Source organism: Mustelus asterias, unplaced genomic scaffold (genome assembly GCF_964213995.1).
Source record: "Mustelus asterias unplaced genomic scaffold, sMusAst1.hap1.1 HAP1_SCAFFOLD_35, whole genome shotgun sequence".
NCBI lineage: Eukaryota > Metazoa > Chordata > Chondrichthyes > Carcharhiniformes > Triakidae > Mustelus > Mustelus asterias.
This window is the reverse complement of record NW_027590117.1, coordinates 3,513,851-3,585,939: the sequence shown is the minus strand read 5'-3', so window position 1 is coordinate 3,585,939 and position 72,089 is coordinate 3,513,851. Positions and strand designations below refer to the sequence as shown.

Genomic DNA, 72,089 nt, shown 5'->3' with positions numbered 1-72,089 from the left:
AGTATCTTGCTGGTTTGCTCGGCACCTTTTCTGTCTGTCATTGTGTGTGCGCCCTGATAGTCTCTTACTGCTTTTCTGTGTCTATTTATCTGTCTGTCACATTCGATGTAATGTTATGTGTTGTTCGCCAGCCAGGGTGAGCTTCCCAACACGGGTGTTCTTGATTTCAACCAAAGGTTGACTGGCTCCCGCGCAATAGTAATAGGCAGGAAGCCATCACCTTTCGGAGCAGAGTGACGCAGCGGAAGAGTGCTGTGTTAATAACTGAGAAGTGGCTGGATCGAAACCATCCTTTGCTATTGTGTTCTCATTCGTATCAAAAAGGCATAATCGGCTGCTGTCCAATTGCATATCTGGATTTTCTTGACAGCAAATTTGCTTCGTCATCTTGATTTGTATTACTGTGGGTGATACAGCGCATTTGTCCCAGGTTCAGCTCAGTTGGCTGGACAGCAGATTTAGCCAACGACTCGGGATCAATTCCCGTATCGGTTGAGATTATTGATAAAGTCCCCATCTTCTCAGCCTTGCTCCACGCCTGAGGTGTGAATCCTCTGGTTAAATCATCACCAGTCGGCTCTCCGCTTTGATGACACCGAGAATCATCTCGGACCGTGGATCTTGCTTTCAGTTTACAAACTGCAAAAATATGATCTGCGTGTGGAAATCGGAAGCATCCCTAAAATATCAATTCATCATAATTTGAAATCTAGAATTTCGGAAACATTTGCGAACAGTCAACTTTCCCAGAGGCATCTGCAGAAAAGCGCCGTGAGCTTGACATGATTTGAATACGCAACCTTCAGATTTGGAGTTCGACACGATACCGGCTCCAAGCTCACACTGCTAGCCGCTTTTTGCATCTGGTTTATTTTCTGCGACTTGAAAGTCAAACAGGGATCAGAGAGGAGAAATGTCTTCCTTTCTGTGGATTTGAATCGAATGGAAGAGGAACAGCGAACCGAGATTAACAAGAGAGCAGAAGCACAACATTATTCTGCGGGAGAAATACATCCTTTGTTACGGCTGTTAAGAACACAAGAGCTGATTTGGGACATAGTTATCGCATGGCGAGGTGGACGAGCAGTTAAGGGGATGAGCTGCTGCTCCATTGTGCTATGCACGCGTGGGTTTGAATCCGATCCTGGTCGAGGATCCATTTCCTCTGTCTCCATGTTGACCCACTTATTGAGGGTGAACTGATGACTTATTTTGAGGTTCACGAACCAAGGTGTAGTTTCGGCTCCGAGTTCCACAGGTTTGAGGGTGAATAGTCCAGCACCATTTCATATACGTCATCCAAATGAGAAACTCGAGCTGGCAATCAATTCCAATCAGGACACCAGCTTTGGGCAGAGTTTCCAGCATGAGAACATGTGGTTTCAGAAGCTCCAAAGCAGACGCCGCTTCAGTTGCGGCCCTCGTGGCAGATTTTGTCTTTCCAGAGTCGGCAGTTCCGCCATGACAACGAGTGCCGGGTTAGGTGCAATGGTCATGTAAAATTGCCCCTTCGTGGCAGGAGCTTTAGCATGTTTAATACGTTGGTTACGGGGATAGGGCCTGCATGGGATTGTTGTTTGCACAGGCTCGATGGGCCGAATGGCCTTCTTCAGTACTGTCGGGATTCAATGCAGTTTGGGCGGCTGTTTCACTTCTCTGAGAATATTGATAACTGTTCTCTGATAACATTACAACTTCTAACCAATCAATGCCTGTTTGTGAACTGGCCATGAATAGGGCTGAAAATCGAAACGGTTCATATTGAATTCGTTACAGCAAGTTGATTCTTCAAGAGGTGTGAATATAATGCTTTCAGAGACCGTCATAGTTTCTTAAAAGATCAGTTACGCTTGTTTTTCGTTTGTTCATTAATTATTTGGAGAGGGTGCAGTTGGTCAGTATCTGTGCCTCCTGCTTGGCCAGCTCCGCGGGCAGCGGCAGCTCCATTCCTGTCCAGATGTCTTGACACAAACAGCAAATCCAAATTATTGTTCACTTCTGCCATCTCCTGGCTGAACGCGTGTTGTGCAGCAAGGTCGCCATTCATTCAGAACCTTTTTGGATTGGAGTGAAATAACATCAACAAGATTCTTACCAATTAAAATGATCGCAAAAAATGATATTAACCAAATTCCGTGTTCCAGAGATATGCTTTCCGATTGGGCGATCCTGCTTACCCCGATCTACGGAAAATGTAAATCTCCCAGAAATGCAATGTCGTTTATAGGATTCTCTAATCTCTGATTTCGATGCCACTTCGTTGCTTGTGTAGACGTTCCGTAAATACAGAGGGAGTGGCAGAGTTTGGTGAGCGATGGTGGTGTCGTGGTGACTGTGCGAGCATTTGACCAAGGCCCAGTTCCTGACCATCACAGTGGTGACTTATTTAATTAGCTCTTGCAGGTCAGAACAGGAGAGGGTCACTCCTAAAATGAAACTCACTGAATATTCTTATTATCAATGAGGCGGGTAACTATAGGCCGGTCAGCTTAACGTCTGTAGTAGGGAAAATGCTGGAATCCATTATTAAAGAGGAGATAGCAGGGCATCTGGATAGAAATGGTTCGATCAATCAGACGCAGCATGGATTCATGAGGGGAAAGTCGTGCTTGACGAACATGTTGGATTTTTATGAAGATGTGACTCGGGCGGTTGATGGAGGAGAACCGGTGGATGCGGTGTTTTTGGATTTCCAAAAGGCGTTTGATAAGGTGCCCCATAAAAGGCTGCTGAAGAAGATTAGGGCACACGGGTAGTGTGTTAAAGTGGATTGGGGACTGGCTATCCGACAGGAAGCAAAGAGTCGGAATAAATGGGTGTTTTTCCGGTTGGAGGAAGGTAACTAGTGGCGTGCCGCAGGGATCGGTACTCGGGCCGCAACTGTTTACCATTTATATAGATGATCTGGAGGAGGGGACGGAGTGTAGGGTAACGAAGTTTGCAGACGACACAAAGATAAGTGGAAAAGTGAATCGTGAGGAGGACGGAGAGGATCTGCAGAGAGATTTGGACAGGCTGAGTGAGTGGGCGAGGATATGGCAAATGGAGTATAACGTTGAGAAATGCGAGGTTATAAACTCTGGAGGAAATAATAACAAATGGGATTATTATCTCAATGGAAACAAATTAAAACATGCTACCGTGCAAAGGGACCTGGGGGTCCTTGTGCATGAGACGCAAAAGCCCAGTCTGCAGGTACAACAGGTGATCAAGAAGGCAAATGGGATGTTGGCCTATATTGCGAAGGGCATAGAATATAAAAGCAGGGATGTCTTGATGCACCTGTACAGGGCATTGGTGAGGCCGCAGCTGGAATACTGTGTGCAGTATTGGTCCCCTTATATGAGGAAGGATATATTGGCATTGGAGGGAGTGCAGAGAAGGTTCACCAGGTTGATACCGGAGATGAGGGGTTTGGATTATGAGGAGAGGCTGAGGAGATTGGGTTTGTACTCGTTGGAGTTTAGAAGGATGAGGGGGGATCTTATGGAGACTTATAAGATAATGCGGGGGCTGGATAGGGTGGAGGCGGAGAGATTCTTTCCACTTAGTAAGGAAGATAAAACTAGAGGACACAGCCTCAAAATAAAGGGGGGTCGGTTTAAGACAGAGTTGAGGAGGAACTTCTTCTCCCAGACGGTGGTGAATCTCTGGAATTCTCTGCCCACTGAGGTGGTGGAGGCTACCTCGCTGAATATGTTTAAAGCGCGGATGGATGGATTCCTGATCGGTAAGGGAATTAAGGGTTATGGGGATCAGGCGGGTAAGTGGTACTGATCCACGTCAGATCAGCCATGATCTTATTGAATGGCGGGGCAGGCTCGAGGGGCTAGATGGCCTACTCCTGCTCCTATTTCTTACGTTCTTATGTTCTTATGAGTTACGAACGGAAAATCCAGCTTCAATTTGCTTTCAGTGTAAACTTTGTATCAATGGAAGAACAGGCGTCAAAACTAATCAATGAGTTCTCAGTCAGGAACAACAGTAAAAAAGGGAAATTAAACTGTCCAGAAGAACGAGACAAGCCAAGTTGAGTTGATGAACTGTGCGATGGACACACATGGTGTGTGATGAAATCAGCAACTGAGGAAGTTGTGTAATTATATCTAACGAAAATAAGGGGCAGTTCAACTGAGCAAGCGATGGTGGTATAGTGGTGAGCATAGCTCACTATATATCCAAGCAGTTGACCTTGGTTCGATTCCCCGCCATCGCATTTATTTTGAATCTTTTCCACGGGCTCTCGTGTTTCAAAACATGTGGACAAAAACAGCAGGACACGCAGCATTTGCCGGTCATGTCTTAAAATGGACTTCACGTTTGCATTTCATTTTTCAGGATGGAAAATTCGGCTTCAATTTCTTTAAAAACAAATACTCAAATAGAGTGGAGCTCGGTCACCAGTGGGTTGCCCCAGGGATCTGTTCTGGGACCCTGGCTCTTTGTGATTTTTATAAATGACCTGGATGAGGAAGGGGAAGGATGGGTTGGCAAGTTTGCTGATGACAGAAACGTTGGAGGTGTTGTGGATAGTGTAGAGGGATGTCAGCAGTTGCAACGAGACATAGATAAGATGCAAGACTGGGCGGAGAAGTGGCAGATGGACTTCAACCCAGACAAGTGTGTGGTGGTTCATTTTGCCAATTCGAATAGGATGGAAGAATATAATATTCTGGGTAAGACGCTTGGCAGTGTGGAAGAACAGAGGGATCTTGGGGTCCGGGTTCATGGAACGCTCAAAGCGGCAGAGGCTGTGGTTAAGAAGGCGGATGGAATACTGGCCTTCATTAATAGAGGAATTGAGTTTAGAAATCGGGAGATAATGCTGCAGCTGTATAGAACCCTGGTGAGACCCCACCTGGAGTACTGTGCCCAGTTCTGGTCGCCTCATTACAGAAAGGATGTGGAAGCCATAGAACTGGTGCAGAAGAGATTTACGAGGATTTTGCCGGGATTAAGTTGTATGCTTTATGAGGATAGGTTGAGAGAGCGAGGTCTATTCTCCTTGGAGAAGCTAAGGATGAGAGGTGACCTGATAGAGGTGCATAATATGTTGAGAGGTATTGATAGAGTGGATTCTCAGTGGCTTTTACCCAGGTCTGAAATGGTTGTCACGAATGGCCACAGGTTTAGGGTGCTGGGGAGTAGGTATAGAGGAGATGTTAGGGGTACGTTTTTCACTCAGAGGGTGGTGGGTGCGTGGAATCGGCTGCCGGTAGTGGTGGTGGAAGCGGATTCGATTGAGTCTTTTAAGAGACTTTTCGATATGTTCATGGATGTTAGTAAGATAGAGGGTTATAGATGAGCCTAGAAGGTAAGGAAATTGTTCGGCACAACTTGTGGGCCGGAGGGCCTGTTTGTGCTGTAGCTTTTCTATGTTTCTATGAATATAGGGAAGTATAATAGAACATAGAACATAGAAAGCCACAGCACAAACAGGCCCTTCGGCCCACAAGTTGCGCTGATCATATCCCTACCTCTAGGCCTATCTGTAGCCCTCAATCCCATTAAATCCCATGTACTCATCCAGAAGTCTCTTAAAAGACCCCAACGAGTTTGCCTCCACCACCACCGACGTCAGCCGATTCCACTCACCCACCACCCTCTGAGTGAAAAACTTACCCCTGACATCTCCTCTGTACCTACCCCCGCCCCCCCCCCCCAGCGCCTTAAACCTGTGTCCTCTCGTAGCAACCATTTCAGCCGTTGGAAATAGCCTCTGAGAGTCTAGCCTATCCAGACCTCTCAACATCTTGTAAACCTCTATCAGGTCACCTCTCATCCTTCGTCTCTCCAGGGAGAAGAGACCAAGCTCCCTCAACCTATCCTCATAAGGCATGCCCCCCAATCCAGGCAACATCCTTGTAAATCTCCTCTGCACCCTTTCAATGGCTTCAACATCTTTCCTGTAATGAGGTGACCAGAACTGCGCGCAGTACTCCAAGTGGGGTCTAACCAGGGTCCTATAAAGCTGCAGCATTATCTCCCGACTCCTAAACTCAATCCCTCGATTAATGAAGGCTAGTACGCCGTACGCCTTCTTGACCGCATCCTCCACCTGCGAGGCCGATTTAAGAGTCCTATGGACCCGGACCCCAAGGTCCTTCTGATCCTCTACACTGCTAAGAATGGTACCCTTCATATTATACTGCTGCTTCATCCCATTGGATCTGCCAAAATGGATCACTACACACTTATCCGGGTTGAAGTCCATCTGCCACTTCTCCGCCCAGTCTTGCATTCTATCTATGTCTCGCTGCAACTTCTGACATCCCTCCAAACTATCCACAACACCACCTACCTTGGTGTCGTCAGCAAACTTACCAACCCATCCCTCCACTTCCTCATCCAGGTCATTTATGAAAATGACAAACAGCAAGGGTCCCAGAACAGATCCCTGGGGCACTCCACTGGTCACTGACCTCCATGCAGAGAAAGACCCCTCCACAGCCACTCTCTGCCTTCTGCAGGCAAGCCAGTTCTGGATCCACAAGGCAACAGCCCCTTGGATCCCATGCCCTCTCACTTTCTCAAGAAGTCTTGCATGGGGGACCTTATCGAACGCCTTGCTGAAGTCCATATAGACCACATCCACCGCTCTTCCTTCGTCAATGTGTTTGGTCACATTTTCAAAGAACTCAACCAGGCTCGTAAGGCACGACCTGCCCTTGACAAAGCCGTGCTGACTACTTTTGATCATACTAAACTTCTCTAGATGATCATAAATCCTGTCTCTCAGGATCCTCATAATCATATTGGAACGTCAGTAAAAGAGGATTATAGATATTCAGAAAACATCAGGAAATTTCATGTTAGAATTAATTTCAAAATGTCTTTGGATTAAGTAGTCATTTTCTCCACGACTCCAAACACAAGCGATAAAGTGATGAAATACATTCAGAGATGAGAGAATTCTGCAAACAAATCGACGTTGCATTAAAATCGTCCAATACTTTCTGACAGATTGAACCGAGCTGGGCAGCTCATTTAGGAAGCGGTTGTTGTCTTGTTTACGCACAAGATATATTTCTGGTACACTATGTCCCAGGCCGAAAAGATGATATCCAAGAATGTCTGGAAAATGTCTGTGAGAGTCAGAACTGGATCCGAAATGAAACTAGCGGTAGCGGCGCAGAGCAACTTAAAGGCAAAGAGCAGACGGAGCAGAGACAAGCTGCTGTCAGCTCTCGGCTCTTGCAGTCTCTCTGTGTTTCTCTCCCCTCACAAACTCTCCCACTGCAATTAAAATTGGGCACTCCAGATTCTCAGACTGACTTATTTCTATTACTGAAATCTGAATATTTCCTGTTGAGAAAATTCCATGTGAATTCAGGGCAGCAATTTCCATTTCAACACGTCTCTTTGCTGAATTAATCGCGCTCTCTCAGTCGAGCGCTGACTTAGAGTCCGTCTGTCGACTGAAACCTTGAAATCGACCAAACATTTTGCTTAACTTCTCTCTTCAGGTCTGAGCAAAACAGCAGCACGATCAAATGGCAAGAGAATCTTTCGATTTGACTCAAGAGGGGCTGGAGAATCCGGAGCTGAGTGCGGACACACAAACACTAACATTTGTCTAACCCAGCCGCCCCTTTAACACACTCTCGCAGACACAATGTTCACCTCTGCACATTGACAGGTCAAACTCTGTCGCAGATTGACAGCTCCCAGGACAGGCTTTCCTCTCCTCGCTCTGTGCTGTGGAATCTCGGGCATTAGTTGGAGTTTCTCAGCTCAGTAACTGTTAAAACCGCTGAGGCCGGCAATGCTCACAGTGTATGTTCCCCAGATTCAGGGGGTTGCAGCCAATTAGAGCTGTGCCTGGGTTAACCCAGAACTGGGTGAAATTATGATCTTGTCCACAAGCTGAATTCTATTAGGTCAGATGAATATACAGATTGTGTGCACTCAGTTACGAACCCACAAATTCCCCCCTTCATATACAGTTGATGAGAGGGCGTGGAGGGATAGACAGAGACAGAGTGAGTTAGGGCAGTGAGACACAGCCGGCCAGACAATTTATCAGTTTCAGAAATCCTTGTAAATTCCGGCTTTTTCCAGAAAGATTATCTTGGAGAAAGAAAAGCTGCAGCCTCAGCTCTCAATGATATTGTGACGGAGACACAGTATTAATACCACACTCAGGAGCAGTGCTGCAATTTGACAGAAGAGATGGGGAGAGGCAATAGAAACTGAATGGTCCAGTTCTGGACAGTGTGCCGGCTCGGGGAACCTGAGGTTCAGAGAGACCTTTGATGGAGAGAGGCCATTCTGAGAGCGTCGTCAGGAAGGCGGATTGGATCATTGGCTTCGTAAGTCGAGGCACTGAGTATAAAAGCAGGGAAGCTATGCTCAATCTTTATGAAGTTCTGATTAACTGCAACTGTTATTGGATTGCACCCTGACCCGGTAAGCACACTTTAGAAAGTGCGTGAGGGTCCTTCTGAGGGGGGAAGCGACATTTACTGTTTTGGATCCAGCGATGAGGGATTATAGCTACAAGGTAATGCTGGATTATTCGGAGTTTATCTCTTTGCAGCAAACGGGATTGAGTGTTGCTGTACGAGAGGTGTAAAATACTATAACATATTGAACTACGGCACACAGGGGGAAGTTGCTGCATTAGCTGCGAGCAGAAGTATTCAGGGACAGGTATTAAAGATTTAAGACAGGATGTGGAGGAGGCATAGGATCCCGACAGTGCGGAAGGAGACCATTCGGCCCATCAAGTCTGCACCGACCACAATCCCACACAGGCCCTACCCCCACATATTTTACCCGCTAATCCCTCTAACGTACACATCCCAGGACTCGAAGGAGCAATTTTTAACCTGGCCAATCAATCGAACCCGCACATCTTTGGACTGTGGGAGGAAACCGGAGCACCCGGAGAAAACCCACGCAGACACGAGGAGAATGTGCAAACTCCACACAGACAGTGACCCGAGCCAGGAATAGAACCCGGGACCCTGGAGTTGTAAAGCAGCAGTGCTAACCACTGTGCTACCGTGCCGCCCTAATCCCCCTGACAATAAGTGTCAATTTTGCCTTGTCAATCTACCTAATCGGCACATCGTTGGAGATGGGAGGATACCGAAGCACCCGAAGGAAACCCACGCAGACACGGGGAGAACGTGCAAACTCCACACATGACAGTCACACAAGAATGTTAGAAGTGGACTTTAGTGTCCGGCCGTTTACAAACTCTGGGGATTCCCCTTCAATTTGTTGGCATCTGCGAATAGCAGAAGCATCCAAAAACGCAACTGAAAATAAATATAATCACGGCAGCTATTCACATGGAGCTAACATTTGATGCTGTACTGCGGCTGTTGACCGCGTGGCCTAATGGATAAGGCGTCTGACTTCGGTAATGCTGGCGGAGATGATATCAGAAGATTGCAGGTTCGAGTCCTGTTGCGGTCGTTTTATGCAGAAATCTGGGACAACTCCCGGCAAACCGAGATTTCCTTCTTCAGCTGAAAGCTCTGCATTTTCTTGCACACACTGCAGGGCGCTTTCTCAGAATGTATTTCCTTGTTGTTCTGTTCATTAAATTTTCTCATCTCATTATTTTATTCTCCACCCAAGAAATCAATCTTTTTTGTGTGGTTTCAATAAATTATTGTTGCTCCCGAATGGAGCAACAGGGTTTGCAGCAAATGGTTTAATAAAATTCTATGGAGGAAAATCTAATCTCCTCAGGAAGAGGTTGAATAATGAGCTGAGTGAACTGTTGCGGTTTACAGGGATGAAAGGTGATGGGGCTGGTAATCCAGAGGCTCGCACTCATCTTTGGGGACACGGAGTAAATCCCACCACGGCAGCTGATGAAATTTAAATTCACTATTTAATCAATCTGGAATTGAAAGCTGGTCTCAGTAATGGCGGCCTTGAAACTACGGTCGATTGTTGTAAAATATAGTCCGGTTCACCGAAGCAGTACAGGTAAATAAGTCTGGCCTCCTTAACTGGTCTGGCCTACATGTGACTCGAGAGTAAGAGGGTGAATCTTACTCGACCTCTGAAGTGGTCAAACAAGGCATTCTCAGTTGAAGGGCAATTCGGGAAGGGCAACAAATGCTGGTCCTGCAGGCGACACCAACAGCCCATGAAAAGAAGAATCATTGAGTGGAAAGAGAATGGCCTGGTAACGGACTGAGAAACTGGACCCTTCTTCTCCACTAATAACAAGGCTGAGGAATAGCCTGATTCTGGGATTTAAATTAGTGAAAGATTTGGAAAAAAATCATTTCGATCAAATGGGACCAGAGAAGGGCAGATAAGAATGTATCTCACTCATTCATGCCATTGATGGTTGGTAGTTTTAGTGCAATGATGTACATCAGACCAGTGTATCAGCGCATCCTAAGACTGTGAGGGAAATTCCATCACTAATTCTTTCCTGACATCCTCCAGATTGAAGCGAGGTAGCATTCATGCCGATGACTGGGAGGAGCTTGAAAATGGGCGAAACATATTCCCCAATCTGCAGCATGCTTTTATGAGGCAAAATGGCGGCAGAGAAGAAAGTAGCAGAGAAGAAAGCTCTGTGGACCGAGAATGGGCCTGTTCACTCACATGAAGACCCATAGCAGAAGCTCATGGCCCTGAATGGATGTCATCCTCGAATCGAGGGACAGCCAACGATTACAACTGTTTGTTACAAAATACCTATCATAAAAAACCACGTTCAACATTCGTATTGTTAAAATTTCCCACTCCCAATAGAATTTGAACAATTCTTGTTTGTTTGTCCCTCTCTGGTCTGTGAGCTTCGCTCTACCTGAATGTGCTGACCTCTACCGGCCGCAACTCAGAACTTCAAAAGAGGGAAGACATTCACATCAAGTGAGGGTGTTGCAGGAATAGGTCAATATGAATAATTAATGCCGGGGTGTGATAGGATAGACCTCGTAATTTAATTATTAAATCCACGATAGAAATTATTGTTAAATTATCGTTGAGTTGGCAGCATTTGCAATTTGCTATCGGCTAAAGCGTTGGAAGTTGGCTCGTTGGTCTTGGGGTATGATTCTCGCTTGGGGTAGGACTGGCATGCTAGAGGTCCCAGGTTCAAAATGCCGGAGAAGCAAATCCACCATTTATTAAATCGGGAGCAGGTTTGAGCTCACAAGAATTCCTGCAGTGAAGATATCACTGCAGAATACAAGAAGAAACGATCACTCGATTTCAATTTCGGTTGTCCCACCAAAGACACAGAAGGATACGAGACAGGAAATTTGCCAACAAACTGGGAAGAATTTTGGGCGGCACGGTGGCACAATGGTTAGCACTCCTGCCTCAGCGCCAGGGTCCCAGGTTCAGTTCCGGCCTCGGTTCACTGTATGCAGTTTGCACGTTCTCCCCATATCTGCGTGGGTGTCCTCCCGTAACCCAAAGGCATGCGGGCTAGGTTGATTGGCCATGTTAAGTTGACCCTCGTGTCTGGGGGGTCATCAAGGTAAATGAGGGTTACAGCACCATGGCCTGGGTGGGAATGTGGTCGGTACAGACTCGATGCGCCAAATGGCCTTCTTCTGCTCGGTCGGGATTCTACGATTGGAGACGTTTAGCACAGCTGTATTGAATGGAAAGCTGGGTAAGTGTTGAAAGGTGAATGGATTTGAGACAAAACGATGAAATAGTTTGGGTGGAGGAGCGTGTCGAGCAGTTGATCAATTGGAAAAAAATGTTCCCAGTTTAATTTAGGTATATTATTTATTGAATGATCCCAGATCTACAAAGTGTCTCAGAGACTGGGAGACAAACAATAAATCGCAATCACAGTGTGAATAAAAGACAGAGTGATACAGAGTGCATCATTCACTCATATACACCCACAGAGACTGACAGATAAACAATGAATTCCACTCTCAATTCCTGCATCACACACCAAGGGATACAGAATGGTTTTCACATCCATACACACAGAATAGTTACAGCACAGGAAAAAATAATCGGACACTTTGTGTCTGGGAGATGTCATCTCCATAGAAGCTCAGCTATCGCAGCCCACAGCTGAAAGCACGGCAGCAAAATTTGCAGAAGACACAATATATGTCGTAAAGTAACTTGTGGAGAGGAGAGGACGTAAGGAGCTTGGAGATAGTTATAGGCAGGTTTGGTGCATGTGTAGAAACCTGGCAACTGGAATATAATGTGAAGTTATTCACTTTGTCAGGAAGAGAACAAAATCAGATTATTACTCAATTCTAGAAGGGCTGCAAACTTCCCCAGATGCAAAGGGATCCCGTTGTTCGACTGTACGAGTCACAAATATTTAGAATGCATGTACAACAAGTAATAACAAAGGTCAATGGAATGTTTGCTTTGTTACAAGCATTTGGCCATGTAAGAAAATCATGTTATGCTTCAGTTGCTTAGGTCATTAGTGAAGTATCTCGAGTATTGTCTGAAGTTTTGGTATGAATATCTAATGAAGGATGTAAATGCGTTGCAAACGGTCCAGACGAGATTGCCAGTTTGATAACTTGAAAAGTCCAAAGATGTGCGGGTTAGGTTGATTGGCCATGCTAAATTGCCCCTTAGTGTCCTGAGATGCGTAGGTTGGAGGGATTAGTGGGTAAATATGTAGGGATATGGGGGTAGGGCCTGGGTGGGATTGTGGTCTGTGCAGACTCGATGGGCCGAATGGCCTCTTTCTGTACTGTAGGGTTTCTATGATTTCTATGAAAAGTTCGACAATGCAGAGGAGATTTACCAGATTGCGAAGAGGAAACAACTTCCTGTTTGGGCATCTTTGCAACGGGGATACTCCGAGTAGGAGGTACCTTGTTCAAAGCACATCAGATGTTGAATGATCTTCACAATTGCACGTAGACATGATGTATCTTCTTGTGAGTGAATGCAGAACAGCGGGCACTTAAAGAAAACTGAGCTTCCTCTTTTCGGACGGCGAATCCTGTTCTCCCGGAGCGTTGCGCGACTTTGGAACTCTGCCTCAGAAGGCGGTGGAGGCGGGGATATTGAATATTTTTAAGCCGGAGGTAGATGATTCCTATTTGGCAACAGAATCACAGGTTAACGGGGACAGATGGAAATGTGGAAATCGAAACATAAACAAACCAGCCATGATCTTAGTGAATGGCGGGGCAGTCTTGTGGGACCGAATGGCCTTCTGTTTATTTCCTCTGTTCGTGTGTCCGTCGCCTGATTTCCCCTCAACAGGACTGCTGAAGCATACTCACGGTTCACTCAGAGCACCGGAATTAAACTAAAACATGGAAAATATAAAATCAGACCCTGGGATTCACAATTCTGTCAAACTGTATGGTTGTTTTTCGAGTCTGCAGAGATATTTTCTCTGCAATGAGTTCTCGGGAGCTCAACATTGCTTCGGCTTTCGCTCATTGTCGCCGTCTTCATTGCAACGAATTATCTGTAAAAAGAAATTCGGGGCTCGTCCGGGATTTGAACCCGGGACCTCTCGCATTTTCATACTACGCCCAAAGCGAGAATCATACCCCTAGACCAACGAGCCACCCGCTGCAATCGAGCCACTGAAAACAAATTTTCAATGTATCCCAAAGTTTAGCAACGATATTTTCACAACGCAATTGTTTATCAACTAACTTTTCTCGACACATCAGAGATGTTAATGAGCAATGTTTTTTTTCACTGTCTGTTCTGGTGAAGGTCAGAAGCAGTGATATCTGTTTTCACCACTGGCCAAGTCGGCCTGTGGTTGTGACTCACCAGTCCCGTGTGTAATGTCATTCTGCCAGTCAGTGAGTTCAGTTGGCATTTTAGTAGAACTTCGAAGTCATCCTGACTTCATCAGTGGCCTCATGGTTAAAGTATGAGTGATGCAAATCATGATGTGATCAAATGGGTGCCAGTTTCAGTCTTTCCGCGGTGAGTTTTCACGCTGAGAGGAACAATGTGGGACAGTGTCTGGGAATGTTTCACGCCGCTCCATTCCCAACATTCCCTGACCTGATGGAATGGAAATTTCTTCTGTTTGTTCCATCTGGCTGGACATCCAGGAGCGTTGGTGAGGGAAACCTTCTTCCCCAACTCTTCATGGATACACAATCAAATGGAAGGAGACGGTTTACAAGTTTCTCTGTCGTTGACGAGATGTTCGAGTGGTTTTGGCGATGGTCTGTGCATCGATTGTATTCTGCACGGGTGGGTGCAAAACCCACTTTCATCATTAATCTATAGAACGTTTCATACATTGCCTCTCTGCATTTGAACACACTTAGCTGTGTTTTTCCACATTTTGTTTCTTGTCGGTTCTTCACGACAATCTCCGAACTGATGTGATTGGACTCCCTTTCGCTGAGAGAAACTACAATCCCAACATTGAACTTTTGGTTCAATACTCAGGGTGTAAGACAAAGAGAATCACATTTCCCCGTGAATCTGCTGTGTTTTCTTCAATTTTCTATTACTCTATCATGGTCTGCAAAGACAGCGAGTCTGCTTTGACTGGAACATATTCTGATAGGCTCAGATGCTTGCATGTCACCGGCTCGTTGGTCTCGTGGTGTGATTCTCGCTTTGGGGGCTTCATAGAAACATAGACGATAGGGGCAGGAAGAGGCCAATTGGCCCTTCGAACCTGCTTTGCCATTCATTGCGATCATGGCTAAACCTCCAAATCAATAGCCTAATCCCGCTTTTTCCCATAACCTCTGATCCCATTCGCCCCAAGTGCTGTATCTGGCCGCCTCTTGAATGCATTCAATATTTTGGCATCAACTACTTCCTGTGGTAATGAATTCCACAGGCGCACTACTCTTTGGGTGAAGAAATGTCTCCTCACCTCCGTCCTAAATAGTCTTCCCTGAATCCTCAGACTGTGACCCCTGTTTCTGGACCCCCCAACCATCGGAGAAATTCTGCCTGCATCTATCCTGTCTAGTCCTGTTCGAATTTTATAAGTCTCTATTAGATCCCACCTCATTCGTCTGAACACCGGCGAAAGCAACCCTAACCTCGTCACTCTCCCCTCATGCATCAATCCCGTCATCCCTGGAATCAACCTGGTAAGCTTTCACTGCACTCGCTCGAGAACAGGAAGATCCTTCCTCAGAAAAGGAGACCAAAACTGCACACAATATTCTAGGTGTGGGCTCACCAAGGCCCTGTATAATTGCAACAACACATTCCTGCTCCTGTACTGGAAACCTCTTGCAATCAATGTCTTAAGCTTGTCATTTACCCAAACTGCTGGTTTAGCCGCTTTTTGCAAAAGCTCTTAGCTGCATGCGATGTTAACCTCTTAATATCTCGCAGAGACCCTGTAATCTCCTGCCTTGCCTCCCACAGCATCTGGGGACACAATCATCAAGACTTTGAGACTTGTCCACGCAAGCCTTCCAACCCCTCCAAAACCATGTCCCTTTCTTTGTCAATTTGCTGAAGAACCTCACAGTCTCTGTCTCTCTCCCTGCCTCCGCTCTCTAACTCTCTGCCCCTTTCTGTTTCTCGGCCCCGCTCTCTCTCTCTCTGCCCCCTCTCACTCTCTGCCCCCTTGTCTCTCTGTATCCCTCTTTCTCCCTCTGCCACATCTCCCTCTCTGCTCCCCTCTCTCTCTGCCCCCCTCTCTCGCTGCCACCGCCCCCCCCCCCCCTCTCTCTCTGTCCCCTTTTTACCTCCCTCTCTCTCTGCCGGCCTCTCTCTGCATGTCCCCCTCTCTCTCTCTCTCTATGCCCCCTATTTCTCTCTATGCCTCCTCTCTCGGCATGCCCCCCTCTCGCACGGCATACCCCCCTCTCTGCCCCCTCTCTCTCTGTGCACCACCCTCCCCTCTCTTTCTCTGTCCCCCCCCCCCTCTCTCTCAAACAGTAAATCGCAGAGCCATGTTGTTAATGCTGGGTGAGTATATTGAGGGATGTGTTGTGTCCCAGTTGGGGACAGGGACAGTTCAGAGGATGAGGCCGGCCGGTGGAAACTCTCTTGGCTTAGAAGCCGAAGGTGCCGCGAGGTTTGGCACAGCCGAGCTGTGTCCAGTTGGTGAGCGAGGAGAAGATGCCCAGATGGGTGTCAATCCTGATGGGCTGCACCATCAAGAACCCATTAGCCCGGCCCGTGAGTCACTGCAACTGGTGAGCCTCCTGCACAGCCTCTGTCAAACACAACCAAAAAGTGTGCAGTTGTCAACGAGAGAGGGAGAGAACGTGAAAAGCTGAGAGACAGAGAGAGAGAGGCAGAGCGGGAGAGAGAGAGTCAGAGAGAGAGAGAGTCAGAGAGAGAGAGTCAGAGAGAGAGAGAGAGAGAGAGAGTGAGAAAGAGAGAGAGAGAGAGAGAGCCACAGAGAGTCACAGAGAGAGAACCACACAGCGAGAGTGTGCCAGAATGTGGTGACGGGGGAAATTTCACTGTAACTTCATTGTAGTATTATACAAGCCTTACTTGCGAATAATAAATAAACTCTACTTTTACATAACTTTACGTAAATTTTATCCGCCATCCGTCTGCCCAGAGGCCAGCAATGGAAGCATTCACTCAGCATTTACACATTGTTCTGAGCTTCAGCGTCTCTCAGACTGATTCACTCAGCCTCTCATCACAGAACAACCTCCTCATTTCCAGGGGCAATCTAGTGAACCTTCTCTGTACCGCCTCCAATGCAAGTATGTCCTTTCTCAAATGTGGAGACAATAACTGTACACAGTATTGCAAATGTGGTCTCAATAAAATCCTGCACAATTGCAGCAAGACACCTTTCTTCATCTACCCCAATCCACTTGCAATAAAAACAAATGTGCCCTTTGCTTTTCTAATTGCTTTAATGAATTATATCGATCGTGCTCCGAATTCTCTTCAACATTTTAAAATCCGTCACATTTCAAACTCTCTTGATATCTGAAGAAGAGTCATACGGACTGGAAGCATTCATAGAAAAGTACAGCACAGAACAGGCCCTTCGGCCCACGATGTTGTGCCGATCGAAACTCTGTTTCGCTCTCCAGAGATACTGCCAGACCTGCTGAGGTTTCTCGTATTTTCTGTTTTCATTTCAGATTTCGTTTCTGTGTCATCCTGACCTCCTTTTAGACACATATTTGTTGTTTTTTTAACTCTACCGTTAGCCTTAGGCCACCAAGTCTCTTTTCATATAATCATTGCTGCACTTCTCCTTGTTTAGAAACGACAAGGGAACAGTTCATAATCGATGAATGATGAATGAGAAATTATGTGAGAAGTTGTGACAGAAAATGAACATCTCCGCCTTCTCCCTGTTACACTGCACATTCTTCCTTTTTATAGAACAGTCTAATCCCTTTAGAACATTTCAATTGAATCTGTATCCACCACACTCTCCGGCAATGCATTCCACACATTAAGCACACGCTGTGTGAAAAATATTTTCCTCGTGTTCCTATTCCTTCCTTTGGCCATGATGCTCAATCTGTTCTCTCTCATTGTTCATCATTCCACGAGTGGGATATGTGTGTCCCTAACCACTCTGTCCAGACGTCTCATGACATTAATATCTGTAAGTGGAACCCCTGATGGGGTGGTAAGGTTTTCAAACCAGTCGGCATTAAGCCACTGATAAAAGTAACAGCATTCAGTTAAATGACTTTTAAATGCATTTATGAGCTAACAAGAAGCCATATGAGATGCAGTAATTGATCCAAATGAGTAATTATGATTGTAAAACACATATGCTGATATTTTGAATGGATTATTATTGACTTTAAGGAAGTTAGCAGCGAGCAGTAAAGCAGTCCAGATGGCCCTTTGTCAAAGGGTCATCTGGACTCGTAACATCAGCTCATTTCACTCCTTAGAGTTGCTGCCAGACCTGCAGATTGTTTCCAGCATTTTCTCTTTTGGTTTCAGATGACCGCATCCACAGTAATTTGCTGTTATTTTAGAGTTGTACTGTTGCACCTCATGTAGAGTTACCTCACGAGTGAAATAGATTAGATACTTCGGAACTGTTTTCCTTTTACTTTTCATTGCCTCTCTAATCTTCCTAACAGAATGAATCACTTCACAATTCTCAGCTTCGAATTTCATCTGGAACTTGTCCCCGTCCTTTTTGAACTTTTACACCATCCTCCTCACAGTTCACAATGTTTCCACGTTTCAAATTATATACAAATTCTGAAATTGCGCCCCGTGCACCATTACCTCGGTCACTAATACATCCTGGTGCATGTTCACAGCATCTACAGCTTTTGTGCATATCAAGATGATCAACTGCAGTTTGAGGCTTATAACAGAAAAGAGGAACCAATGAAAATGCCCGCAAATTCAACGGAAAAGTTGCAGAATTGTAGTCAAGTGGTTTTATTACCGTTGTTAAGAGGAAATAGCAAAGAATGATTTCGGTCCAGCGACCTCTGAGTTGTAGGCCCAGCATACTTCTGCTGCGCCACTCTGCTACAGTAAATGAAGGCCCACCTGCTGCCTATCAATGTAGCCAATCAGATATTGATTTCTACATTGTTGTTTTACACCAGCATCAGTGTCAGGAGGCTCAGTCTGGCCACACAATTCTAATGCATAACACCACGAATACAATGGACAGAGAAAGACACGCACAGTAGCAGCAAAAGAGACTGTTTGGACACGTGTAACGACAGACAAAGGTGTCGGGAATCCGGCAAGACATGGAAATGATCACTGATGTTTTAAAGGAGTTTTCTCGTGTAAATATGTTTATAAATATATTTCCTACTGTGACACGGTGCTGTTTTTTTTTTCAAAGATGTTCATTGTTGTGAGGTGTTTCACTGTCTACTAATATGCTTCCTGCTGTGCTCTGTAATATAGAGGTTTCCAGCATGGAAACAGGCTCATCGGCCCAATTTGTCCATGCCGCCCAGTTTTTTGCCCGTGAACTATTCCCAATTGCCCGTGTTTGTCCCATATCCCTCCAGACCATCTTACCCATGTAACTGTCTCAATTGTTGTTGAGAGTTGATTTCTACTGTTGTGTAAAATGCTTCCCAGTTGTTGTAAATGTTTTTTTAGCTGTGGAAATGTTTTTTTCTTCTGTTCTGTTAATATGTCTCCTGCTCTGCAAACGTGTTCCCTGTTGTGAAAGAAGATTCTCCGTGAAGATGCTTCTGTCAGTAAATTGTTGCATGCTGTGTTAAGATGTTCCCTGTTCTTGCTTAAAACTCTGGTTGCACATAAAAGAGTTTACTACAAATCGAGCTTTTGCAGGGAAAAGAGAATCCGAGAAAAGTGCCTATCTCTTCTCGACGTAAAGTCACAAAATGTTTCGTAGTTGTTGCCAAGTTGCTTCGTTTTCAATGCTATTAGGAATAGTAGAGGATGATTTTGACCCATCGAACTCTGGGTTATGGGCCCAGAACGCTTCCGCTGCGCCACTCTGCTACGACAGCCACCAATTCTGCTCCCTATCAATTGTAGCCAGGCAGATTTTCGCCCCTGTACCGTTTAACACGAGCACCGCTGTCAGGAAGCTCAGCCACTGCATCTCACTGAGAATGCAACAGACAGAACAAAACAAACAAGAGCAGTAAGTGAGATTGTCTGGACATGTGTAACGACAGACAAAGGTGCTAGGAAACGGGCAAGACACGGAATTGGAGAATCGATCATTGATATTTAAAGGAATTTTCTGTTGCAAGTGCATGTTTGTAAATGTATTTCCTATTCGGGAACTGTGCTCTGCCTGTTGCTGAGAGGTGTTTTCTGCTGTTGTGTAAAATGTTTCCCTGATGCTGTAAATGTCTTTCCGGCTGTGTAAATATGATCCATTTTGTGTATTTTTAAAAAAATGCTCTGTTAATATAAGCCCTGCTCTGTAAACGTGTTCTCTGTTGTGTCAAAATATTCTCCGTGAAGATGTTTTCTGTTCGGCAGAAAGTTAATTATCTGGTCTCATGATGTTCAATATTAGGTTAAAATGTTGCATGGTGTGCTAAGGTGTTCTCTGTTCTTGAAAAACTCTGGTTAATCTGCAACTGGATAACGATCGCGATATTTCGACTACCTTTTACCCTTTGTTAGTGAATGTGATTGGGGGATTCAAATTGTATCCAACATATGCATGTGAGTGAGATTTGTTCTGTATCTGTCCGTTTCCGGTTGTAGTTGCGAGTTTTTATTTGTTTTATTCATTTCGAGAGGTGGGCATCACTGACGAGGCCACCATTCATTGCCAATCCCTAACTGACCTTAAGAAGGTGATGGTTTGCTGCTTTCCTGAACTACTGCATTCGCTGAGATCTCGGTCCAACCACAGTCTTTTAGGATTTGCTACTGAGACAGTGAAGGAGTCGTGACGTATTTCCAAGTCAGGTCGGTGAGTGGCTTGGGGCTGGCGGGAAGGGAGGGGGGGGGTGCTTGCAGCGCTCGTGCTCCCATGTATCTGCTGCCGCTGTCCTTCGAGATGGCAGAGGTGATGGGTTTGTGGGTGCAGTCTAAGAAGAATAAATGAAAAAAATATTGTTCCCATTGCCAGAGGAGAGAAGGATGGGTTTTAATGTGCTGCGTGTTTAGGACTGGAATGCAATGCCTGAGAGTATGGCAGACGGAGCATCTAATCAGGGTTGTCAAAGGGGAATGTGATCAGCACCTGAAATGAAATGATTTGTAGAGTTAGGAAACAAGGACTAGGAAAGGGATGAACTGAATTGTTCTTGTACAGACCAGCGCACAGACTAAGGGCCGAATGGTCTCCCTCTCTTTGTTGTATCCACTCTAAGATTCCAGATGTATGAGTGCTGGACTCATTCTGTATCGCTCTGTCTCTGGTGCGACATATGTGTGTGATATTCATTGTAAATCTATCTGAGAGACTTTGCAAGTCTGTGCACATTCTACCTGGAAGATACCTAATTGAAACTGGGCTTTTTGTTCTAATTAGTACATGATTCCACACGATCCTCTACTCAAAATCTTCAATGTAACATCATCTGCTTATCTCTGAAATTCATTCTCCATCGTCTCATTACCAAGATTCCCTTTCGTACATCGATGCTAGTCGCCTCAACTGCTTCAGTAAATAGCAAATTCCAAGCTATACTGACTACATGGGAAAGTACATTAACATTGAATTCTCCATGGGAAATAATGCTGACATCCCTTCATTAATTCCTGTTCGATGTGTCTCTGCAACAGCGAAAGTTCAAGTGCATTTTTCACGCTCTACTGCAGTTCTGTATTGCGGCCAGTAGATGTCAGCATTCTCTGGTAGACTGAAGTTTCGACATCAGAGAGGGACACGACAGACAAGAATTGTTCACATTATATTGAACTGGGACTGAGGAATTTCGAAATAGTAAATGTGTTGGCCATATCAATTCGAAATCTATCAGTAGGCTGCTTTCTTCTGTATTCATCATGAAATACCGATAAATCAGCAAGGCTATGCCTTTTAAGTGAAAGTATTGGTACCTGTATGTATTTTCTTTTGAACCAAGTGACATTTTGAATCATTGTTCTTTTTAGCATAGATCGAATTTCATTATGCAATAGTTTAATTATTAGTATAAACCTATGAAAGCATATATTACACAAAGTTTTGCCTATTTCTGATTGGTCATGGCATACAGAGAGAAATTTGCTTTTCTTGATATATATTAATGATCTATATCAAGGTGCACAGGTTTTAATCTCAAAATTTGCCACTGGTGCAAAACTTGAAAATATCATGAACTTTAGTGAGAAGGCTCGTGATAATCTTGAAGAAGATACAGACAGGCTGGTGGAATGTGCAGGGACGTGACAGATGCAATTTAATTGATGTAAGAAAGTGTGAAGTGATACATTTTGGTCCGAAGACAGAGGAGAGATGAAAGAAACTAAAGGGTATACCTTTAGCGTTCCTGATCCCTATTGCACCTTTACCATGCCATGACGCTACAGTCTATTCACCCATCTCAGACCCCATTGAATATCCAGCCTGAAGTCTGCATTTCACAGTCTACTTGTACAGTGATCATTACACATTTAGCACTCCCACTTTCCTATGTAGCTTCACTCTGCAACGACTCCCTGCTCCGTCTGACAACTCAGTCAACGTCGCACCTTCACTTTGTACACTGCCCAAGGTCGGCTTATCCTGCCCAGTCCCCATTGTGTTTCACTTTGTTCAGTTATATTGCCCAGATTGCATACTGTTCCAACTTTTCTATTCTCCATTAATAATAAATGAACGAAACAGAACCATCCCTTGATTAAACACTGTCACCTTTCAATGTTTAGCGCGTGAGTTTCATGAAGCCTGTGTGTAATTCCCGCCTTTATTATCAATTTGAATTGTTCAAAATCATGGAATAAAGCATCCAGTGTGGATGAATGGAAACCTTAAACTGTGCAACTGTGCTGTGCTTCAGGAGCTGGTTTTACAGAAATCTCCATTAATCAAAAGTGTTGCTTCACCTGCTGTGCATTTTTAGCACTTTCTGTTTTTGTTTCAGATGTCATTTTTCCTGCTTTTTGTTGTATACTTTGCAGGTGTTTTACTGGAACAGGGAACAGGTTCTGATGAGCCCTGTGACAGATAGAGTAGAATGTGTCTCCCGACGATCAAGCCTGCGAGATTAGACTCCAAGCTGAACAGGAGAAGAGAGAGTCGGAGAATCATTCAATGATGGACAGATTTCCTGTATAAAGGACAGAAAGGTCTGTATTTCCAAGCTGTTTTAACAGACATAAGATGCCTCAACATGACTTGCAATCAATGAAGTTCCGCTTAACAGTTCCCGACGTTTTAACTACGAGATTGTTGAACTTACCTGTAAAATAAATTTCCGATGTGCGGTTCTGTGGCGCCATGGACAGCGCGTTCGATTTCTCGATAATGATAAATTAGCCTCACGAATGTTGTAGGTTCGAGTTCCCCCCAGAGTCGGATTCAGTACCAAACAGTTTCCTATTTAATTGTTGTGTTTCAGCTTTGGCACCGACGTTTCCTTCTCTGCCATCTCTCCATTCTGTTTCTGTTTACTCGGCTCCCAGGGAAACCACTGATTCGAGATGAAAACGCAAACCCCAGTTGTTTTCTCAAAGGTTGACACATCGTTCGGTGGTTGCGTTAGAAACAGTAACATGCTTTTCAAATAGTATTTTGCTTCTTTTGGAAGAAAAAGAAGATTAAAAAACACACACGCAACAACAACAACTTATAAATAACCGCAATCAATAAATAAATATCAGTGTCCTGCAACGTAGAGGTGTTATTTTGATGCGTCTGCTGCGCGTGTCCTTCTGGGCTATAGTTGTCGTGTGTTTGTAACGTACTGGCAAAGGAGCCTTGCTGAGTTGCTGCAGCGAATCTTGTAGATGGTGCACACTGCTGCCATTGTGTGTCTGTCGTGGAGGGAGTGATTTTTTATGCACGGGAAGCGAATGAAGTGGGATGCTTTTTAGAAATCATAGAAACCCTACAGTGCAGAAGGAGGCCATTCGGCCCAATCGAGTCTGCACCGACCACAATCACACCCAGGCCCTACCCCCACATATTTTACCCGCTAATCCCTCTCACCTACGCATCTCAGGACTCTAAGGGGCAATTTTTTAACCTGGCCAATCAACCTAACCCGCACATCTTTGGACTGTGGGAGGAAACCGGAGCACCCGGAGGAAACCCACGCAGACACGAGGAGAATGTGCAAACTCCACACAGACAGTGACCCGAGCCGGGAATCGAACCCGGGACCCTGGAGCTGTGAAGTAGCAGTGCTAACCACTGGGCTACCGTGCCGCCCCCTAGTGCCAAACGTCTGGAGTGCTGTTCAGGCTGCATTCACCCAGGCAAGTAATCTCAGCAAACCAGGTCATCCGGTTTCCTCCCACAAAGATGAGCAGGTTCGGTCAATTGACCATGCGAGATTGCCCCTTGGTCCCCAAGGTTTTTGTATAGGTACATTAGCGGTTCGGACACATGGCCTGGCGGGTATAGGCCCTGTGTCCGATTCTCTGTCGGAGAATCGGTACAGATTCGATGGGCTGAATTGTCTCCTTCAGCACTTTTGGCATTGTATAATTCTAAGGCCATTTTACTGTGTTAGAAATTCCCTGAGGAAAAATAATGGAAAGCTGTGTTTGTCGAATTTACAGCATTGGGTTTATCGCAGATTAAATGTTTTTTTTACTGCAAGATGATGAAAATACCTGGATCGTTCAAATAAGCAGTCGAGATATTCGTGGAGAGTCTCGAAATATGTTTTTGTCTCATCTTTGTAGATCATCCACTGTAAAGGGAAAGAAAATATTGACGAGCAAGAAAGGGACATTGTGACTTGCGCAATTGCAAAGATCATGTGAAAAGAATCCAGACTCTCCGGGGATTTGAATACAGGATCATCTGTTCACTAGAAAGGCGCTTTAAACAACTAAACCACGGCGGCTCTTGGGACAGCCGAACGCTAGAAAAAAACGTTGCAGATCTTGTGGTATTTGTGAAAATAAGAGAAACTACCATTGTATGTGCACACTGATTTGAAACCTGGATCTGCCTGCGACTGGACAGGGGCTTTAACCAACTGAGCCACAGAGCCGAACATTATTACTCGTGGTACAGCTGAATGCTGGAAATACGTTCCACATCTGGTGGTATTTGTGACAAAAGAGATACGACCAGATCCAGAACATATCTATGAAAATAGAGATAGTTCACATTTTAGATGCAGACCTTTCACGGGAACGACCGTTTCTCTCTCCACAGATGCTATGGGATCTCGGATAGATTCATGAATGGAAAATAATTCAATCCCACAGTGGCCCATCGAGACCGCACCGATTTCCCTGTAAACCTTTCAAATCCCCCTTTCCCCGACATTGAACAAGGTCATCAGAAGGAATCACACACATGACCCAGTGAAACTCTTCCGCTAAACATTGAGCGGTTTATCGTGAGCTGGTTCCATAGAACCATAGAAAATTACAGCTCAGAAACAGGCCTTTTGGCCCTTCTTGTCTGTGCCGAACCATTTTATGCCTAGTCCCACTGACCTGCACTTGGACCATATCCCTCCACACCCCTCTCATCCATGAACCCGTCCAAGTTTTTCTTAAATGTTAAAAGTGACCCCGCATTTACCACTTTATCCGGCAGCTCATTCCACACTCCCACCACTCTCTGCGTGAAGAAGCCCCCCCTAATATTCCCTTTAAACTTTTCTCCTTTCACGCTTAACCCATGCCCTCTGGTTTTTTTCTCCCCTAGCCTCAGCGGGAAAAGCCTGCTTGCATTCACTCTATCTATACCCATCAAAATCTTATACACCTCTATCAAATCTCCCCTCAATCTTCTACGCTCCAGGGAATAAAGTCCCAACCTATTCAATCTCTCTCTGTAACTCAGCTTCTCAAGTCCCGGCAACATCCTTGTGAACCTTCTCTGCATTCTTTCAATCTTATTTACATCCTTCCTGTAACTAGGTGACCAAAATCGATAATCTATTCCGGTGTCCCGGTTGTGGCCATCCAACCGGACCGTAAACGGACTATCCCTCCGTTGGAGGTGGAAAAAAAACCTCTGATACTATTAGTGGATCAAAGTGCAGGTTTATTTTCACAATTGTGAGAGAAGTGAGTTTCCTAACAGTGGACCCCCAGCCTTCTGATCGAATATGAGTTAAGAACAGAGTTTTATACCTCTCGGTATACAGATACGGGTCGTATGAGCAATATCCAAGGCCGCGATCGTTCGTCATTGCCTTGAAACAATATTCATAGAATCATCATAGAAACCCTACAGTGCAGAAGGAGGCCATTCGGCCCATCGAGTCTGCACCGACCACTATCCCACCCAGGCCCTATCCCCACATATTTTACCTGCTAATCCCTCTAACCTCCACATCCCAGGACTCTCAGGGGCAATTTTTTAACCTGGCCAATCAACCTAACCCGCACATCTTTGGACTGTGGGAGAAAACCGGAGGAAACCCACGCAGACACGAGGAGAATGTGCAAACTCCACACAGAAAGTGACCCGAGCCGGGAATCGAACCCAGGACCCTGGAGCTGTGAAGCAGCAGTGCTAACCACTGTGCTACCGTGCCGCCCTAAGTGAATCTGATATACATTCAGGAGACAACGGTTTTCCCTTATCTGGTCCGAATGTACGAAACAATGAATTCTAATCAAAACAATGAATTCTACAGCAGTTCTCATACAAGCTCCAAATATCACAGAGGTCACTTTGCCACTTTGAATTTTGAAGTTTATTAACCCATTCCCGACTTCAATAAACCTAGATACCGAGGATAAAAACAGGGAAGGTATGCTCATTCTTTATAAAGGTCTGATCAACGACGGCTGTTTTAGGATTGCACCCAGACCCGGTCAACACAATTTCGACATGGGGTGAGGGTCCTTCGGAGGGAGAAAAGGAGATGTACTGGTTTGGATCCAGCGAGGAGGGATTTTAGCCACAAGGTTTGGTTGGATAATTCGGAGTTTCTCTCTTTGCAGCAAACTAGATTGAGTGGTGCTGTAAGGGACGGGTAAAGAAGTAGAACGTAATGAACTAAGGTACACAGGGGAAGATGCAGCATTAGCTGCTTAAAGAGGGATTCGGGAACAGGTATTAAATGTATAAGACAGGATTTGTAGGAGGCATAGGATCCGTGCAGTGCCGTATGAGGCCATTCTGCACAGTGATTCTGCACCGACTATCCGGCAGAGAATCCCTCCCCATCCCTGTAACCATACGTAATTACCCTGCTAATCCCCTGACACAAAGGGTCAATTTAGTCTGGCTAATCCAAATAATCTGCATATTGTTGAAACTGGGAAGAAACCGGAGCACCCGAAGGAAACCCAAGCAGACACGGGGAGAACGTACAAACGCCACACAAAGGTCATTTGGATTCGAAACGTCAGTTCCTCTCCTTATAGATGCTGCCAGACCTGCAGTGATTTTCCAGCATTTTCTCTTTTGGTTTCAAACTCCACACAGACAGGCACCCAATAATGTTAGAAGTGGACTTTAGCTTTCCGCAGGTTACAGCAGCTGGAACTTTCCCTTCAGTTTTCTGGTATCTGGAAATCAGTGGAGCATCCAAAAATAGAACTGACAATGAATATAACCACGCAGTTATTCACATAGCGCTAACACCCGCCATTTTGGCGCATGTGCTGACCGCGTGGCCCAATGGGTAACGCGTCTGACTTCGGTCATGGTGATGATATCAGAAGAGTGCAGGTTCCAGTCCTGTCGCGGTCGCTTCATACAGAAAAAAATCTGATGGTATTTCCGGAAATCCCTGATGTCTCTCGTCAGCTGTGAGTTTTGCATTTTCTTGCAAACATTGCAGGGCGCCTTTTCAGGAAGTATTTCCTTGTTGTTTGGTTCATTCAATTTTCTCATATCATGATTTTATTGAGCTCCTAAGAAATCAATCTCATCTGTGTAACCTTAAGAAATCATTGATGTTGCCGAATGGAGCAACAGGCTTTGCAGAATCGTTTTGATAGAATTCTGTGGGGGGAAATCTAATCCCCTCAGGAAAAGATTTAATAATGAACTGAACAAACTGTTTTTGTTTACAGGGATGAAAGGCAATGTCACTGGGCTGGTAATCCAGAGGCCCGTACTAATACTTGCGCACAGGGAGTGAATCGCACCATGGCTGCTGGTCAAACTTAAATTCACTGATTTGATCAATCTGGAATTGAAAAACTGGTCTCAGTAATGGCCACCTTGAAACTCAGTAAGAAGTTTAACAACACCAGGTTAAAGTCCAACAGGTTTATTTCCTAACGCCGGCATCTCCACATCACACCTTGAAACTACCATCGATTGTTGCAAAACTTCATGTGGTTCACCAGTGCACTTAAGATAAAGCAGTCTGCCCTCCTCAGCTGGTCTGGCAGACATGTGTCTCCAGACACAGAGCAATGTGGGTGACTCTGACCTGCCCTCTGAAATGGCCGAGCAAGCCACTCTCAGTTGAAGAGCAATTCGGGAAGGGAAACAAATGTTGGTCCTGCAGGTGAAATCCGTTAGCCCAAGAAGAGAAACATCATTAAGAACAAAGGAAAAGTCAGGTAATGTTTTGACTGCTTGCATCTTTCTTTTCTTGTAATAACAAGGCTGAGGGGTGGCCTGATGCTGGGCTTTAAATCAGTGACAGATTTTGAAAAAAATCATTTCGATAAAATGGACCAGAGAAGGGCAGATAAGAATGTATCTCATTCTCCCATACATGTCGTTGACAGTTGGTGGTTTTAGCACAATGAGGTAACTGCTCCAATGTATCAGCGACTCCTGAGTTTGTGAGAGAAATTCCACGAGCAATGTTTCCCCGACGTCCTCCAGGTTGAAGCGAGGCAACACTCATGCTGATGACTGGGAGGAGTTTGTTACTCATCGTTCAAAATGGCCAACACCTGTCCCCCAAGCTGCAGCACGCTTTGAGTCACAAGATCTTAATGATGAGGCAGAATGGCGGCAGCGAAGAAAGTAACAGGAAGCAAATCATGCGCTCCGGGTCCCACTACTTCGTGGGACATCCTCTGCCTTGTATCATAGGAACATAGAAACCCTACAGTACAGAAAGAGGCCATTCGGCCCATCGAGTCTGCACCAACCACAAACCCACCCAGGCCCGACCCCCATATTCCTACATATTTACACACGAATCCCTCTAACCTACGCATCTCAGGACACAAAGGGCAATTTTTAGCATGGCCAATCAACATAACCCGCACATCTTTTGACTGTGGGAGGAAACCGGAGCACCCGGAGGAAACCCACGCAGACACGAGGGGAATGTGCAAACTCCACACAGACAGTGACCCAAGCCAGGAATCGAACCCAGGTCCCAGGAGCTGTGAAGCAGCAGTGCTAACCACTGTGCTACCGTGCCGCCCTACCGTACCGTGTGCAAAGATCTGTCGGCCGAAAATTGCCCTGTTCGCTCACATGAAGTCAAAAAGGAGAAAGTCACGGCCCTGAGTGGATGTGATCCTCGAATCGAGGGACAGACATCGATAAGAACTGTTCGTTACAAAACAAATGTCATTAAAAGCCACTTCCAGTATTCGTATTGGTAAAACATGCCACCGCCAACAGAACATGAACAATTGTTGTCTGTTTATCCCTCTCTGAAACGTGAGCTTCGTTCTCCCGAGTGTGCTGACATCTACTGGCCGGAGTTCTGCAGAGACATATTCTCGGCAATGACTTCTCGGGAGATGAGCTCTGCCCCCGCTTTCGTTCATTGTCGCCATCTCCATCGCTCAGATTTTTTTTGTAAAATGCGTCTGGCATCCTGCGGCATTTGAACTCGAGATCTCCCGCATTTTAATGCTATTGTTCTAAGCAAGAATCATACCTCTTGGCCAGTGAGCCAGCCGCTACACTCGGTTCCACTGAAAATGTCTTTTCATTGTCTCCCAAAGCTGATCAATCATCTTTTCGCAACGCAATTGTAAAATCAGAAATGTTAATGAACGCGAGAGAAAGTGCTGGAAAATCTCACAAGTCTGGTAGGATTAGTAAGGAGAGAAAAGAGTTGACGTTTCGAGTCCAGCTGACCCTTTATCAGAGCTAAAAGTCATAGAAAGTGGGAGTTATTTATACTGTAGGGTGAGAGAATGAGTCATAGAAGGTGACCTGCTGGGATGGAAATTTCCTCTGTTTTGCAGCAACGACATTTCCAACATATTCCATCTGGCTGGACATCCAGGAGCGATGGTGAGGGTGACCTTCTACCCCAAAAATTCATGGATAGAAAATCAAATGGAAGGAGGCCTTTCACAAGCTCCTGGGTGGCTGAGAAGATGGCCAAGCGGGTTTGGCGATGGTCTGCACGGGTGAGTTTAAAACTCACTCTCATCATTAATCTACGGAACATTTAATACATTGCTACTCTGGATTTGAACACACTTGTGGTCTTCCACACTTTGCTCATGTCGGTTCTTCACAACAATCTTTGAACTGATGTGATGGGAATTTCTTTCGCAGAGAGAAACTACAATCCCAACATTGAAGATCTAGTCAAGGTCTAAGACGAAAAGGATCACATTTCCCAGTGAATCTGCTGTGTTTTCTTCAACTTTCTATTGTTATGACGTAACCTGTAAAGACAGCTCGTGAGCAGAAGTATATTGGCTGAGCAACCCGCCTGCCAGCGGCTCCTTGGTCTCATGGTATGACTCTCGCTTCGTGGATTGCGTTGTATGATCATGCGAGAGGTCCCGGGTTTAAAGTGACGAGCCCTCACTTCTTGCCAGTTTTGGTCCCAAATGCTGGTTGTTTATTTGAAAAAAATACGTTGCGTTTTAGATGGCGGGATTTACATATCTGGAGATCAGGTTTGAAATCCTGCAACACCTCGCGACAATTTTCCCAATGCTGCACATGGAGAAAATGAAAAGTTTTCAAGAATGTTCACCCACGTAACCAGACTGTAAACTTATCCCAATGAATCAATCAGGACTGTCCATTACTTATCGCGTCAGGGATTCTTGCATCGTGTGTTCAATTGTATTTCAGTCAGAAATAAATTGCAGTTTGACAAAGCTGGGGGTCACAGTTTGGTTTTGAATTTATTATATTTTAACTCTGCTCCAGGCGTTTCACTGAGCAGGAAGTGAATCTTTGTGATGCTGTTCGGCATTCCACTCCAGAGGCAATTAACTCAGTGAAGAGGAGATTTGGAGAGGCTGTCCGTATTTGATTAGACACTAGGACCGGGTGACATGCATCTGAGGATACTGAAGGAAATGATCTACAATTGCGAAGAGATTGGAAATAACTTTCCAATTTCGGATTTACTCAGGTAACAATGTTTTCAACTAACTATCTTCAGTATTTTGAAGTGGTAACCGAGAGTGTTGATGAGGGTAATGCTGTTCATGCGGTTTACATAAACTTCCAAAAGCATGGAAATTTTTAATACGGCAGATTAAATTAAATGTATCAAAATGCGAATTGATTCGTTCTGAAGGAAGAACCCAGATTCAAAACATAAAATACATGGTACAATTCTAAAGAGGCAAATATGTACACACATCTCCCAAGTTGACAGGGATTGGCATAGAGGTTTACAGCATGGAAACAGGCCCTTCGACTCAACTTGTCCATGCCGCCCTTTTTTTACGACGAAGCGAGTCCCAATTGCCTGCTTTTGGCCCATAGCCCTCGATAGCCATCTTACTCATGTAGGTGTCTAAAAGACAAAATTGTCCCCGCCTCCATGACTACCTCTGGCAGCTTTTTCCAGACACGCACCACCCTCTGTGTGAAAGAATTGCCCCTCTGCACCCTTTTGTATACACCCACCCCCCCCCCCCCACACACACACACCCCGCCCCCTCCCTCACCCCCCGCACTCACCTGAAACCTATGCCCTCTAGTTTTAGACTCCCCTACCTTTGGGAAAAGATATTGACGATCGAGCTGATCAATGCCCCTCATTATTTTGTCGACCTCAATAAGATCACCCCTGAGCTCTGGAGAAAAAAAATCACAGTGTATCCAGCCTCTCCTTGGAACTCAAACCATCAAGTCCTGATAGCATTCTAGTAAATCTTTTCTGCACACTTTCTATTTTAATAATATCCTTTCTCTAATAGGGTGACCAGAACTGTAGACAGGATGGTGAGGAGAGTGATTGTAATAAATCAGACGGTGTCCTGCTTTTTATTAATGGGGCACAGAGTACAAAAGTACAGAAGCTATGTCAAGCCTGCATTTAAATTGAGTTCGGTTTCACGTGGATATTGCTTCCATTTTCTGGAGACAAAATTTAAAAAACCATATAAAAGATTTCAGAAGGCAGCAGAAATGTTTCACCAGAATAGTTCAATTGATGAAGAACTTTCGTTACTGAGAATGGTTGGATACGCTGCGACTTCTGTACTCGGAGAAGAGAAGGTTCAGAGGAGAAATTGGGAAAAACATACAAATCCTCATGGGTCTGGTCTGAAGATTGACAGAAATGTGTTCTCATTGTTAGTAGGATCGAAACCCAGAGGGCAGATATTGGAGGTAACTGTCAAAAGAAGCAACAGCAGCATCAAGGAAATGCTGCCTGAGAGAGGGTCACGGCAGGTTCACTTGAATTCGATTATTCTTCGAAAGGAAAATATGCAAGGCAACAGTTAACCGACAAGGCAGTGAAACCAGGGGCCCGCTGAGAGCTAGCAGAGACAGATAGGGCTGAATGGTCTCCCTTAAGTTGTTTTGTTTTTTAACAGTATTTGGGCGCCGTAGGACAGGTTTGATTTATTGACCATCCCTAGCTGTACTTGAGAATCGTGGTGTGTTTGAGACTCTGCAGTCCCTGGGGTGTAGACGCACACATAGTGCTGTTCGGGAGGGAATTCCTGGATATTGAACTAGTGACAGTGAAGGACGGTGATATTCTTCCAAATCAGGATGGTGAGTGACTTGGAGGGGAACATTTGGGTGGAGGTGTTCCCAGGCATCTGCTCCTCTTGTTCTTCTCGATTGTCACGATCCTGGGTTTGGAAGCTGGTGTATAAGAGTTCGGGGACTGGATCAGAAAGTAATTCCACTGACAAATTAAAAATCTTTTACAGCAAGATATTTGTTTAAATTACAGTTTAAAACCAACTCTAACAAATAAAGCAACTTTACTATCAACAATTGAACAATATTTAAAGAAGAAAGTAAACAACTGGAATTACTCATTTTCATTGTTTTAGTCCCAAATAAGCAACGTTCCACTTAAAAGTATAACATTATACGTTATAAACAATTAGCACCCACAAGTATATTTTGTGCAATTATTTCAGAGTGATTTGAATCTTTAAGAGAGAAATTGGTTTTCCAAGCATCTTGTAGAAAATCTCTGCCTTCAAAAGCATGATGAAGGAACTGAAGAAAGTCCTTATTAGTCAGGAAATTGTATTGTCGGAACTGCTAGAATTAAAACACGCCAAAATCCCCAGGGCCTGATGCTCTGCACCCCAGAGTACTGAAGGACGTGGCCCTGGAAATAGTGGATGCATTGGTGATCATGTCCTGTTTTGTATCGACTCTGGAAGAGTTCCAATGGATTGGAGGTTCGCTAATGTAATTCCCTATCCCCATATGGGAATTTCTGACGTCGTGGAATAGAAAGCTCAAAAGTTCAGCATTTGGACAGTGATTACATTTCAATCAATACTTTATTATCAGTTAAATGTTTTGGGACGTCCTGTCGTTCTGAAAGGAGCTAAAGAATTTCCAGTGGACCTCCGAAAGGACACAGAAAGGTTCGTGGAATGGGATGACATATGGCAGATGAAGAATAAAGTGATTCATTTTGCTGGGAAGAACACAAAGAGGCAACATAAAATAAAGGGTATAATTCCAAAAGAGGATGCAGGAACAGCGGGAATATTGTGGACATGTGCATAAATCATTGAAGGTGACAGGACAGTTTTTAAGAGCCGTTAATAAAGCTTAAATTATCATTGGCTTTCTAACTGAAAGCAAGAAGTGAATACAAAATTGCAGTGAACAATTTGCAGATGTACCATTAGATAGCACATTTACTCTTCTTAGCCTTGCCCCTCGCCTGAGGTGTGGTAATCATTAAGCTAAATCTTCACCAGTCAGCTCTCCCTGTTGAGAGGGGCACAGCGGATGGTCATTTGGGACTAAGCTGACTTTACCTTTCTATCTGGGTCATCTTCAGTAAGAAGTCTCACAACACCAGCTAAAGTCCAACAGGTTTATTTGGAATTTATTGAGTCAACTCACCTGTTGAAGGAGCAGCGCTCCGACAGCTCATGATTCCAAATAAACCTGATGGACTTTAACCTGGTGTTGTGAGACTTCTCAATACGCCCACCCCAGTCCAATGCCGGCATCGCCACATCAGGATCATAGTTAAACTGCGTTTTTCATTATCTGCTGCTGTGTGGGTGTTGGGATCTTTCTCATTTTGTCTGTGTAATTGTGCGTGCACAAGCGATTTGCTCTGACCGTCAGCTCCCGGAACTGTAAATTAGTTGGAATTCATTCTGTATTTGCAAGCTCCGGGATTGTAAACGAGTTGATGTATCTCCTCATTTTGAATCTCCGATATATTTTCTTCAGCGTCGCTGACTGGGCCAACATTTTTTTTGTGTTCATTCATGGGGCTTGGGCGTCACTGGCTGGCCAGCATTTATTGCCCAATCACAGTTGCCCGAGTGCAGTTGAGAGTCAACCACATTGCTGTGGCTCTGGAGTCACATATAGGCCAGACTGGGCAAGAATCTAGTTCCCTGAAGTTCCCTAGTGAACCAAATGGATATTCCGATAATCGACATTGCATGAAATCATAAATAGATTCTTGATTGCAGATATTTTGCATTGAACTCAGATTCCACCAGCTGCCGTGGCGGGATGTGAGCACGGATCCAAACAGAAATTAGGTGAGTTTCGGGATCAATATTCCAGCGATAATACCACAAAGAGATCACCTCCAAATTTCCCTCCAACTGAGTGGCTTGTTCGGCCACCTTTGAGGGCAGCTCAGAGTCAACCACATTGCTGTTGGTCGGGAGTCACATACAGGCCAGACAAGGTAAGAATTCCTTCCCTAAAGAGCATCAGTTTATCAGTTGTTGTTTCTTTTTCTACGACAATCGATTCAAGGTAATTAATGGCAGACATTTTTATTGATGTCGAATTTCACCATCTGCCGTGGCGGTGGGTGTGTGAGTGTTTATATGAGTGTGCGTGTGAGAGAGAGATTAACTCATTTTCATTCTGCTTGTGAGTGTGAATCAATCCCCTATATTCCTTCACAAACACTGTGATCCCTTTGCACCGATGAATTCTTATTAAAAAAATACTTGTACCCTTGTGACCCTGATGGGCGGATGGGAGGTGTGCTGAGCTTTGAAGACAATGCCGCAGGGCACTGTGTAAAACAGCCGATTTTAAAGCTTGTGTGTAGGAAAGTGAAGAGTGAACTTGTCTGTGAGAAGATCACAGAAAAGCTGTATCTGGAGCTGCGTAAAAGAGACAAGTGTTGGTTGTCAGTCAATGACCTCCTGTAATGAAGGCACAAAATCAGAACAAGGAAATGCTGGAAATGTTCTGCAGCTCCGAAAGCAGCCGTGGAGAGATATTCATGTCACCAGGATGTAACTCTCCAATTGAATACTTCATGTTGCTTAGATCTGACCCTCTCAACACCTTCATGTAAGGAACAGGTAGGGCGAGAACTGGGTCTTTGTTGATTTGGGCAAACAGAACAATGCAGCAATGAGAAGCTGCTCACCCCCCGGCGGCTTGGAGAAGGATGGGACTCAGATACGAGCCTCTGGCTGGATTGACAAATGGAAAAATCACATCGAGTTTTAAATGTAAGAACAATAATCGATTTGTGCAGAGTTTTTACGCTAGTTCCAGTGCAGGCGGGATGGCCGAGCGGTCTAAGGCGCTGCGTTTAGATCGCAGTCTCCTCTGGAGACGTCTGTTAAAATCCCACTCCTGACAATGATTATTCCGTCGCGAGGCACCTTCGAAACCCAAGGCATCTCTCACCTGGCTGCACATGGCTGCACATGGGCCGCAGATGCAGAGAAACAACGACGACCTGCAAGGTCCACTGCATCCTAACTTGGAAATATATCGCCTTTGCTGTGGCCAGCTCACAATCCTGGAAATGTATCTCGAACAGCAGTGTATGTGCACATACGCCACATGGACTGCAGTGGCTCAAGAATGAGTTCATTGCCAAATACTGAGAAGTATTTAAATTGAACAATAAATGCTTCCCAGGCCAGTGACACACATACTGGAGAGGGAGGGGGAGGATCCAGTTGTTGTGGTCCATGTTGGTACCAACAACATAGGCAAGTCTAGGAAAGAGGACCTGTTTAGAGATTATAAAGAGCTAGGATTCAACTTAAAAAACAGGTCCTCAAGGGTCATAATCTCCGGATTACTGCCCGAGCCACGTGCAAATTGGCATAGGGAGGCAAGAATAAGGGAAGTTAACACGTGGCTGAAAGAGTGGTGTGGGAAAGAGGGGTTCTTTTTCATGGGACACTGGCATCAGTTTTGGGGCAGGGGGGACCTATACCGTTGGGATGGTCTCCACCTGGACCGAGCTGGGATCAGTGTTCTGGCGAAGAGAGTAAATAGGGTGGTCAATAGGACTTTAAACTAGAGATTGGGGGGAAGGGAAAGTCAGGGAACCAAGAGGTGAAGGAATCAGTGGGAAGCGTAGCTGCTTGGGATTACAAAAAATCACGAAAAGACAGCGCTCAGGAGAGGTTACGATAGTCCCCATCTCACAAAATATGACACAGTGTCTGGAAAGGCTCAGTAAACCAAGGTCCACCACACTACGAAAACAAAAAGGGACGGTCAATAGGGAATTAAAGGTGCTATATTTAAATGCCCGCAGTGTCCGGAACAAGGTAGATGAGCTTGTGGCCCAGATTGTGACTGGCAGGTATGATGTGGTAGGCATCACAGAGACGTAGTTGCAGGGGGTTCAGGACTGGCAGTTAAACATCCAGAGATTCACAACCTATCGAAAAGACAGAGAGGTGGGTAGAGGGGGCGGGGTTGCCTTGTTAATTAGAAATTAAATTAAATCAATAGCACTAAACGACATAGGGTCAGACGATGTGGAGTCTGCGTGGGTAGAGTTGAGGAACCACAAAGGCAAAAAAACCATAATGGGAATTATGTACAGGCCTCCTGACAGTGGTCAGGACCAGGGGCACAAAATGCACCACGAAATAGAAAGGGCATGTCAGAAAGGCAAGGTCACAGTGATCATGGGGGATTTCAATATGCAGGTGGACTGGGTAAATAATGTTGCCAGTGGACCCAAAGAAAGGGAATTCATTGAATGTTGACAGGATGGCTTTTTGGAACAGCTTGTGATGGAGCCCACGAGGGAACAGGCTATTCTGGACTTAGTGTTATGTAATGAGCCAGACGTGATAAAAGATCTTAAAGTAAGGGAACACTTAGGAAGCAGTGATCATAATATGGTAGAATTCAGTCTGCAATTTGAAAGAAGGAAGGCAGAATCAGATGTGAAGGTTCTACAGTTAAATAAAGGTAATTACAGGCGCATGAGGGAGGAACTGACAAAAATCGACTGGAAGCAGAGCCTAGTGGGAAATCATAGAAATCATAGAAACCCTACAGTGCAGAAGGAGGCCATTCGGCCCATCGAGTCTGCACCGACCACAATCCCACCGACAGTAGAACAGCAATGGCAGGAGTTTCTGGGAGTAATTGAGGACACAGTGCAGAGGTTCATCCCAAACAAAAGAAAGGTTATCAGAGGGGGGATTAGGCAGCCATGGCTGACAAAGGAAGTCAGGGAATGCATCAAGGCAAAAGAGAGAGCCTATAATGTGGCAAAGAGTAGTGGGAAGTCAGAAGATTGGGAAGGCTATAAAAACAAACAGAGGATAACAAAGAGAGAAATAAGGAAGGAGAGGATCAAATATGAAGGTAGGCTAGCCAGTAACATTAGGAATGATAGTAAAAGTTTCTTTAAATACATTAAAAACAAACGGGAGGCAAAAGTAGACATTGGGCCGCTCCAAAATGACGCTGGTAATCTACTGATGGGAGACAAGGAAATAGCTGAGGAACTTAATAAGTACTTTGCGTCAGTCTTCACAGTAGAAGACATGAGTAATATCGCAACAATTCAGGAAAGTCAGGGGGCAGAGTTGAATATGGTTGCCATCACAAAGGAGAAAGTGCTAGAGAAACGAAAAGGTCTGAAAATTGATAAATCTCCGGGCCCAGATGGGCTACATCCTAGAGTTCTAAAGGAGATAGCTGAAGAAATAGTGGAGGCGTTAGTTATGATCTTTCAAAAAAGTCACTGGAGTCAGGGAAAGTCCCAGAGGATTGGAAAATCGCTGTTCTAACCCCACTGTTCAAAAGGGAACAAGAAAAAAGATGGAAAATTATAGACCAATTAGCCTAACCTCAGTTGTTGGCAAAATTCTAGAATCCATCGTTAAGGATGAGATTTCTAAATTCTTGGAAGTGCAGGGTCGGATTAGGACAAGTCAGCATGGATTTAGTAAGGGGAGGTCGTGCCTGACAAACCTGTTAGAGTTCTTTGAAGAGATAACAAATAGGTTAGACCAAGGAGAGCCAATGGATGTTATCTATCTTGACTTCCAAAAGGCCTTTGACAAGGTGCCTCACGGGAGACTGCTGAGTAAAATAAGGGCCCATGGTATTCGAGGCAAGGTACTAACATGGATTGACGATTGGCTGTCAGACAGAAGGCAGAGAGTTGGGATAAAAGGTTCTTTCTCAGAATGGCAACCGGTGACAAGTGGTGTCCCGCAGGGTTCAGTGTTGGGGCCACAGCTGTTCTCTTTATATATTAACGATCTAGATGACGGGACTGGGGGCATTCTGGCCAAGTTTGCCGATGATACAAAGATAGGTGGAGGGGCAGGTAGTATTGAGGAGGTGGGAAGGCTGCAGAAAAATTTAGACAGTTTAGGAGAGTGGTCCAAGAAGTGGCTGATGAAATTCAACGTGGGCAAGTGCGAGGTCTTGCACTTTGGAAAAAGGAATAGAGGCATGGACTATTTTCTAAACGGTGACAAAATTCATAATGCTAAAGTGCAAAGGGACTTGGGAGTCCTCGTCCAGGATTCTCTAAAGGTAAACTTGCAGGTTGAGTCCGTAATTAAGAAAGCAAATGTAATGTTGTCATTTATCTCAAGAGGCTTGGAATACAAAAGCAGGGATGTACTTCTGAGGCTTTATAAAGCACTGGTTAGGCCCCATTTGGAGTACTGTGAGCAATTTTGGGCCCCACACCTCAGGAAGGACATACTGGCACTGGAGCGGGTCCAGCGGAGATTCACACGGATGATCCCAGGAATGGTAGGCCTGACATACGATGAACGTCTGAGGATCGTGGGATTATATTCATTGGAGTTTAGGAGGTTGAGGGGAGATCTAATAGAAACTTACAAGATAATGAACGGCTTAGATAGGATGGACGTAGGGAAGTTGTTTCCATTAGCAGGGGAGACTAGGACGCGGGGGCACAGCCTTAGAATAAAAGGGAGTCACTTTAGAACAGAGATGAGGAGAAATTTCTTCAGCCAGAGAGTGGTGGGTCTGTGGAATGCATTGCCACGGACGGCTGTGGAGGCCGAGACGTTGAGCGTCTTCAAGACAGAAATTGATAAATTCTTGATTTCTCGAGGAATTAAGGCCTATGGGGAGAGAGCGGGTAAATGGAGTTGAACTCAACCATGATTGAATGGTGGAGTGGACTCGATGGGCTGAATGGCCTTACTTCCGCTCCTATGTCTTATGGTCTTATGGTCTTATCCCGTGTAAATGAAGTATTAAAAAATAATCAACTTTAGAACAGGAAATTTTGTGTGTGAATCAAATCCTGAACACGGCTACTTTTATACCAGATGTGCGTCTGAAAACAGTAAATGGAACCAGCTCACGATAAACCGCTCAATGTTTAGCGCAAGAGTTTCACTGAGTGATGTGTGCGATTCCCTCTGATGTGCTTGTTCAATGTCGGGAAAGGCAGATTTGAAATAAAGAACAAAGAACAAAGAACAGTACAGCACAGGAAACAGGCCCTTCGGCCCTCCAAGCCTGTGCCGCTCCTTGGTCCAACTAGACCAATCGTTTGTATCCCTCCATTCACAGGCTGCTCATGTGACTATCCAGGTAAGTCTTAAACGATGTCAGCGTGCCTGCCTCCACCACCCTACTTGGCAGCGCATTCCAGGCCCCCACCACCCTCTGTGTAAAAAACGTCCCTCTGATATCTGAGTTATACTTCGCCCCTCTCACCTTGAGCCCGTGACCCCTCGTGATCGTCACCTCCGACCTGGGAAAAAGCTTCCCACTATTCACCCTATCTATACCCTTCATAATCTTGCACACCTCTATTAGATCTCCCCTCATTCTCCGTCTTTCCAGGGCGAACAACCCCAGTTTACCCAATCTATCCTCATAGCTAAGACCCTCCATACCAGGCAACATCCTGGTAACCCTTCTCTGCACTCTCTCTAATGCCTCCACGTCCTTCTGGTAGTGCGGCGACCAGAACTGGACGCAGTACTCCAAATGTGGCCTAACTAACGTTCTATCCAGCTGCATCATCAGACTCCAGCTTTTACACTCTATACCCCGTCCTATTAGGGCAAGCATACCATATGCCTTCTTCACCACCTTCTCCACCTGTGTTGCCACCTTCAAGGATTTGTGGACTTGCACACCTAGGTCCCTCTGTGTTTCTATACTCCTGAAGACTCTGCCATTTATTATATAACTCCTCCCGACATAATTTCTTCCAAAATGCATCACTTCGCAATTATCCGGATTAAACTCCATCTGCCACCTCTCCGCCCAATTTTCCAGCCTATCTATATCCTGCTGTATTGCCCGACAATGCTCTTCGCTATCCGCAAGTCCAGCCATCTTCGTGTCATCCGCAAACTTGCTGATTACACCAGTTACACCTTCTTCCAAATTATTTATAGATATCACAAATAGCAGAGGTCCCAGTTTACTGGGAATTCGGTGCAGTCTCGATCGGCCACTGTGGGATTCAATTATTTTCTTTCATGAATCTACCCGAGATCCCATAGCATCTGGGGAGAGAGAAACGGTCGTTCCCGTGAAAGGTCTGCATCTGAAATGTGAACGACCTCTATTTTCTCAGATACGTTCCAGATCTGACAGTATCTCTTTTTTCACAACACCACCAGATCTGGAGCTTATTTCCAGCATTCTGCTGTACCAGGAGCAGCAGTATCAGGCTCTGCAGCTGAGTTGGTTAAAGCGCCTGTCTCGTCACAGGTAGATCCTGGTTTCACGGACACGAGCAGTGCCTTGATTACTTTCACGTGATCTTTCAAGTGTTCATTGCAATTACTCAAGTTACAATGTCCCTTTCTTGCTGGTCAATATTGTCTTTCCCTTAATTGGATGATCTACAAAGTTGAAACAAACACAGATTTCGCGACTCCCCACGAATATCTCGACTGTTTATTTACACGCTTCAGTTGTTTTCATCATTTTGCAGTTAAAAAAAATCCCCAATAAACCCAATGCTGTAAATTCTACAAAGACAGTTTTCCTTTTTTTTCCCTCAGGGAATTTCTAACACAGTCAAATGGCCTTAGAATCACACAATCCCGACAGTGCTGAAAGGGACCATTCTGCCCATCGGGCCTGTACCCAATCTCCGACAGAGAATCGCACGCAGGATCTTTCCACCCCGCTAATCTACCGATACAAACACCTTGGGGAATCTAGCATGGCCAATCCACCCAACCTGCTCATCTTTTGACTGTGGAAGGAAACCGGAGCACTCGGTTTCCTGGGATACCTTGCCTGGGTGAATGCAGCGTGAACAGCACTACAGTGTGGCACCATCCAGGACAAAATATTCCACTTCATTCGCTCCCCATGCATAAAATTTAACTCCGTCCACGCCCAACACACAACGGCAGCAGTGTGCACCATCTACAAGATGCACTGCAGCAACTCAGCAAGGCTCCTTTGCCAGCACCTTCTCAAACCCATGACCACTACAGCCGAGAAGGACAAGCGCAGCAGACACATCAGAATAATACCACCAGGTTGCAAGGCACTGATATTTAGCTGTTGATTGTAGTTATTGAGAAGTTGTTGTTGTTCCGTCTGTGTTCTTTAATCTTCTTTATCTTCCCAAGCGTAATATCTAATTGAAAAAAATACTATTGCTAACCCAACCAGCGAATGTTGTGTCAAACTTTAAGAAAGCCCCCTGGAGTTTACGATTTCTTCTCGAGTCAGTGGTTTCTGTGGGAGCTGAGTCAACAGGAACAGCATGGAGAGATGGCAGAGCAGGAAATGTCGGTGCCAAAGCTAAATCATATCAATGTCGGAGCAAACTGCTTGTTACTGATCTGATCCAAAATCCGACTTTGATGGGATTCGAACCCACAACCTTTCAATGGCTAACGTGCCATCATTTAGAAGTCCAATGCGCTATCCATTGCGCCACAGAGCCACATGCCAGAAATTCACTTTTCAGGTCCATACATGGATTCTTGACAATGTAGAAACGACTGGTAAGTTCAAAACTCTCGGAGTTAAAATGTCAAGAACTGTTCGAGGAACTTCATTGATTGCAAGTCATGTTGGGGCATCTTATGTCTGTTTTTTTTTATACTTTTCCAATTTAATCAAATCAAGTCCAATTCAGAGTCTCAACAAGTTGAGACATTTCCGATCCAGGCTGGCAAGACAGGGCAAGCGACCATTTACCCTGTCCTGGGCCTGATCGACATGAGCCAAGCTGATTGGAGGAGGGAAAGCAATTCCTCCTCCAAGACTTGATCTCATTTGCATCTTAGCCAAAATGCCGAGATACTGCTTTTAAAAATTTCTTCATATGAAACATATGAAGCTTCAATGTAACCTAATGACCTCAACCAAGTGCAGCATCCAATCCATACTACACTTGATCTTTTAACGCGCCACAGAGCCACGTGCGAGAACTTTACTTTACTTGTCCTTATATGGATTTTTGACAATGTGGAAACTATTGATAAGTTCAATAATCTCGTAGTTAAAATGTCAAGGACTGTTAAGAGAGACTTCATTGATTGCAAGTCATGTTGGGGCATCTTATGTCTGTTAAAACGGCTGTGGAAATACAAACCTTTGTGTCCTTTATACAGGAAATCTTTCCATCACAGAATGATCCTCCCTGTCTCTCCTTCTCATTCTCCTGTCCAGCTTGGAGATTAATCTCGCGGGTTTGAAAGTCGGCAGACACATTCCACTCTATCTGTCACAGGACTGATCAGAACCTGTTCCCTGTTCCAGGGAAACACCTGCACAGAACACAACGCAAAGCTGGAAGCTGGAAATCTGAAACAAAAACATAAAATGCTGGAAATGCTCACCAGGTGAGGCAACATTTTTGACAAATGGAGATTTCCATAAAATCAGCTCCTGAAACATAGCACAGCTGCACAGTTTAAAGTTTCTTTTCATCAACAATGGATGCTCCATTCTATGATTTTGAACAATTCAAATTGATAATCTGCATTGTTCTTCTAGTCACCACAGCCTGAAAACCACTTCAGGCATTGATGTGACCCTTGGATTTTAAACTTGCAAATCCAATCACTATCTCATTAAAGCTACTATTGATACTGTATCCAACACCCGCTCAGTTGTTTGTGAAAGAGAAGGAAAATTGAAAATATATTTGAATAACTTTCCTTTGACGAAATTTGTACAGAAGCATAAAGGCGGGAATCACACCCAACACTTCATGAAACTCACCCGCAAAACATTGAAAGGTGACAGTGTTTATTCAAGGGATGGTTCTATTTATTCATTCATTATTAATGGAGAATAGAAAAGTTGGAACAGTATGCAATGTGGGCAATATAACTGAACAAAGTGAAACACAATGGGTACTGGGCAGGATAAGCCTACCATGGGCAATATACAAAGTGAAGTGCAACATTGACTGAGTTGTCAGATGGAGTGAAGGTACATAGGAAAGTAGGTGTGCTAAATGTTTAATGATCACCGTACAAGTAGATGTGAAATGCAGACTTCAGGCTGGATATTCAGTGGGTTCTGAGATGTGTGGAGAGACTGCGGCATCTTGGCATGATAAAGGTGCAATACGGATTAGGAACGCTTAATGTTATTTCTATAAAACATAAATTGTTTTATATCGTCTCTACTTGATCTTCGGACCAAGATGTATCAATTCACACTTCCTTATATTAATTAAGTTGCATATGTCACGTGTATTCACATTCCACCAGCCTGTCCATATCTTCTTGGAGTTTAAGAGCCGTGGGGTTATGCTGCAACTGTACAGGACCTTGGTGAGACCACATTTGGAATATTGTGTACAGTTGTGGTCACCTCACTATAAGAAGGATGTGGAAGCGCTGGAAAGAGTGCAGAGGAGATTGACAAGGATGCTGCCTGGTTTGGAGGATAGGTCTTATGAGGAAAGTTTGAGGGAGCTAGGGCTGTTCTCTCTGGAGCGGAGGAGGCTGAGGGGAGACTTAATAGAGGTTTATAAAATGATGAAGGGGATAGATAGAGTGAACGTTCAAAGACTATTTCCTCGGGTGGATGGAGCTATTACAAGGGGACATAACTATCGGGTTCTTGGTGGGAGATATAGGAAGGATATCAGAGGTAGGTTCTTTACGCAGAGAGTGGTTGGGGTGTGGAATGGACTGCCTGCAGTGATAGTGGAGTCAGACACTTTACGAACATTTAAGCGGTTATTGGATAGGCACATAGAGCACACCAGGATGATAGGGAGTGGGATAGCTTGATCTTGGTTTCAGATAAAGCTCGGCGCAACATCGTGGGCCGAAGGGCCTGTTCTGTGCTGTACTATTCTATGTTCTTGAAGATTATCAATATCCTTCTCACTAAAGTTCATAATCTTTTCATGTTTTGCACCACTGGTAAATTTTGAGATTGAAACCTGTACACCCAGATATAGGTGAATAATATTTGTCAAGAAAAGCAAGTTTCTCTCTATATACTACGCCAATTATAAATAGATAAAACTTTGTGTAATATATGCTTTAATAGGTTTGTACTAATAATTAAACCGTTGCATAATGAAATTCTAACTATGCTAAACAACAATGATTCAAAATGCCACTTGGTTGAAAAGAAAATACCGACTGGTGCTTATACTTTCACTTTAAAATACTTAAAAAGCATAGCTTTGCTGATTTATCGGTATTTAATGATGAATACAGAGGAAAGCAGCGTACTGGTAGATTTCGAATTGATATGGCCAACACATTTAGTATTCCGAAACTCCTCCGTCCCAGGTTCAATATACTGTGAACATTTCCTGACTGGTTTTTCCCTCTCTGCTGTCGAAAGTTCACTCTACCAGAGTGTGCTGACGTCTACTGGGCGCAATACAGACCTGCAGTAGAGCGGAAATAAAATCACATTAACTATCGTTTTTGTAGAGACAGATCAAACAGGAATTAATGATTGGATGTCAGCCTTAAATCCCACGGAGAATTCAATATTAATGTACTTTCCCATGTAGTCAAAATAACTTGCAATTTGCTATTACCTGGAGCAGTTGAGTCGACTGGCACCAATGTAATAAAGGGGAACCTAGGTAATGAGACGATGGAGAATGAATTTCAGAGATAAGCAGATGCTGTTACATTGAAGATCTTGAGTAGAGGATCGTATGGAATCATGTACTAATTAGAACAAAAGGGCCGGTTCCAATTAGGTATCTTCTGGGTAGAATGTGTACAGATTTGCAAAATCTCTCACAAAGGTTTATAATGAATATCACACACATATGTCGCACGAGAGACAGAGCGATACAGAATGAATCCAACACTCATACATACAGAATCTCAGAATGCACACAACAAAGAAAGGGAGACCATTCGGCCCTTTGTCTGTGTGCTGGTATGTACAAGAACGACTCAGCTCTTCCCTTGCCCAGTCCTTGTCTCATATCCCTGCAAATCCTTTCACATCAGGTGCTGAACCCTTTCCCCTTTGACAGCCCTGATTTGATGCTGCCTCTGCCACAGTCTCGGGCAGTGCAATCCACGTCCTAAACACTCAGCGCATTAAAAACCATCCTTCCCTCCTTTGCCAATTGGAACAATATTTTTTTTATTTTCTCTCCTTAGATTGCACCCACAAACCCACCACCTCTACCACCTCGAAGGACAGCGGCAGCAGATACATGCGAGCACCAGCACTGCAATCTTTCCTATCTCCACCATTCCCCGCCTCCATACACCCCGCCCCTCCCCCCGCCCCCCCCCCTCTCCCCCGCCCCAAACCGGCGTCTAACCCACTCACCGTCCTGACATGGAAATACATCGCGGCTCCTTCACTGCTGCAGTGGCAAAATCCTGAAAGACTGTTTGGCGAACAGCACTGGGGCTCTACCGACACCTCGGGGACTGCAGCAGTTCAAGAAAACAGCAAACCACCACCTGCTTAAGGTCAGTTAGTGATTGGCAATGAATTCTGGCCCAGTCAGTGATTCCCACCTCTCGAAATCAATAAATAAATAAAAACTCGCAACTGCAACCGGAGACAGACAGATACAGAACACATCTCACTCACATGCATTTATTGGATAGAATATGAATCCCCAATCACATTCGCTAACAGAGGGTAAAACACAGTCGAAATTGGGCGATCGTTTTTAAGTTGCAGTACATGTGAGTGAGAACTATTTTCTCATCCATCAATCTTTGGTATTTAGTATGAGTTTCGGATTAATTAAATAACCTGCAGTCTCTGGGACTATTTATGAATTTGGATTTATTCCAAATAACTTTCCAGCACAGAAACAGACCACTGATGTGGTAGGTTTTAAGCAAACAATGTGTGTGAGTTTCAGCCCAGCATTAAATCTCTGTCAGTGTGAACACAATTGTGAAAGATAATGTATCGTTCAATCTGATACTGGATTGCTATGCAAGTTTCACCCAGGTTGTTCACATTGATTTGATCTGTGACACTCAGCCTGATTCAGAGTAAGAATTTTGACATGCAAGTAAAATGAAGTCCAGTCTGGAATTGGGAGAGTGTCTTCCACCTGGCACAGTGCAAGTGAGGATTTAGCGTTAGTTTATAATTTATAGTTCAGTTCGTAGCCATCAAATTGATTTTGTAACTTTTAGTTTCATAAGCAGGGTAAGTTTTCAACTGGCATTTGTGTTTGTATACTAGCTTTCAGAATATCCGAATCTGAGAATGCATTTGAGATTTGAATGTGTACCTAATGTATGTGAGGGCAGACTGTGGGGATTATTGCGACCACTTCTAAACCCCTGATTTGGTGATATGACTGGTATTTAACTCGAATCTCAGAGTGCATTATTCAGGTTGTGTAACTTTTAACAGAAAACCATCTGTCAGTTTTATCTGATATTTAATTTGGAGCTGAGGCTGCACTATTGTGGGATTGACGCAGCGATGATCTGATAATGGATGAGAATTTGGACTGGGATTGATGAATCCCCCTGTTCGTTGTACTGAGTTTGTTTTGATTTCTTATTGTCTCATGTAGTATTCTGCTGTGAAAATTCCAGTTTCTTGCATGCTGGTTCGACAAAGCATACCGTTCATGGAGGAGAAATAAAACAGTGTCGTGAATTTCGTGTTAAAAAATCTATTTACCAGGAGTGGGGTCCGAACCCACATGTCCATTGGATCTTAAGTCCAACGCCTCAACCACTCGGCCATCCTGGTACGAACGCTTGGCGTGATGTGGACACGACATCTGGCTTTCCTGCTGTTAGAGCAGTGATTGAAAATGCGCCTCTGGAATTATTTCTGCTGTCTCAGACGTGGAACTGATGCGCTGTTTATTTCTCCGTCAGTGACAATATGCGGAATGTGTGACAAGGAGCTGGCGACACTCTTCCCTTTAACTTCCGTGGACGAAATATCACATTTACTCTGGTTCCTTCAATTATTTGTCTGCGCGAACAAAGTACATTTCACAACTCAAATACACATTCCGTCAGTTTCATCTCGATTAATAATCATTGTGAGCGGTTTGCGAGGTTGAAGCCAGACTCTCGCTCTGATTCGTCACTGCCATTTCAATCAGGTTCGTAACTAATCGGAGAGCCAGGAATAGAAATGGGAGGTTTTGATTGGTTTACATTTTCAATTTGGGAAAGCCCGCCAGGAAAAATAGAAAATAACCGAACGCCTGAATGTTCAGGAAACTTTCAATCTCACACTTTATCATCTGTTTATTGTATTTTCCCTCACAGAATCCTGGCGCTATTTTAGGAACAGTTTGATTTTCTGAATCTCTTATCTGTCACCAGCGGAAATAAGACCCCGTTCAGCAATTTCAAACGGAGCAAATCTCAGCTCACTGGAAAAGCAGAAACAGAGATTCCCAGCCAACGCCTTCACACAGACTTCACAGGAACAGAGGGAAAGGCCGATTTCTGATCCTCTCCCCTGAAAGCGGCTGGGAATATTACAATCGGAAGTGTGGAGAGCATCCCCGCCATATCCTGCCGGTTGAATCGGCAGCATTGTGTCCGGAGAATCGGAGCTGCGGGGAGTGGGAGTGGGGGGGGGGGGGGGGAGGGGTCGCTACGATGGGCTCAGGGTCCTGAGTGTGCACAAATCTCGCTGATTCCGTCCTCTGTGAAAACTGCGGAATACACAGATGAGCCCGAGAAGAACCTCTTCATTCCCGCCTTTCTTCTGTTCCGGCTGCAACGCCGAGATCACCCGAGATCAATAAACATCATTGTATTATGAAGTTAATTCACCAATTGTTAAAGCTCTGAATATAGTTATTATTAAATTTAAGTAATGGCTTCCTAATATTGTGTTTCTCCTCATTGCCCCTCACAAATCCCAGACTGAGTTTAATAATCCGCTCTCAGTTCAGTTTGATTGTCCCATCAATGTGAAAGTGTGTGTGAGGGGCGGGTATGAAGTCCCATTCACAGCATTCTGTAACGGGACAAATCCCTATTCTCCAGAAATAGATTTCTCATTAACTTAATAAGGGAAAAGATGGCGCAGCTTTTTCACAGAGATTGTGGGTGCCTCTTCAAAGAGCCGTTGTGTTTGGGGTGTTTTCAATCCATGGGGTGTTTTACTTGGAGCTGGTGTACTTGGTCACCGCCTTTGTCCCTTCCGACACGGCGTGCTTGGCCAGATCCCCGGGCAGCAGCAGACGCACGGCGGTCTGGTTCGCCCGGGAGCTGATCGTGCTGCGCTTGTTGTAATGGGCCAGGCGGGAAGACTTACCCGCGATGCGTTCGAACATACGGTTCATGAACGAGTTCATGATGCTCATGGCCTTGGAGCAGATGCCGGTGTCAGGGTGAACCTGCTTCATCACTTTGTAGATGCAGATGGAGTAACTCTCCTTCCTCGACTTTCGCCGCTTCTTCCCGCCCTTTGTTACCGGTTTCTTCATCACTTTCTTCGTTTCCTTCTTGGGAGCTGGTTTCGATGTTGGTTTCTTCTCATTATCCATCTTCAATTTCACGCAGAATTAAAGAAAACCCCTTTGGGAGGGATTTCAAGGATTGCGAATCATCGGAACGGCGATATATTTTCAAGTCAGGATGATGTGCGTCACGAATTGAAATTTAGAGGTGGTTGTTCTTTCTCTGCATCTGCTGTCCTTGTGCTGCCAGGTGATTTATTGGGTTTGGATGGTGCCTCGCGAAGGAAAAAGCCTTCGACCGCTCGGCCATTCTGATTACACGGGGCGAGCTGTAAAATCTCTGCCTAAATTGATTTGAATTCCATCTTTATTGTTATGACATTTAAATCTCTGTCTCCGCATTGAATGATTGAGGGTAAACTGAACACTTATTTTGAGGTTCACGGACCAAGGTGAAGGTAAGACTCAGAGGTCCACAGGTTTGAGGGATGAAAAGTCCAGCACCATTCCATATTCTTCATCCAAATGAGAAACTCGAGCTGGCAATCGATTCAAATCAGGACACCGGCTTTGGGCAGGAGTTTGCCAGCATGAGGACATGTGGTTTCAGAAGCTCCAAAGCAGACGCCAGCTTCATTTGCGGTCCTAGTGGCAGATTTTGTCTTTCCAGAATTGGCTGTTCCGCCATGAAAACTAGTGCCGGGTTAGGTGCAATGGTCATGTAAAATTGCCCCTTCGGGTCAGGAGCGTTAGCATGTTAAATACGTGAGGTTCCGGGGATAGGGCCTGCATGGGATTGTTGTTGGCATGGGTTCGATGGGCCGATTGGCCTTCTTCAGTACTGTAGGGATTCTATGAAGTTTGGGCGGCTGTTTCGCTTCTCTGAGAACATTGATAACTGTTCTCTGATAACCTTAAAACTTCTAACCAGTCAATGCCTGTTTGTGAATTGGCCATGAATAGGGCTGACATTGAAACGGTTCATATTGAAGCAGTTACAGCAAATTGATTCTTGAAGAGGTGTTAATATAATGCTTTCAGAGACTGTCGTAGCTTCTTAAAAGATCAGTTGCGCTTGTTTTTCGTTTGTTCATTAATTTTGTGAATCTATTTGGAGTGGGTACAGTTGATTAGTATCTGTGCCTCTTGCTTGGCCAGCTCCGCGGGCAGCAGCAACTCCATTCCTGTCCCGATGTCTTGACACAAACAGCAAATCCAAATTATTGTTCATTGTTGCCAACTCCTGGCTGAACGCGTGTTGTGCAGCAAGGTCGCCATTCATTCAGAACCTTTTTGGATTGGAGTGAAATAATATCAACATGTTTCTTAACAATTAAAATGATTGCAAAAAATGATATTAACCAAATTCCATGTTCCAGAGATCTATTTTCTGATTGGGCGATGCTGCTCACCCCGATCTACGGAAAATGTAAACCTCCCAGAAATGGAATGTCGTTTATAGGATTCTCTAATCTCTGATTTCTATGCCACCTCGTTGCTTGTGTATTTGTTCCGTAAATACAGAGATAGTGGCAGAGTCAGGTGAGCGAAGGTGGTGTAGTGCTGACTTTGTGAGCATTTGACCAAGGGCCAGTTCCTGACCATCACAGTGGTGACTTATTTAATTAGCTATCGCAGGTAAGAACAGCAGAGGGTCACTCCTAAAATGAAATTCACTGAGTATTCTGATTATCAATGAGTTACGAACGGAAAATTCAGCTTCAATTTGCTTTCAGTGTAAACTTTGTTTCAATGGAAGAACAGATCTCAGAATAATCAATGAGTTCTCAGTCAGAAACAACAGTAAAAAAGGTAATTTAAACAGTCCAGAAAAAGGAGACAAGCCAAGTTCAGTTTATGAACTGTGCTATGGACACACCTGGTGTCTCGTGAAATCAGCAACTAAGGAAGTTGGCTAATTATATCTAATGAAAATAAGGGGGTTTTCAGCAGAGCAAGCGATGGTGGTATAGTGGTGAGCATAGCTGCTTTCTAAGCAGTTGACCCGGATTCGATTCCAGGCCAGCGCATTCATCATTTTTTAAGAATTTTATCCACGGTCTCTTGCGTTTCAAAACAAGTGGACAAAAACAGCGAGAACGCAGCATTTGACGGCAGTGTCATAAAATGGACTTCACGTTTGCATTTCATTTTCCGGACCGAAAATTCGGCTTCAGTTTCTTTATGCTGAAAGCAAACACTGAAATAGATGAACAAGTCTCTGATCTAATAAATGAATTCTCAGCCAGAGATAAATATATAAAACAAAGGGAACCGAGCACGGTTGACCTCCCTGACTGTGATCTCAATAATCCTGAAGAAGTCAATATGAACATTGCTGAGGTGGTTGCATCGACTGGCCAATAAGCAGCTGCGATGGCCGAGTGGTTCAGGCGTTTGACTTGGAATCTAAATTTGCTTTCAGTGGGAAACTTTGTTTAAGTGAAAGACCAGGCCTCAAAACCAATAATTGAGTCCCCAGAAAGGTACAATATTAAACTGTCCAAAAAACGAGAGTAAACAATTTCAGTCTACAAACTGCATTACGATACACCTGGTGTCCGATTAATTCGGCGACTAAGGTAGTTCCGTAATTATAACGAATGAAAATAACAATTAATGAAACAGAGCGGGAGATGGTGCGATAGTGGTGAGCAGAGCTGCATTCCAAGCAGTTGGCTCGAGTGCGCTTCCCGGCCATCACCTTGATAATTTACTTCGGACCTTATCCACCGCCTCTTGCGTTTGAAAACATGTGGATATACTAAAGTTCGAACAGAACAATAGGCGGTAACGAAATAAAATGGACTTCCGTTTAATTTTTTTTTCGGACGGAGAAATCGGTTTCAATTTGTTTATACTGAAAACAATATTGAAATAGAAGAACAAGTCTGAACTAATAAATGAATTCTCAGTCAAAGAATAGGACACCAAATAAAAGAGGAACATATTTCAGCTCACACTGTTCTCTGCACAATCCTTGTGCCTGACGAAGTTAAGATGATGTGGAGATGCCGGCGTTGGACTGGGGTAAACACAGTAAGAAGTCTCACAACACCAGGTTGAAGTCCAACAGGTTTATTTGGTAGCAAAAGCCACGAGCTTTCGGAGTGCTGCTCCTTCATCATGTGACTCCAGCTCGTGGCTTTTGCTGCCAAATAAACCTGTTGGACTGAAACTGTTGTTGTGAGACTTCTTATGAAGTTAAGATGAACATTGCTGAGACGATTCCATCACTTTGAGAAATAAGCAGCTACGATGGCTGAGTGGTTAAGGCGTTCGACTCGAAACCCTCGTTTCCTCGCGCAGGTTCATGCCGTGCGCGCAGTGACTGAGACGAGAAATGTTTAATTGGCTTCTCCAGGGCAGTCGATGATATTGAGTTGTAATTTACTGTGGTATTTTTCTATAATGATCGGGAACTATGCTGGCATCGACAAGATAGGCCGAATGGTTTCTGTGCTGCAACTCCCTTCCATGAGAAAAATCATGACGTAGGAAGAAAGAAAAAGAGCACTATCGGGACACAAGGACAAAACTACGTCTCATTTCAGAGTAACATTCTTATGTAATGACACACAGGGCGTAGGAAATACACTTCATCAGAATGCATTGCATGAATAAAAATATCAAAGTGCTGCTTCGATGATAAAATATAATGTTCATTCAAAAAATGCTACAAGCTGTTCATTGCTGGGCGTTATGTATTCCTGCTTAAAACATCTTGGGAATGGAAGGAACATGTCGAATATCGGGAATTATAAACACATTGGAACGTTTGCAAAGGAGGATTATAGATATTCAGAAGACATCTGGAAATTTCATGGTTGAATTAATTTCAAAACGTCTTTGGATTAAGTTGTCACTTTGCCCAGGACTCCAAAAACAAGCGAGAAAGTGATGGAATATATTCAGAGATGAGAGAATTCTGCATCCAAATCGATGTTGCTTTAAAATCGTCCAATAATTTCTGACACATTGAACCGAGCTGGGCAGCTCATTTAGAAAGCGGTTGTTGTATTGTTTACGCACAAGATATATTTCTGGTACAATATGTCCCAGACCGACAAAATTATATCCAAGAATGTGTGGAAAATGTCTGTGAAAGTCAGACCTGGATCGGAAATGAAACTAGCGGTGGCGGCACAGAGCAGCTTAAAGGCAGAGAGCAGACGGAGCAGAGACAAGCTGTTGTCAGCTCCCGGCTCCTCCAGTCTCTCTGTGTTTCACTCTCCTCACAAACTCTCCCACTGCAATTAAAATTGGACACTCCAGATTCTCAGACTGTCCTACTTCTATTACTGAAATCTGAAAATTACCCGTTGAGAAATTTCCATCTGAATTCAGGGCAGCAATTTCCATTTCAACATGTCTCTTTGCTGAATTGATCGCGCTCTCTCAGTCGAGCGCTGACTCAGAGTTCGTTTGTCGACTGAAACCTTGAAATCGACCAAAACTTTCGCTTAACTTCTTTCTTCAGGTCTGAGCAGGACAGCAGCACGATCTAATGACAAGTGAATCTTTCGAGTTGACACAAGAAGGGCTGCAGAATCCGGAGCGGAGTGCGGACACACAAACACTAACATTTGTCTAACCCAGCCGCCCCTTTAACACACTCTCGCTGGCACAATGTTCACCTCTGCACATTGACAGATCAAACTCTGTCTCAGATTGACAGCCCCAGGACTTCGCCTCCTCGCTCTGTGCTGTGGATTCTCGGGCATTAGTTGGAGTTTCACAGGTCAGGAACTGTTAAAACCGCTGAGGCCGGCGATGCTCACAGTGTCTGTTCCCCAGATTCAGGGGGCTGCAGCCAATTCGAGCTGTGCCTGGGTGAACCCAGAACTGGTTGAAATTATGATCTTGTTCACAAGCTGAATTCTATTTGGTCAGATGAATATACAGATTGTGTGCACTCAGTTACTAACCCACAAATTCCCCCCTTCATATAAAGTTGATGAGAGGGCGTGGAGGGATCGACAGAGACAGAGTGAGTTAGGGCAGTGAGACACAGACGGCCAGACAATGTCTCAATTACAAAAATCCTTGTAAATTCCGGCTTTTTCCAGAAAGATTATCTTGGAGAAACAAAAGCTGCAGCCTCAGCTCTCAGTGATATTGTAACAGAGACAAAATATTAATACCACACTCAGGAACAGAGCTGCATTTTGACAGAAGAGATGGGGAGAGGCAATAGGAACTGAATGGTCCAGTTCTAGACTGTGTGCAGGCTGACGGGGACCTGAGGTTCAAAGATGCCTTTGATGGAAAGAGTCGTCAGGAAGGCGGATTGGATCATTGGCTTCGTAAGTTGAGGCACTCAGTATAAAAGCAGGGAAGTTCTGCTCAATCTTTATGAAGTTCTGATCAACTGCAGCTGTTTTTGGATTGCACCCAGGCCCGGTAAGCACAGAGGGTCCTTATGAGGGGGGAAACGAGATTTACTGTTTTGAATCCAGCGATGAGGGATTATACCTACAAGGTAATGCTGGATAATTCGGAGTTTCTCTCTTTGCAGCAAACGGGATTGAGTGGTGCTCTCCGAGAGGTGTAAAATACTATAACATATTGAACTAAGGCACACAGGGGGAAGTTGCTGCATTAGCTGCGAGCAGAAGTATTCAGGGACAGGTATTAAAGATTTAAGACAGGATGTGGAGGAGGCATAGGATCCCGACAGTGCGGAAGGAGGCCATTCGGCCCAGACATTCTGCACCGACTCTCCGACAGAGAATTTCTCCCTGTAACCCCACGTAATTACGCTGCTTATCCCCCTGAAAATAAGGGTCAATTTTGCCTGGTCAATCCACCTAATCTGCACATCGTTGGAGATGAGAGGATACCGGAGCACCCGAAGGAAACCCACGCAGACATGGGGAGAACGGGCAAACTCCACACAAACAGGCAGCCAAGAATGATAGAAGTGGACTTTAGTTTCCGGCAGTTCACAAACTCTGGGGATTCCCCTTCAATTTTTTGGCATCTGGGAATCAGAGAAGCATCCAAAAACGCAACTGAAAATAAATACAATCACGGCAGTTATTCACATGGAGCTAACATTTGGAACGGCATGGCATCTGTTGACCGCGTGGCCTAATGGATAAGGCGTCTGACTTCGGTAGTTCTGTGCGGTGATGATATCAGAAGATTGCAGGTTCGAGTCCTGTCGCGGTCGTTTCATGCAGAAATCTGGTAGAACTAACGGCAAACCGAGATTTCCTTCTTCAGCTGAAAGCTCTGCATTGTCCTGCACACAATGCAGGGCGCTTTCTCTGAATGCATTTCCTTCTTGTTCTGTTCATTAAATTTTCTCATCTCTTTATTTTATTCTCTTCCCAAGAAATCAATATTTTTTGTGTGATCTGAATAAATTATTGATGCTCCCGAATGGAGCAACAGGGTTTGCAGCAAATGGTTTCATAAAATTCTGTGGAGGAAAATCTAATCTCCTCAGGAAGAGGTTTAATAATGAGCTGAGTGAACTGTTTCTGTTTACAGGGATGAAAGGTGATGGGGCTGGTAATCCAGAGGCTGGCACTAATCTTTGGGGACACGGAGTAAATCCCACCACGGCAGCTGATGAAATTTAAAATCACTATTTAATCAATCTGGAATTGAAAGCTGGCCTAAGTAATGGCGGCCTTGAAACTACAGTCGATTGTTCTAAAATATAATCTGATTCACCGATGCAGAACAGATAAATAAGTCTGGCCTCCTTAACTGGTCTGGCCTACATGTGACTCCAGACCCAGAGTAAGAGGGTGACTCTTACTCGAGCTCTGAAATGGTCAAACAAGCCATTCTCAGTTGAAGGGGAATTAGGGAAGGGCAACAAATGCTGGTCCTGCAGGCGACACCAACAGCCCATTAAAAGAAGAATCATTGAGTGGAAAGAGAATGGCCTGGTAACGGACTGAGAAACTGGACCCTTCTACTCCTCCAATAACAAGGCTGAGGAATGGCCTGATGCTGGGATTTAAATCAGTGAAAGATTTTGAAAAAAATCATTTGGATCAAATGGGACCAGGGAAGTGCAGATAAGAATTTATCTCACTCATACATGCCATTGATGGTTGGTAGTTCCAGGGCAATGATGTACATCCGACCAGTGTATCAGCGCATCCTAAGAGTGTGAGGGAAATTCCATCAGTAATACTTCCCCGACATCCTCCAGATTGAAGCGAGGGAGCATTCATGCCGATGACTGGGAGGACCTTGAAAATTGGCGAAACATATCCGCCAATCTGCAGCACACTTTAGTGAGGCAAAATGGCGGCAGAGAAGAAAGTAACAGAGAAGAAAGCTCTCTGGGCCGAGAATGGGCCGGTTCACTCACATGAAGACACATAGCAGAAACTCACGGCCCTGAATGGATGTCATCCTCGAATCGAGGGACAGACAACGATAACAACTGCTTGTTACAAAATACCTATCATAAAAAACCACGTCCAACATTAGTATTGTTAAAATTTTCCACTCCCAATAGAATTTGAACAATTCTTATTTGTTTATCCCTCTCTGGTCTGTGAGCTTCGCTCTACCTGAATGTGCTGACCTCTATCGGCCGCAACTCAGAACTTCAAAAGAGGGAAGACATTCACATCAAGTGAGGGTGTTGCAGGAATGGGTCAATATGAATAATTAATGCTGGGGTGTGATAGGATAGGCCTCGTAATTTAATTGTTAAATCCACGATAGAAATTACTCTTAAATGATCATTGAGTTGGCAGCATTTGCAATTTGCTATCGGCTAAAGCGTTGGAAGTTGGCTCGTTGGTCTTGGGGTATGATTCTCGCTTGGGGTAGGACTGGCGTGCTAGAGGTCCGTGGTTCAAAATCTCGGACAAGCCAATCCACCGTTTATTAAATCGGGAGCAGGTTTGAGCTCACGAGCATTCCTGCAGTGAATATATCACTGCAGAATACAAGAAGAAACGATCACTCGATTTAAATTTCGGTTGTCCCAAAAAAGATACAGAAGGATACGAGACAGGAAATTTGCCAACAAACTGGAAGTATTTTGGGCGGCACGGTGGCTCAATGGTTAGCACTCCTCCCTCAGCGCCAGGGTCCCAGGTTCAATTCCGGCCTCGGTTCACTGTATGCAGTTTGCACGTTCTCCCCATATCTGTGTGGGTTTCCTCCCGTAACCGAAAGACATGCGGGCTAGGTTGATTGGCCATGTTAATTTGACCCCCGTGTCAGGGGGATCGTCAAGGTAAATGAGGGTTACAGCACCATGGCCTGGGTGGGAATGTGGTCGGTACAGACTCGATGCGCCAAATGGCCTTCTTCTGCGCGGTCGGGATTCTATGATTGGAGACGCTTAGCAGAGCTGTATTTCATGGAAAGCTGGGTAAGTGTTGGAAGGTGAATGGACTTCAGAGAAAAAGATGAAATAGTTTGAGTTGAGGATCGTGTCGAGCAGTTGATCATTTGGAAAAAAATGGTCCCAATTTAATTTAGGTGTATTATTTATTGAATTATCCCAGATCTACAAAGTGGCTCAGAGACTGGGAGACAAACAATAAATCGGAATCACAGTGTGAGCAAAAGACCGAGTGATACAGAGTGCATCGTTCACTCATATACACCCACAGGGACTGACAGATAAACAATGAATTCCACTCTCAATTCCTGCATCACACACCAAGGGACACAGAATGGTTTTCACATCCACACACACAGAATAGTTACAGCACAGGAAAAAATAATCGGACACTTTGTGTCTGGGAATTGTCATCTCCATAGAAGCTCAGCTATCGCAGCCCACAGCTGAAAGCACGGCAGCAAAATTTGCAGAAGACACAATATATGTCGTAAAGTAACTTGTGGAGAGGGGAGGACGTAAGGAGCTTGGAGATAGTTATAGACAGATTTTGTGCATGGGTAGAAACCTGGCAACTGGAGTATAATGTGAAGTTATTCACTTTGTCAGGAAGAGAACAAAATCAGGTTATTAGTCAATTCTAGAAGGGCAGCAAACTTCCCCAGATGCAAAGGGATCCCGTTCTTCGAGTGTACGAGTCACAAATATTTAGTATGCGAGAATAACAAGTAACAAAAAAGATAAATGGAATGTTTGCTTTGTTACAAGCATTTAATCATGTAAGAAAATAATGTTATGCTTCAGTTGTTTAGGTCATGAGTGAAGTATCTCGAATATTGTCTGAAGTTTTGGTATCCATATCTAACGAAGGATGTAAATGCGTTGCAAACGGTCCAGAAGAGATGACAGTTTGATAACTTGAATAGTTCGACAATGCAGAGGAGATTTACCAGATTGCGAAGAGGAAAGAATTTCCTCTGTTTGGGCATCTTTGCAACGGGGATACTCCGAGTCGGAGGTAACTTGTTCAAAGCACATCAGATTTTGAATGGTCTTCACAATTGCACGTGGAAATGCTGTATCTTCGTGTGAGTGAATGCAGAACAACGGGCACTTAAAGAAAACTGAGCTTCCTCTTTTCGAGCGGCGAATTCTGTTCTCTCGGAGCGTTGCGCGACTTTGGAACTCTGCCTCAGAAGGCGGTGGAGGCGGGGATATTGAATATTTTTAGCCGGAGGGAGATGATTCCAATTTGGCAACAGAATCACAGGTCAACGGGGACAGATGGAAATGTGGAAATCGAAACATAAACAGATCAGCCATGATCTTAGTGAATGGCGGGGCAGTCTTGTGGGGCCGAATTGCCTTCTTCTGCCCTTATTTCCTCTGTTCGTGTGTCCGTCGCCTGATTGTAAATTTCCCCTCAACAGGACTGCTGAAACGCACCCATATTCGCGGTTCACTCAGAGCACCGGAATTAAACTAATACATGGAAAAAATAAAATCAGACGGTGGGATTCCCAGATCTGTCAGACTGTATGGTTGTTTTTCGAGTCTTCAGAGATATTTTCTCTGCAATGAGTTCTCGGGAGCTCAACATTGCTTCGGCTTTCGCTCATTGTCGCCGTCTTCATTGCAAAGAATTATCTTTAAAAAAAACTTTCCGGGGCTCGTCCGGGATTTGAACCCGAGACCTCTCGCATCTTCATACTGTGCCCAAAGCGAGAATCATACCCCTAGACCAACGAGCCACCCGCGTTGGCCCTGCTACTGAAAACAACTTTTCAATGTATCCCAAAGTTTAGCAACTATCTTTTCACAACGCAATTGTTTATCAACTATCTTTTCTCAACGCATCAGAGATGTTAATGAACAATGTTTCATTTCACTGTCTGTTCTGGTGAAGGTCAGGAGCAGTGATATCTGTTTTCACCACTCGCCAAGTCGGCCTGTGGTTGTGAATCACCAGTCCTGTGTGTAATGTCATTCTGCCAGTCAGTGAGTTTTAGTAGAAATTCGAAGTCATCCTGACTTCATCAGTGGCCTCATGGTTAAAGTATGAGTCAATGCGAATCATGATGTGATCAAATGAGTATCTGTTTCAGTCTTTCTGCCGTGAGTTTTCATGCTGAGGAGAAACATGTGGGACATGGTCTGGGAATGTTTCACACTGCTCCATTCTCATAATTCCCTGACCTGATGGAATGGAAATTTCTTCCATTTGCAGCAGCTACATTTCCAGCATGTTCCATCTGGCTGATCATCCAGGAGCGCTGGTGAGGGAGACCTTCTTCCCCTGCTCTTCATGGACAGAAAATCAAATGGAAGGGGACTGTTGACAAGTTTCTGTGTAGTTGACGAGATGGTCGAATGGTCTGTTTATCGATTGTATTCTGCACGGGTGGTGCATAATGCCCTCTCATCATCGATCTATGGAACGTTTCATACATTGCTTCTCTGCATTTGAACACACGTAGCTGTGTTTTTCCACATTTTGTTTCCTGTCGGTTCTTCACGACAATCTCTGAACTGATGTGATTGGAGTCCCTTTCGCTGAGAGGAACTACAATCCCAACATTGAAATTTTGGTTCAATACTCAGGGTGTAAGACAACGAGAATCACATTTCCCTGTGAATATGCTGTGTTGTCTTCAATTTTCTATTACTCTCTCATGGTCTGCAAAGACAGCTCGTCTGCTTTGAGCGGAACATATACTGATTGGCTCAGCTCCTTGCATGTCACCGGCTCGTTGGTCTCGTGGTGTGATTCTCGCTTTGGGGACTTCAGAGAAACATAGAAGAAAGGAGCAGGAGGAAGCCATTTGGCCCTTCGAACCTGCTTTGCCATTCATTACGATCATGGCTAAACCTCCAAATCAATAGCCTAATCCCGCTTTTTCCCATAACTTCTGATCCCATTCGCCCAAGTGCTATATCTCGCCGCCTCTTGAATGCATTCAATATTTTGGCATCAACTACTTCCTGTGGTAATGAATTCCACAGGCGCACTACTCTTTGGGTGAAGGAATGTCTCCTCACCTCCGTCCTAATTGGTCTACCCTGAATTCTCAGACTGTGACCCCTGTTTCTGGACTCCCCAACCATCGGAGAAATTCGACCTGCATCTATCCCGTCTAGCCCTGTTCGAATTTTATAAGTCTCTATGAGATCCCACTCATTCGTCTGAACTCCGGCAAAAGCAATCCTAACCTAGTCTCTCTCCCCTCATACATCTGTCCTGCCATTCCTGGAATCAACCTGGTAAGCCTTCACTGCACTCCCTCGAGTCCAAGAATATCCTTCCTCAGAAAAGGAGACCAAAACTGCACACAATATTCTAGGTGTGGGCTCACCAAGGCCCTGTATACTTGCAACAACATATTCCTGCTTCTGTACTGGAAACCTCTGGCAATGAATGCCAACATACCATTTGCCTTCTTTGCCGCCTGCTGCACCTGCATGCTTACCTTCAGTGAATGGTGCACGACGACACCCAGCTCCCACTGCACACTCCCCTTTCCTAATTTACAGTCATGCAGGTCGTAATCTGCCTTCTTGTTTTACTTCCAAAATGAATAACCTCGCACATATCCAAATCTTACTGCATCTGCCATGGATTTGCCCACTCGCCCAGCCTGTCCAGATCATTCTGAAGGATCTCTGCATCCTCGTCACAATTCACCCTCCCACTCAACTTGGTGTCATCTGCAAACTTTGAGGTGTTACAATTTGTTCCCTCATCCAAACCATTGATATTTATTGTGAATAGCTGGCGTCCCAGCACCGATCCCTGTGGCACCCCATTAGCTACTGCCTGTCAATTTGGAAAGCACCCATTCGTTCCTACCCCTTGTCTCCTCTCTGCCAACCAGTTTTCGATCCATCTCAAGATGGAAATATTGAGAAATCCTGAGGTGGGAGGGAGAGGTGCCAGAGGTCGTGGTACATATTGGTACCGCTGACATAGGTAGGAAGAGGGAAGGGGTCATGAGAAGAGAATATAGGGAGTTAGGTAGAGAGTTGGGAAGAAGGAACGCAAATCTAGTAATCTCTGGATTTCTGCCTGTGCCAAAGGAACGTGAGAGTAGTAACGGAGTGAGGTGGAGGATGAATGCGTGGCTGAGCGACTGGAGTAGGGGGCAGGGATTTAGATTCCTGGATCATTGGGACCTCTTTAGGGGCAAATGTGACATTTACAAAAAAGACGGGTGGCACTTGAATCCCAGGGGGACCAATATCCTGGCAGGAAGGTTGGCTAAGGCTACTGGGGAGACTTTAAACTAGAAAGGTTGGGGGCAGGGAATCGTGATGAGGTGACTGAGAGCGAGGAGGTTAGACCACAAATAGAGAAGGATTGTAAACATTGTAAGAGGGAGAATAGACGGGTGATGGAGAAGGGGAGAGCTCAGACCGAAGATTTGAGATGTGTCTATTTTATCGCCAGGAGTGTAGTGAATAAAGTGGATGAGCTGAGAGTGTGGATTGGTGCTTGGAAGTGTGATGTGGCGGCAATTACGGAAACTTGGGGACAGGGATAGGACTGGATACTTCAGGTGCCAGGTTTCAGATGTTTCAGAAAGGACAAGAGGGAAGGAAAAGAGGGGGGTGGGGAGCGGCACTGCCGATCAGGGATAGTGTCACAGCTGTAGAGAAGGTGCAAGCCGTGGAGGGATTGCCTATGGAGTCTCTGTGGGTGGAAGTCCGGAGCGGGAAGGGGTCGATAACTTTGCTGAGTGTTTTCTACAGGCCGCCCAATAGTAACAGGGATGTTGAGGAGCAGATAGGGAAACAGATCCTGGAGAGATGTAGTGATAACAGGGTTGTCGTGATGGGAGACTTTAATTTCCCAAACATCGATTGGAATATCCCGAAGGTAAGGGGTTTGGATGGGAAGGAGTTTGTTAGGTGTGTTCAGGAGGGTTTGCTGACACAGCATGTGGATAAGCCTACGAGAGGAGAGGCTGTACTCGATCTGGTACTGGCTAATGAGCCTGGACAGGTGTCGATCTCTCAGTGGGGGAGCATCTTGGGGACAGTGATCATAACTCTATCTCCCTTACGCTAACATTAGAAAGAAATAAGATCAGGCAAGCAAGGAAAGTGTTTATCTGGAGTAAGGGGAAGTATGAAGCCATCAGGCAGGAAATTAGAGACGTAAATTGGAAGGAGATATTCTCGAGGAAAAGTACCTAAGTAAGGTGGCAGATTTAAAAGGAATGTTTGTCTGGATTTCAGCATGACAACGTTCCGATGAGACAGGGAGGCTTTGGTCGGTTACGGGAACCGTGGTGCATGAAAGCTGCGCTGAACCTAGTCAAAAAGAAAAGGAAAGCGTCCAAAAGGTTCAGAGAGCTCAGCGACGATAGGGATCTAGATGAGTGTCCGGCTTGTAGGAACGGACTTAAGAAAGAAATTAGGAGAGCCAGCAGGGGTCACGAGAAGGCCTTGGCAGGTAAGATTAAGGAGAACCCTAAGGCGTTCTATAAATATGTGAAGAGGAAATGGATGAGATGTGAAGAAATAGGACCTATAAAATGTGAAGGTGAGAAAGTATGTACAGAACCAGAAGAAATAGCAGAGGTGCTTAATGAATACTTTACCTCGGTATTTACGGTGGTAAAAGACCTGGGTGGTTGTACTACAGAATTGCGGTGGACTGAAAAGATTGAGAATGTGGAAATTAAGAAAGAGCATGTGTTGGAAATTTTGAGTAGCATCAAGATAGATCAGTCGCCGGGAGCGGATGGGATGTATCCCAGGGCACAGTGGGAGGCGAGGGAAGAGATTGCAGAGCCTCGAGCGATGACCTTTGTGTCGCCGATGGAGATGGGAGAGGTTCCGGAGGATTGGAGCATTGCGGATGTGGTTCCTCCATTCAAGAAAGGGAATAGGGATAGCCCAGGAAATTACAGACCGGTGAGTCTAATCTCAGTGGTTGGTAAGTTGATGGAGAAGATCCTGAGAGACAGGATTAATGAACATTTAGAGAAGTTTAGTATGCTCAAAAGTAGTCAGCACGGCTTTGTCAAAGGTAAATCGTGCCTTACGAGCCTGGTGGAATACTTTGAAAATGTGACTAAACACATTGACGAAGGAAAAGCAGTAGAAGTGGTTTACATGGACTTCAGCAAAGCGTTCGATAAGGTCCCCCATGCAAGATTTCTCGAGAAAGTGAGAGGGGATGCGATCCTAGGGGCTGTTGCCTTGTGGATCCAGAACTGGCTTGCCTGCAGAAGGCAGAGAGTGATTGTAGATGGGTCTTTTTCTGAATGGAGTGCCCCAGGGCTCTGTTCTGGGACCCTTGATGTTTGTCATTTTCATAAATGACCTGGATGAGGAAGTGGAGGGATGGATTGGTAAATTTGCCGACGACACGAAGGTTGGCGATGTTGTGGATGGTTTGGAGGGATGTCAGAAGCTGCAGCGTGACATAGATAGGATGCAAGACTGGGCAGAGAAGTGGCAGATGGACTTCAACCCGGATAAATATGTAGTGGTCCATTTTGGCTGGTCAAATGGGATGAAGGAATATGATATTAAGGGTAAGATTCTTAGCAGTGTAGAGGATCAGAAGGACCTTGTGGTCCGTGTCCATAGGACTCTTAAATCGGCCTCGCAGGTAGAGGAGGTGGTTATGAAGGCGTATGGTGTGCTGGCCTTCATCAATCGAGGGATTGAGTTTAGCAGTCGGGAGATAATGATCCAGCTTTATGAGACACTCGTCAGGCCCCACTTAGAGTACCGTGCTCAGTTCTGGTCGCCTCATTACAGGAGGGATGTGGAAATTATTGAAAGGGTGCAGAGAAGATTTACAAGGATGTTGCCTGGATTGGTTGGCATGCCTTCTGAGGACAGGTTTAGGGAGCTCGGTCTTTTCCCCTTGGAGAGACGAAGGATGAGAGGTAACCTGATAGAGGTGGACAAGATGTTGAGATGTATAGATCAGGGGGATTCTCGGAGGTTTTTTTCCCAGGGCCGAAATGGCTGCTACGAGAGGACACAGGTTTAAGGTGCTGGGGAGTAGGTACAGAAGAGATCACAGATCAAAGAACCCTACAGTGCAGAAAGAGGCCATTCGGCCCATCGAGTCTGCACTGCTGCTTCACATCTCCAGGGTCCCGGGTTCGATTCCCGGCTCGGGTCACTGTCTGTGTGGAGTTTGCACATTCTTCTCGTGTCTGCGTGGGTTTCCTCCGGGTGCTCCGGTTTCCTCCCACAGTCCAAAAATGTGCAGGTTAGGTTGATTGGCCAGGTTAAAAAAAAATTGCCCCTTAGAGTCCTGGGATGTGTAGGTTAGAGGGATTAGCGGGTAAAATATGTGGGGGTAGGGCCTGGGTGGGATTGTGGTCGGTGCAGAGTCGATGGGCCGAATGGCCTCCTTCTGCACTGTAGGGTTTCTATGATTTCTATGATTTCTCTATGAACCACAATCCCACCTCGGCCCTGCCCCCAAACCCCTACATATTTTACCCGCTGATCCCTCTCACCAACGCATCTCAGGATACTAAGGGGCACTTTTAGCATGGCCCATCAACCTAACCCGCACATCTTTGGACTGTGGGAGGAAACCGGAGCACCCGGAGGAAACCCACGCAGACACGAGGAGAATGTGCAAACTCCACACAGACAGTGTCCCGAGCCAGGAATCGAATCCAGGTCCCTGGAGCTGTGAGACAGCAGTGCTAACCACTTTCCTGCCGTGCCGCCCCGTCAGGATTACTGCCAGGGGTCCCGCACTGTCAGGGGTAAGTTTTTGACTCAGAGGGTGGTGGGTGAGTGGAATCGGCTGCCGTCAGTCGTGGTGGAGGCAAACTGGATAGGGTCTTTTAAGAGACTTCTGGATCAGTACATGGAACTTAATAGCATTGAGGGTTATAGGTAAGCCTATATACAAGCCGAGGTAGGTCGGGACATGACCGGCGCAACTTGTGGGCCGAAGGGCCTCTTTGTGCTGTATTTTTTCTATGCTCTATACTTCCCCCAGTCCCATGTGCTTTAATCTTGCACGATAATCTCTCGTGCAGGACTTTGTCAAACGCTTACTGAAAGTCCAAATATACCACATCAACTGGTTCCCCTTTGTCAACTCTATTAGTTACGTCTTCAAAGAATGTCAGCAGATTTGTCAAGCATGATTTCCCATTCATAACTTCATGCTGACTCTGTCTGATCCTGCCGCTGCTTTCTAAATGCTCTGCTATAAAGCCCTTGATAATGGTTTCCAAAATTTTTCCGACATTTCGATGTTAAGCTTCCTGTTCCATAATTCCCTGTTTTCTCTCTACCTCCCTTTTTGAATATTGGAATGACATTCGCTTCCCTCCAATCATGAGGGACTGTTCCAGAATCTATAGAATCCTGGAAGTTGACCACCAATGCATCCATTATTTGGAGAGCCACTTCTTTAAGTACTCTGGGATGTAGATTATGAGGCCCTGGGGATTTATCCGCTTTTAATCCCTCCAATTTTCCCAGCACCATTTATCTACTGATATTAATCTCCCTCAGTTCATCCCTCTCACTAAATCTGGCATTCTCCAACATTCCTGGCATTTGATTCATGTCTTCTTTTGTGAAGTCAGAACCAAAGTATGCATTCAGTTGCTCGGCCATTTCTTTTCCCCCAATTATACAATCCCCATTTCTGTCTGCAGAGGATCTACATTTGTCTTCACCAACCTCTTTCTCCTCACGCATCTATAGAAACTCTAAGCGTCAGTCTTTATGTTTCCTGCAAGCTTACTTTCGTACTGTATTTTCCCCTTTTTAATCAATCCCTTGGTCCTTCTTTGCTGCATTCTAAACTGCTCCCAATCCTCAGACCTACTTTTTTTTCTTGGCCAATCTGTATGCTTCTTCTTTGGATTGGATACTGTCTCTAATTTCCTTTGTAGGACATGGATTGGCCCTCTTCGCCATTTTGCTTTTGTGCCGGACATGATCAATCAGTTGCTGCAGTTCCCCCATGTGTTCCTTGAATGTTTGTCATTGTCTTCCTTTCAATTAACTCTCCCCAATCTATCAAGGCCAACTCAAGCCTCATATCCTCATAGTGTCCTTTATTATGATTCAACACCATAGTCTCCGAACCAACAACTTCACTCTCCATCTTGATAAAAAATGCTATCCTGTTATGGTCACACATCATGTGGAGATGCCGGCGTTGGACTGGGGTAAGCACAGTAAGAAGTCACGGGGTTACTCATCCCCAAGGGTCTTGTCCAGCTAGATTGACAATTATTCCCTTCTCATTACACAGTACTCAGTCTGAGATGACTTGCTCTCTCGTTGATTCCTCGACATAGGTTTCAAGAAAACCATCCAGTATGTGCTCCAGGAATTCTTCATCTTTTCCACTGCGGCTCATTTGACTTGTGCAATCCAGTTGCAGATTAGAATCACCCATGAACACCGATATCCCCTTATCACATGCATCTCTAATTTCGTGTTAAATGTCATTCCCATTATCACCACTGCAGTTTGGGAGTGTATATATGACACTCACGCATGCTTTTTGCCCCTTGGTATTTCTCAACTCTATGCATACACACTCCACGTTGCCAGAGCTAATATCCTTTCTCACTATTGTGTTAATTTCCTCTTTAACCAGGAGTGACACTCCACCACTTTTTTCCTTTATATCTGTCCTTCCTAAACGTTGAATCCGCCGGGACATTCAATTCCCACCTGCAGCCGTATGGTAGCACAGTGGTTCGCACTGCTGCCTCACAACGCCAGGGACCCGGGTTTGATTCCCGTGCTTAGGTCACTCTCTGTGTGGATTTCGCACGTTCTCCCCGTGTCTGCTTACATTTCCTGCCACAGTCTGAAGGACGTGTTACGTTCGCGGCCAGGTGTCCCTGGAGAGGGAGCATGCGGTGTCCACGGGCGAGGTTGACGCTTTCCGCGCCCGCTGGGCACCGCAGGGGTTGGGGTGCATTATTGACCCTAATAATCACGTTTTAATTTGATGTTTTTAAGTTTCCTTTGCATTTTGATTTCTGTTCGGGCTGTTCCCCCTCCTTTTTGGGGAGCTGCCCCTTTTACTTTGTCCTGATTTAATTTGAGTTTGTTTACTTGGTTTGACCTAAAAAGAGGTCTGAAGGACGTGTTGGTTAGGTGCATTGACCCGGAAAGGCGCCGGAGTGTGGCGACTGGTGGAATTTCACAGTAACTTCATTGCAGTGATAATTTAAGTCCTTCTTATGACTAATAAATTAAAATCAACTTTAAGCCATTTCTCCACAGAGAATGAGTGTGCGAGAGGTCCCGGATTCAAATCCGGGACGAGCACTGACCTGTTGCCAGTTTTGGTCCCAACTGCCGATTGTTTATTTGAAAACAAATGTTACGTTTCAGACACGGGGTTTCCCTATTTTGAGATTAGGTTTTGGAACCTGCAACGCATTGCGGCGTCTTTCTCAAAACTGCACACGTGGAGAAAATGTGGAAAAGTTTTAAAGAATGTTTTCCCACGTAACGGACTGCAAACCAATCTCAATAAACCAATCGGCGGGGGCGGGGGGGCGGGGGGGAGGGGAGCGCAGGAGGGGCGGGGGTTGGAGTTTGGTTTTGAATTGATTATATTCTTACTGAGGTGTTTTACTGAGCAGGAAGTGAATCTTTTTGATGTTGTTCGGCATTCCAGTCCAGAAGTAATGAACACAATTAGGTTTCAGAGAGGTTTTCTGCACTGAATTAGACACTGCGACTGGGGTGATCGGCATTCAAAGATACAGAAGGAAATGGCAGTTTTGATGTTTCTGGCCTCTACCATCTTTCCAGGCAGTACAATCCAGGCTCCCACCGTCCTCTGGATGAAAAAATATTGTTCCCTCAAATCTGCTTCATATTTCCTGACCCTCACATTAATATTCTGTTCCCTTGTTGTCGAGCCTGCAAGTAAGATGAATAATTGGTTCCTATCCACCCTGTCGATACGCCTCATAATCTTATACACCTCAGTCAGGTCTTCCCGCAGCCGTATCTGCTCTAAAGTAAACAACCCGAGCCTATCCAATGTCTCTTTGTAGCTCATATTCTCCAAACAGGAAACATCCTGGTGAATAGACTCTGCACGCTCTCCAGTGCAATCACGTCCTTATTATAGCGATGTGACCAGAAATGCACACAGTCCTCCAGCTGTGACCTCAGCAAAGTATTGTCCAGCTCCAACTGAATCTTCCTGCTCTTAGAATCATACATTAATACTCCATCCCTTACGCTCCCTGTATCTTAACAACTCACAGATCAAACGGCTTTTTCCACATCGAAAAACATTATCCACGGGAGCTGGAGCTTATCCTTGTATTTTCGAGGATCTAGGAATAACTGGGCGATCTAAGAAAAGAACAAAAAAACATATATAATCACAATATTGATTGACATTGTGCTAACATCAGGTTCGCAGTCGATGCGTTGACCACGTGCCCTGATGGATCAGGCGTCTCACTTCGATTTTTCTCGTGATGGTTTGCAGGTTCGAGTCCAATCGCGGTCGCTTGTGTCAGGAATCTGGTGGAACTCCCAGGGAACAGAGTTCTTTCCCGTCAGCTGAAACACACCTTTTCCTCCAAGCATTGCTGGGCTCGTTCTCAGAATGCATTTCCTTGTTATTTTGTAAATTTAGTTCTCAGAGATGTCGGTATTTCTCCTCCAACAATTCCGCAATATCTGTTTGGTCGGGATATATTATTGGTGTTCCTATGTAGAGCATTTTTTTTATTCAATTGGTTGATTGAAATTCTGTGGTGGGAATTATAATCTCCTTCGGAAGAGGTGTAACAATTAGCTGAATGAACTGTTTCTGTTTTCAGGGATGAAAGGTTATGTCACTGGGCTGGTAATCCAGAGGACCGCACAAATCTACGGGGACACGAAGTAAATCCCACCACGGCAGCTGATGAATTTAAATTCACTGATTTAATACATAGAAACATGGATATAAAATAGAAACAGGAGTATCCCATTCGGCCGAAATAAGTCTGCAATTTTAAGCTAGTTTCAAAAACGGCGCCATTGAAATTCCCGTCGAATGTTTTCCCACAGAAATCATCTTCACAGAACAACAGAGAACATTTGACACAACAGAAAACATCGTTACAGAGCAGAGAAAACTTCCACTCAAGACGGATCATATTTACAAAACGGGGAACACATTAACACAACAGGGAAGAATTTGACACAATCACAGTGAAGATCTCTTAACGGCAGAGTCCCAGTTCCACAACAGAGAGAACATTACACCGCAGAGAGCACAGTTACACAGCAGTAAATACATTTCAAAACAGGGCCTGTATTTGCGTAATAGAAAACATCTTTTCACAAATAATCAGTTTTTTCCACCTCAGTATCTTGATGGTTTGCTCGGCACCTTTTCTGTCTGTCATTGTGTGTGTGTCCTGATAGTCTCTTACTGCTTTTCTGTGTGTCTTTCTCTGTCTGTTAGAGTCGGCGTGATGTTACGTGTTATTGTCCAGCCAGGGTGAGTTTCCCAACACGTAGGTCTTGCTTGAAATAAAAAGAGACAGTGAATCGTTTCCTGGCTTCCCCACAACAGAGGTAGGGAGGAAAAGCTGACCCCCCGGCGCTGGGTGGCGCAGCGGAAGCGTGTTAGGTCCTTAGCGAAGCGGTCGATGGATCGAAACCATCCTCTTGCTGTCATATTCTCACTCACATCAAATCGAAACTTCCGGCTGCTGCCCAATGGGATATCTGTATCTTACAGACAGTTCATTTGCTTCATCATCTTGATCTCCATTACCGTGAACGTATTTGTGCAAGTTTAGCTCAGTTGACTGGACAGCTTATGAAACCAAACGCTAGGGATCAACCCCTGCATTTTTTAAGGACGTTCATGAAGGCCCCACCTTCTCAGGCTTGCTCCTCGCCTGAGGTGTGAATCCTCCAGTGAAATCACCACCAGTCAGCTCCCCCCTTTGATGCCCCGAGAAACATCTGGGCCTGTGGATCTTGCTTGAAATTTACAAACAATGGACGAATCACATCCCTGACACATCGTTCAGATATAAAAAAAGCCAAAAGAAAACACTGGGCACGCGAACCGGAACCATCCCTGATATATCTTTTCCGACTTAGTTTCGAAACTTGTCATTTCAGGAACAATCGGAAACAACCAACTTTCACCAGATACAAAATCCAAAGCCCGACACAGAAAAGCTCCGTGAGTCTAATATGACTTGAACACACAACCTTTTGATCTTGGAGTCAGACGCTCTACCGTTCCGCCAAAACCTCACGATACTTACTGTCTTTTACATCTGGGTTATATTCAGTGAATTCAAAATCAAACAGGGACCAGAGAGGGGAACTGTCTTTCTCTTTACTTTCTGTGGATTTACATCGAAAGGAAGAGTAACAGCGATCAACAGAGATTAACGAGATTGCAGAAACACAGCATTATCCTATTGGAGAAATTTGTTTTTTTAACGGGTGTTAAAATCACAAAAGATGGCGGTTGGTGCATGTGACGAGGTGGCCGAGTGGTTAAAACGATGGACTGCTAACCCATTGTCTTCTGCACAATCCCAACCTCATCGGTGGTGTATTTGCTTTGCCTCCTTATTGAGGGTGAACTGTTGGTTCGTTTAGTGTTTTGAAGTTCACGGGACCAAGATGAAATATGGACACAGGGGCTTGAGAGATGAGTCGTCCAGCACAATTCCATATTCCCATAATTCTAAGCCTATGAGAAACTCGATCTGGCAATCAATTGAGATCAGGGTACCAGCTTTGGGCAGGATTTTGTCACCATGAACACATGTGGTTTCAGAAGCTCCAAAGCAGGCACCAGCTTCATTTCCGGCAATAGTGGCAGACGTTCTCTTTCCAGAATCGTCAGCCATGCAAATTACTGCTATATTAGCTGGATTGGCCATGCTAAATTGGCACGTAGTGTCAGGTGGATTAGCACGGTAAATATGTGAGGTTACCGGGATACGGCCTGGGTGGGATTGTTCTCGGTGCTGGCACGTGGGGCCGAGTGTTCTCCTTCCACACTGTGGGGATTCTATGAAGTTCGAGGCGGCAGTTTCATTTCTCTGAGAACACTGACACAGCAGTTCCTTATTTCTTCAAATTTTACCCGAAAACTTGACTGCGATAAGGTACGGACCCATAACCTTTGAACATCTCACAAGACAATGACTAGCAGTCCAACATGTCAATCTTAGCGCCGCAGAGACATAGCTGCAGCATTCATTCCCCATTCCCAAACGGGAATTTCTGACTTCGTCGTACAGATAGGTCAAAAGTTCAGCAATTGGACAGTGACTGCATTTCAAAAATACTTTACCGGCATTAAAATAGTTTGGAACGACCTGTGGTTGTGAAAAGAGATACAGAAATTCCAGTAGAACTCTGACAGGACACAGGCAGGTTGGTGGAATGGGAGGTCATGTGGCAGATAAAGAATGATTTGATTCACTTTGGAGGGAAGAACACAAAGGGACAATATAAAATCAAGGATATCATTCCAAAAATGTGTACAGCAACAGCGGGAAATGGGTGAACATGTGTATAAATCATTGACGATAATAAGAGCCTTTAATAAAAGACACAGTATCCTCGGCTTTATAACCGAAAGCAAGAAGTTAATACAAATTTACTGCAAAGAAAATACAGATGTGCTATTAGATAGCACATCAGATAATCTCAGCCTGAGGTGTGGCAATCCTGAGGCTAAATCAACACCAGTAAGATCTGCCTGTTGACATGGGGAAGAGCCGATTGTCAGATGGGATTATGGTGACTTTATCTTTATGTCCGTATCAGGTTCAGGCTGTGTTTTGCATTTTCTGCTGCTGTCTGAGAATTGGGATATTTCCGATTCTATCGGAGGAACTGTGCGTGTACAAATGATTTGTTCTGGCAGTCAGCTCCCGGAACTGTAAATTAGTTTGAAA

The 72,089-nt window shown here is 44.8% G+C and overlaps 6 non-coding genes and 1 pseudogene across 6 annotated transcripts; 2 read left to right on the top strand and 5 right to left on the bottom strand.

The window, feature by feature from the left end:
- The first annotated feature begins 9,334 nt into the window (after nucleotides 1–9,334).
- trnar-ucg (transfer RNA arginine (anticodon UCG)) lies at nucleotides 9,335–9,426 on the top strand. Its single transcript is given in 2 exon segments — nucleotides 9,335–9,371; nucleotides 9,391–9,426. It is a non-coding gene; the product is annotated as a tRNA-Arg (tRNA).
- Nucleotides 9,427–13,419: 3,993 nt separating this feature from the next.
- trnap-ugg (transfer RNA proline (anticodon UGG)) lies at nucleotides 13,420–13,504 on the bottom strand. Its single transcript is given in 2 exon segments — nucleotides 13,420–13,455; nucleotides 13,469–13,504. It is a non-coding gene; the product is annotated as a tRNA-Pro (tRNA).
- A 28,317-nt stretch (nucleotides 13,505–41,821) lies between these two features.
- trnar-ucu (transfer RNA arginine (anticodon UCU)) lies at nucleotides 41,822–41,912 on the bottom strand. Its single transcript is given in 2 exon segments — nucleotides 41,822–41,857; nucleotides 41,876–41,912. It is a non-coding gene; the product is annotated as a tRNA-Arg (tRNA).
- Nucleotides 41,913–47,080: 5,168 nt separating this feature from the next.
- trnal-uaa (transfer RNA leucine (anticodon UAA)) lies at nucleotides 47,081–47,155 on the bottom strand. Its single transcript has one exon. It is a non-coding gene; the product is annotated as a tRNA-Leu (tRNA).
- Nucleotides 47,156–48,536: 1,381 nt separating this feature from the next.
- On the bottom strand, nucleotides 48,537–48,932 carry LOC144482267 (histone H2B pseudogene; annotated as a pseudogene).
- A 5,986-nt stretch (nucleotides 48,933–54,918) lies between these two features.
- On the top strand, nucleotides 54,919–55,011 carry trnar-ucg (transfer RNA arginine (anticodon UCG)). Its single transcript has 2 exons — nucleotides 54,919–54,955; nucleotides 54,976–55,011. It is a non-coding gene; the product is annotated as a tRNA-Arg (tRNA).
- A 3,820-nt stretch (nucleotides 55,012–58,831) lies between these two features.
- trnap-ugg (transfer RNA proline (anticodon UGG)) lies at nucleotides 58,832–58,916 on the bottom strand. The gene is given in 2 exon segments: nucleotides 58,832–58,867; nucleotides 58,881–58,916. It is a non-coding gene; the product is annotated as a tRNA-Pro (tRNA).
- Between the last annotated feature and the right edge of the window lie 13,173 nt (nucleotides 58,917–72,089).